At 39.4% G+C, this 72,089-nt stretch overlaps 1 pseudogene; it reads right to left on the reverse strand.

Moving 5' to 3' along the window:
* Positions 1–17,429: 17,429 nt before the first annotated feature.
* Positions 17,430–36,398, reverse strand: LOC102273861 (olfactory receptor 13H1-like; annotated as a pseudogene).
* Positions 36,399–72,089: the final 35,691 nt, after the last annotated feature.

Below are 72,089 nucleotides of genomic sequence, written 5' to 3' on the forward strand. Positions count from 1 at the left end.
GTATTATACCTTGAAAATCAGAGCATAATGGATCATAGCAGAGATATGCAGATTCACCTTAAAGAACAAATATAGGCAGAAAATTTACTCAAGACATTAATGTAGCTTAAGGGGAAAATGTGTCAATCTGGAGGTGGTTTTATCCTGTTGAGAGCACTCAAAAAATGAGTTAAAAAGGCAAATATTGGCAGGGAAGAAAAATGTTAAATTTGTCCAGGCGAGAATGTTTCCTAGAATAACATATTTTAAGTCCTGGTAGTTATAAACAAAATGAACAAACCAAGAGCTTTCAGAACCAAAGATAACTAATGCAAGAACTAGAATTCAGATGCTTGCTGTCTCTTCTTTTGCAGAGCTCATTAACCCAGACATAGGCATAGTAGGTAGCAGTCAAATATTTTGACACTACCACACTACTTCATTACCTTCTATGGGAAAGGCAGGTCAGAAGATTTTTCTGGAAGTGTGCTTCTATGTCTGCTTCTGTGGACCATAATCTTCTTAACTGGCTTGGTAGTTTTCCTGCCAAAGTCTAGCAGTTTCGCTATGACATACTCTGGTTCTCTATCCTAGATTGTTGGGTCAGTTGGAGGGTGGTAGTGAATTCAGGTATCCAGTGAACAGACATTCTAGAGAATGGTGGAAGTAGAATATATGCAAAGGAAGAGGGCAGTTGGCGTCAAAAGATGTTAGTTGATGATCTGTCATTCAAATGTGCTGTGTTTAGTAACTCAGTCATGTCTGACTCTTTGTGACCCCATGGACTGTAGCCTACCAGTCTCCTCTGTCCATGGGGATTCTCCAGGTGAGAATACTAGAGTGGGTTGCCATGCCCTCCTCCAGGGAATGTTCCCAACACAGGAATCAAACCCAGGTCTCCTTCATTGCAGGGAATTCTTTACCATCTCAGCCATCATTCAAATGGTCCCAAGTAATCATCTTTCAGCACGGATGGTAGATACTTGCCTATAAGCAATTATATAGATTTCTCACATGAATATCCTGCCCCAATATATATCAGCGCTTGACTTTCAGTCCTTGTGAAGGACTTGCAGTTCTCTCAGTGTTGTTTGTCCTGGGGGTAGATAACATGGTTGTTTTGAAAGAGAGATCGCTGAGTTTCTCGATCACTTGAAATATTATGTGAAAAGATAGACACAAAAGAGTACATAGTATATACTTCCATTATATGAAACTCCAGAAATGACAGATCTTTTCTAGATGATGAAAGCATATTCATGTTTGCCTGTAGCTTGTATTCGGGTACTGGTTGACTGAGATAGATGCATGGGAACTTTGGGGAGTAATGAAAGTCTCTTATATATATATATATTTTTAATCTCTTATATTTTGACTGTAATAGTTGCTACTTCCAAGGGGGTATATATAATTTGTCAGAACTCGTCATAACGTATACTCAAAATGGTGACTTTTACTGTATATAAACTATACCTAAAAAAGATTTTTAAAAGAAGCTATGGTTTGCCAAGATGATCTGACAGGTACTGAATCATCAAAAAAATCCATAAACAATAAATGCTGGAGAGAGTGTGGAGAGAAGGGAACCCTCCTACATTTCTGGTGGGAATGTAAATTGGTACAGCCACTCTGGAGAACAGTATGGAGGTTCCTTAAAAAACTGAAAATAGAACTACCATATGACCCTGCAATCCCACTCCTGGGCAGATATCTGGAGAAAAACGTGATCTGAAAAGATAGATGCACCCCAGTGTTCCCTGCAGCACTATATACAATAGCCAAGACATGGAAGCAACCTGAATGCCCATTGCCAGAAGAATGGATAAAGAAGATGTGGTCCATATATACAATGTGTGTATAGTATTGGAAGGACTTGGCCTTGGGCTTGGAGAAACTGTTCAAGTGCCTGACCTAACTGTGGGCTCCAGATCCCAGATAAACCATATTCACGTGTAGTTTTGCCTTAGATTCTGAAAGTGCCTCCTGGTTAAGTGGCAGACTTGTCTGGATTCCCAGTTAAGGAAGTGACAGATGGTGTAGGACCATAGTGGGCAGAGCTAGAACTTAGGGAGAAGTCCAAAACCAGATGAAGAGTATAGGTTTTCTTAGGCTCTAAGGCACTTGGATCTCCATCTGTATAAACAATAGACCAAGGAATGGATTATGAGCAGCAACGCACTGACAATACTGGTTTTTTTTTTTTTGCTTGTTATCTTATGAGCATGTTAATTCAATTATCTCTATTGCTTCCAACATGGGATATCTAGAAGGGGTTTCCATTTAAACTAGGATAACTTTGGTATCTCATCATCACTGTGGAAAGCATACCACCCAGAATTCTATGCTCTGAAATGCCATTCCTACTGCTCTTTGCAGGTAAAAGATGAACCTTCTGTTCTCACCCTGGAACCCTGGTGAGTATACCAAGGAGTTTCCAGTGGAGGAGGTGGTACATATGGGCAAAGACTCTACTTTGGTACATATTCAGAGGTTAGCGTCCAGGAGGCCTGTGGCATGGATTCTTCTATTTCTCTAGTTTTGTGGACACAATCTATATTCATGCCTTGAGACTTACTATTTTTTTAAATTTTTAATTGAAGTATAGTTGATTTACTATATTATATTGTATACCTATACAAAATAGTGATTCAAAATTTTTATAGATTATACTCCATTTAAAGTTACTATAAAATATTAGCTATATTCCCTGTGCTGTACAGTATATCCCTGTAGCTTATTTCATACATAGTAGTTTGTACTTCTTAATCCTCTATCCCTATCTTGCCCCTCCCTTCCCATCCTGAGGCTTATTATATTTGAAAAAAATAATACTGCTCCAATCCATCCATCATGTAGTATCTCCTGAGAATTGCTGAGAGCTCAGACTACAGGGCCTATTCTTTCTAGTCAACAAATGGCACTGTAGGCTATCTCCTAACTGGTGGGGCTGCTGAAAAAAAAATTATTGCCTAAGAGAGTCGAGCTTACTAGACTCTCCTCGTGTTTTGGCAGAATCTGAAATCTCTAGAGTTCTTCCTCACCTGGGGTTGCAGGTTGCTGGTGAATTTCCCCTGAAGTGAGAGCAGCAGAGCAGTGATACTGGTTGAAAGCAATGATTCCCATTTCTGCTCTCTTTGCCTTTGAATGCATCGTGCTGAACGCTGGAGGGCACTCTTGGGCTATTAGAAGTTGAGAGCTGAGGGTGTCCTTAGATGCCTCAATAACTGCGTGGGGTGTAGAGAATTTTCTCGTCTCCTGAGGGATTTATCAGATGGTGCCACCAGGGCCTGAACTGGGTTCGGGGATATGAGGAAAATGATTAAGTACTGATTAGGAATTCAGGCAATGGTGGCCTGACTTTTTAGGCAGAGCTCACTGAGTCACGGGCATGAGACGAGGCCAGTTCAAAGGAACATCTACTTTCAATTACCATATGCATGCAGACTTGCATATCTATATTTCCAAATTTTCCTTCTGAGTCTCAAATATATATTTGTTGTTGTTGTTTAATGGCTAAGTCATGTCTGAGTCTTGCAACCCCATGGATGGAAGGCTCTTCCATCCATGGGATTTTCCAGGCAAGAATACTGGAGTGGATTGTCATTTCCTTCTCCAGGGGATCTTCCTGACCCAGGGATAGAACCCAAGTCTCCTGCATTGGCAGGTGGATTCTTTACCGCTGAGCCACCATACACACACACACACACACACACACATAACATATGAATATACACATAACATATATGTATACACACATGAGATATGTACACACAACCATCTACTTGATAGCTGCTTGAATATCCATCAGCCACCTTAAAGTTTCCAAAAGGGAACTAATATTTTCCTTACTCTCTTTGCCACCCACTCTTCTCACATTTCCATCCCCTGGCAAACCTTACTAACCATACCCCTTCTCTGCCTCCCAGACTTGCCCACTTCCCAGTTGTCCCCATCTCATTAAACAGCACCACCTTGTTCAAGTCATCAAACTGGTGGTATAATCTTTGACCATTTTCCCTTCTATCTTCTTTTTCATTAATTAGCCTCTTCCTGTTCACTCTATTTCCTAAATATCTCTTGAATGTACACAATTTTCCACATGCCTCATTCCTGGCCATCATCTCCTCTCACTTGGATTGCTACAGTGACCTTATAGACACTTTCCTCACATGCCATGTTGATTTCTCCCATTTATTCTCTACTCAGCAACCAGAATGCATCTGAAATCTAAATCTGTGTTACTTCTCTGCTTGAAACCATTTAATGGCTAATCTTATCCTTCAGGATAACCAGTAAATTCTTTAGCATGGGACTCCATGCTTCTTTGAGAGAATATATTCTGTGCTTTGTACTATGTTAGAGACATTGGGGATGAATTCATAACTGAAATATATACAGTCTCTGGTTTCATGAAGCTTCCTTATTAAAGCCGTAACATATGTGGAGGTTATTGTATAGTGCCACAGAAGGCCATGCATGATCTGGTTCCTGCTCTATCCTCTCATTTTGGCATTCCCTCTTCTGACCTATCTTACCATCTCTTCACTATCCCTTCAAATTTTATAGTGCAGCCAGGCAGAGCTACTTCTGGTTTGCACATGCTTCTCTTTAAAGCTTTGACTCCTCTGAACAAGGTATTTTCTTTCTGCGTGGAATACCTGCCACAACTTCTTCATCCAGTAAAATCCTGTTCATCCTTCAAAGCTCATTTCAGATGTCGTATCTTACAGGAAACCCTCCCTGGTACCTTTATCCTCTAAGCCTGTGTTAGGTGTCACTATAATCCCATAGAAATCTTATGTTTATCTCCTTCACAGCATTTTACATACTGTATTATAATTGTTTCCTTCTTTGTCTCTCCCTCTTTGGTGAGAATCCATTTCACAAAAACCCAGAGTAAAGTATATGGCCACGTTAAGTTGCTCATGTTTGCCATCTCTCATTTTCTTCGTTGCTAGCTAGTGTTGACAGACCACTTTTCTCTCTTCTTCTCACAACCCCAATTTGCTACATTTTGGGGGCAAGTGGCTCCACACTGCAATAAGGAAAACATAAGCATGGAGAATGTCGTTGAGCCTAGTTCTAGCTTGGGCAGCAAAATATTCTAGAATACCTGACTGAGAACACTGTCAAAAGCACCCAATAAAGTATCATCAGAGATCTTATTAATTCAGAGCATTAGGGCTGATGCTGAAGGGAAATTTTGGAAAATCTCTGAGAGTTTGGATCTCTTTTCATGCACAAGCTATTTTGTATCCCTAACTCAGGTTATCACTTGAACTTGAACCGTAGTTTGGAAAAGTGATCCCTTTGAGCAACGACCTAGTAGATTTCTGAGGAAAGAACCGTAAAATGTTCTTTTGTTAAAGGAATCAGATTGGATTCATTTAGAATAAAATAGTAAGCCATTTTGATTATGTCTATACATATATGGGCTTCCCAGGTGGCACTAGTGGTAAAGAACCCGCCTGCCAACACAGGAGATGTGGGTTTGATCCCTGGCTTGGGAAGATCCCCTGGAGAAGGGCGTGGCCACCCACTCCAGTATTCTTGCCTGGAGAATCCCATGGGCAGAGGAGCCTGACGGGCTACAGTCCATAGGGTCACACAGAGTCAGACTTGACTAAAATGACTTAGCACACACACATACATGTATAACCCAGGAAAGCCTCTATGTGGCAGGATTTCTATCATTCACAGGGTGCAACTAGAGGCACAACCCCATACCAAAGGTTATTTGTAGGGCAGTCTCTGTGGGCAGTCATCCATTTGACAGACACCATTTCAGGGACAGCTGCCTGTGATACAATTAGAGGGGCCTGGACTGCTATGATTTTGTTTTTGGAGAATCTCCTTAAATCATGGGATTTGAGGGGCTCCCTCCAACTCATACTTTTTCAGGTAGTTGCATATGAGGCATGACTGGAACAATATGAGTATAACATATGTCATATTCACATATTCACATATGACATATAGAATGATACAATGTTTATTTGTACATATAATATGGCAGACTCTACCATATGAGCCACCAGGGAAACCCTATTATAATATGACAACAACCATTAAACACATGATTTGAGAAGCCATCTTTGTGTGGTATGGTTTTATCTGCCAGTCAAATACAATCTGATTTCAGGGACAGTCTCTGCTACTGGTGCGAACCAGGTCTGGCTGTCTCATTGGTGGACTAGAGGAGGGGAGGGTCCTTCATACCATGTGACCTGAAGCACGAAAACCACGATAGCTTATTTAGCTATATTTGAGGGATAACTTATCTATAATGTATGAATGTATGTGTAATGTGTCTATGACTTCATTGTAAAAAAAGGCAGGAGTAGCTTGTGACACTATGAAGCTAGTCCTGGAGGGGATAGTAGAACCTGGCAGAAGTACTACATGAATATTGAGATAATAACAAAGATCCTAATAATATAAAATACAATGGAAACAGAACTAGCTATCATTTATTGGACACTTACTACGTACCAGGAAATTTTCAAACCACCTACCTTGTACACATTTTCTTTCAGTATTTCATTTTAAAAATCACAGTAACTCTGGAAAATAGATATGTTTCTCATTTTATAGAGTAAGAAGCTAGGGCTCAGAGAATCTAACTATGCCACATCATACAGGTATTAAGTGGCAGACCTGGGTTTAGAATCCAGGACTGTCTGACTCCAAAGCCCATGCTTTTTCCACTGCACTGCTTGAGAGATTCAAGCTTCAGATTCATTTAGTCCTAAGCTTTTTTTCTCTTGGCTTCAGAGGAAGGATCGCTCATCAGCTACAGAAGGATCTTTAAGAAGAAATGCAACAATTCAAATAAACTAAATGCTCATTCAATCACCAAGTTTTCTCAAATCTATCCTCAACCAAATGTCTCTGTTGTTGTTTAGTGGCTCAGTCATGTCCGACTCTTTGCCAGGCTGCTCTGTCCATGAGATTCTCCAGGCAAGAATATTACAGTGGGTTGCCATTTCCTCCTCCAGGGGATCTTCCCAATCCAGGGATCGAACCCGGGTCTCCTGCATTGGTAGGTGGATTCTTTACCACCAAGCCACCTGGGAAGCCCCAAATATCTCTGTAGTTCTCTCTAATCCATATGCTCCTCTCTCTGCCCACTTCTGTAGGCACCTACTTCTGTAGGTCCTCTCATCTATATTATTGAAATGACTTCTTAAATGCCGTCTTCACCTCCGAAATCTCTTCTCAATCTGCCCTCTGCAGATAATTCCTAGTGATGTTTTTAAAACACAAATCTAATCAGGTCATTCTCATGCTCAAAACCCTTCAATGGATCTCCATTGACAAAGGAATGTGAGAACATCAGCTCTTAGGTCCTTGATTAACCTTTCAACCTCAGATACTATTCTTTCAGTCATAACAAGCTCCTGCAGTTTTTCAAGCACAGCATACTCTCTTGAGACATTGGGATTTATCCCTATCTCAATTACACTAGAATTAATTAAATTCTTTTCCTCCATGTGGGCCTTATTCAGGCCATCTTTTACTATGTGTAGACTGATAAATATTGCTAAGACAAGATCTCTTAACTATGTGGATTTATCCTTCTACAGATTTATGGCTTTTAAGCTCCCTTTGCACCCCCATGTCATAATACTGCGATGTTTTCTTGGACTGCTCTCTGCTCCATTTCCCACAACAGCTTACTGGAACCTCCATGAGTTTCTCCCTGTCTTCTCCTTCATTATTTCTATCTTCACACTCAATACTTGACCTCCCTAATATCCAAAATATTGAAGTCATCAAGTTAGAATTCTTATACTTCTTGTCCCTTCCTTCTACCAACAGGTATATGTTTGACTCATCACTGTCTCCTTCCCTCCTGCTTTGGTGAAAAAGAATTCCCATTATGCCTAAGATAAATTCCTCTATCTGTGCTCTGGATTCCATTTCCTTTTATTTGCTCTAAAAAATAACTTTGTTTTGTATTAACACCTCACTCCCCTTTTTGACTGACTCTTTCCTCTTAATCTTGTAAGCATGTTCAAGTTCCCCCACCCTACCCAGCCACAAATGCTACTATTCCTTCTCTGGCTATCACTTTCTATTACAGTTCAACCTCTTAAAAAATGTAATAATCACTAGCTATAGTCTTCACTAGTCAGGAAAGGTCTGTATGAAAAACAGAGATTCAGGAATGAATATGTGTGGATGATGAGTTTATGTTGAAGGGAGAAATAAAAATCCATGTTAGGAGGGGTAGAGAAAGGAGTAAAAGAATACCAAAACGTGGAAGAGCAGCAAAAAAAATGTTGGGATAAACTGAAGGAAAAAAGACAATGTGGCTTTGTTACATAAAACATCTACAGAGTAGGGAAAGAAGGATGATAGAGACACACGAAAATAAATACTACACATTCCCTGAAGATGGAGTTCAAGACCCAGATGAATGAAGGATAGAGAAATGGGTAGTAAAAAATTTAGATTAATCAAAGAGGAGTAAGATCTGTTTACCCCTTTCTATCCTTTCAATTTTAACTCTCCTGTATCTGAAACTATACTTTTTTCTGCCTGTAGGAAAGAAGCTCCCACCTGCTTTCCTATCAGAGCTAACTACTGCATGCACATGGTTAGCTGATTTCACTTCCTCTTGACTTTTCAGGATCTTGCTTTAGTAACTATCCTCATGTTCCATGCTACCAGTTTTATGATGTATACACACACACACATATCTCCTGATTTGTACCAAACTCTGTTCCTTATGTTTACAATCATACAGAGGATTCTCCAATTCTAAGAACATTCATCCCTTAATCCTGATAAATTCATGAGCTATCTTATTTCTTACTTTCTGTTTATCACCAAACTTTACTAAAGAGTAGTCTACAATTGCTGCCTCTCCTTTCTCACCTCCTTCCCACTATTTAGATTCTGCAACTTCCTGTCTACTGAAATACCTAATGCTTTTTAAAACACCTTCTCCTCTGTATCTCTGAACCATTTCAGCATTGTTAATCATCCTTTCCTTTAAATTTTTTCTTCCTTTGGCTTCAATAATGTTTCAGTCTCTGGATTCTTCTAACTACCATACAAAGCTTTTGCTCCTTAATCTCCAGTTTTCTCTTCCTATCCCCGTGGGTATTTTCCAAGGAAACACCTTCTGATCTTTCTTCTGACTTTAGGCATGGTGATTTCACTCACCTCTATAATTTTAACTATCCTTTCTGTGTGGTAGAATTTCAACCTTTATCTGTATGTTTAACCTCTTAAACTTTCATATGTGTGTTTTTGATGAACAGCTTGATTTGGATGGCTTTCAAGCACTTTATATTCACTTATATCCCATTTCCCACTGACCAAAGCCAGCAGATCCCCTTCTTTCTTTCCTTTGTTAAGTGTTGCTCTCTTCTTACTCACTCAAATAAAACATTTTGGACTTATCTTTGATTCATTCATTCACTCTTTCGGTAAAGATTTGAGAGTCTACTATGTTACTCCTTTTTAAACTTCCAAAGGCTTACTTTTTCCTATAGAATAAAAGATAAACTTAAGTGAATAATAGGCTCTACAACATGCCCCCACCTTACCGATGAACAATACTTGCAGCCCATCCTTCAGCCAACAGGAACTAGCCATTCTGAAAATACACCCCATGACAGGCATTTACATGTGTGTGAATTTTTCCCTGCCATTTGGAATATGATCATATCCATCCCATACCATTAAATGCTACCCATACTTCTTAACCCAGCTCGAATTCTTATGCGTTAAAGAAATAACCTACATTTCTTCTTCAGTTCAGTTCAGTTCAGTCGCTCAGTCATGTCCGACTCTTTGTGACCCCATGAATCGCAGCACGCCAGGCCTCCCTGTCCATCACCAACTCCCGGAGTTTACTCAGACTCATGTCCATCGAGTCAGTGATGCCATCCAGCCATCTCATCCTCTGTCGTCCCCTTCTCCTCCTGCCCCCAATCCCTCCCAGCATCAGAGTCTTTTCCAATGAGTCAACTCTTCGCATAAGGTGGCCGAAGTACTGGAGTTTCAGCTTCAACATCAGTCCTTCCAATGAACACCCAGGACTGGTCTCCTTTAGAATGGACTGGTTGGATCTCTTTGCAGTCCAAGGGACTCTCAAGAGTCTTCTCCAACACCACAGTTCAAAAGCAGCAATTCTTTGGTGGTCAGCTTTCTGTATAGTCCAACTCTCACATCCATACATGACTACTGGAAAAACCATAGCCTTGACCAGACAGATCTTTGTTGGCAAAGTAATATCTCTGCTTTTGAATATGCTATCTAGGTTGGTCATAACTTTCCTTCCAAGGAGTTAGTGTCTTTTAATTTCATGGCTGCAATCACCAAATGCAGTGATTTTAGAGCCCCCAAAAATAAAGTCTGCCACTGTTTCCACTGTTTCCCCATCTATTTGCCATGTAGTGATGGGACCGGATGCCATGATCTTCGTTTTCTGAATGTTGAGCTTTAAGCCAACTTTTTCACTCTCCTCTTTCACTTTCATCAAGAGGCTCTTTAGAAAGTTCCTCTTCACTTTCTGCCATAAGGGTGATGTCATCTGCATGTCTGAGGTTATTGATATTTCTCCCAGCAATCTTGATTCCGGCTTGTGCTTCTTCCAGCCCAGCGTTTCTCATGATGTACTCTGCATATAAGTTAAATAAGCAGGGTGACAATATACAGTGTTGATGTACTCCTTTTCCTATTTGGAACCAGTCTGTTGTTCCATGTCCAGTTCTAACTGTTGCTTCCTGACCTGCATATAGGTTTCTCAAGAGGCAGGTCAGGTGGTCTGGTATTCCCATCACTTTCAGAATTTTCCACAGTTTATTGTGATCCACACAGTCAAAGGCTTTGGCATAGTCAATAAAGCAGAAATAGATGTTTTTCTGGAACTCTCTTGCTTTTTCTATGATCCAGCGAACGTTGGCAATTTGATCTCTGGTTCCTCTGCCTTTTCTAAAACCAGCTTGAACATCTGGAAGTTCACGGTTCACATATTGCTGAAGCCTGGCTTGGAGAATTTTGAGCATTACTTTCCTAGCATGTGAGATGAGTGCAATTGTGTGGTAGTTTGAGCATTCTTTGGCATTGCCTTTCTTTGGGGTTGGAATGAAAACTGACCTTTTCCAGTCCTGTGGCCACTCCTGAGTTTTCCAAATTTGCTGGCATATTGAGTGCAGCACTTTCACAGCATCATTTTCAGGATTTGAAATAGCTCAACTGGAATTCCATCGCCTCCACTAGCTTTGTTTGTAGTGATGCTTTCTAAGGCCCACTTGACTTCACATTCCAGGATGTCTGGCTCTAGGTGAGTGATCACACCATCGTGATTATCTGGGTCATGAAGCTCTTTTTTTGTACAGTTCTTCTGTGTATTCTTGCCACCTCTTCTTAACCACAAATAATTTATCTGTTTTCTTTATATGTGTAACATACCATTGTTTCCTTATAGTACATGTCCATTATTCATATGTCATAACTTTTTTTTTGACGTTCTTGTTGTTGAAAAGGAGGAAGAGACTACAACAGAGAGGAGGATTTTTGGTAAAATATTATCATAAAAATGTTTGAAAGATAGGAGATCTGAATTGGAGGGCATGATCAAGGATGTCAATTAGGGAGGAGAACAGCTTGGATTTGTAAACTAAAGATGTGGTGCCCTTTCTTCATTCTTCATAAAGCAGAGTGGTTTTGGAGTAGAGGGACATTTAAATTACATCTCAGGAAAGGGAAAAGGGCCAGAGATAATTGGAAATTGACCAGTAAAGCTGAATACTCAGAAATTGTGTGCAAAAATGTAGACTTGAAAGATTATTTGGAAGCATATGCTAACACTTTGCAATATGCTTACATAAAAGGGAGGTGATCCAGTAGGTTGACAGGATTTATATGCAAGAGAGAGTAGAGTTCCGACATATAAAATGAAAGATAGCACTTTTTCTTATCATGCAATGGTAAAAGCTGAAATTAATTTCTTAAAAGCTTGGAAATTTGGCAGAGGTAAATGGAGGATGAGCAAATTCATATAAGTAAGAGAAGGTAGTGAAAACAATGAGGAATGGTCAAGGAAAGAGAAGCCCAGCTTTCATTTCAAGCTGTCAGAGAGGATTGGTACAGATGAAAAAATAATTTGAAGAAAGCTCTCAAAGAAAAAAACGAAGCCAAATGCTTTGAAGAAAAAAATAGATATTTTCGATTTCAGAACAAACTAATGGAGAGCACAGAAAAAAATAGAGAAATTAGAACATAGGTAGGGAAAATCAAAGCGCAAATGACACATGTCTGCAATAGACAGAAAGCCTGGGTAATATAGGGAAGAAGCAAAAGCAAGCAAAGCTACTGACATTTTTTTCATGTGTATGAAGAGAAGATTGCCATGTGTTTGAGAGATTATAGACAGTTAGGTTAAGGTGACTTTAAGTCAGTTATGAAAGTCTTTTATGGATCTATAATGCAGGAAAGAATATAGGCTAATATGAAAAAATAAGCAGCAAGTGAAAGAGTGACTCAGCAACAGACTTCACAGCTCAAGTGTGAGTGAGCACCATGAACAAGTTGTTGATGAGAAAATTGAATTCTGCTGCCTTATGGATGCAGCACAATGGAAAATCTACAAGCTTTAGAGTTAGAGATGGGTTTGAGTCCTACTTTTATTTTTGGCAAATCTTTGTAACTTCCAAATCCTTGAATTTCTCATCTGTAAAGTGACTTCATGTTGTTGTGAAACTCAAATTGAACGATCTTTGTGACCATATCTTGAAAAAAATTTAGATATTATTATTCTAGGACTTTTTTTTACATGGGCTGAGCAAACGTTTATTTGTGGGTGTCTTCCTGTCCTCCCCTGTCTTCACTGAGATATGACTGACATACAACCTTGTGTAAGTTTAAGGTGCACAACATAATGGTTTTAGACACGTACATATTGCAAAGGGATGATATCTGTAGTTTTCCGTGGTTTTATGGGATAAGCAGGAAGTAACTGATATGATAGAACAGGGAAGGTTAGTGGCATTTGAGCAAAGAAAAAGAAACTGGGAATCACTGACATTACTAAACAGTATTTTTAGAAATCTTTTTATTAAGGCTCGTGATGGCACTATTCCTGATGCATGAGATGCAGTAGTATGTCTAAACAAGTGACAGGTGACCAGTGAACTGCAGAGATCACGTGAGAAGCCAGAGGATCTTTATTATCTTTAAATAAATGTATTTTATTTGAGCAAAATGCAATTTTATATGCCGTACACAGCTATTGTGGGTTACAGAAAGGGCTGTAATACATAAATAAAACACCCAACTAAGTAACTTTGGACCTGGCTCTCTTCATATTTCTCTGTGCTCACTGAATGGTAGGAAAGAAATGAATGATGCTCAGGATGAGATCACCCGGCCCTGAGGCCCCTTACTATATTTGTGCGAAAGATCCTGCTTTGGAGAAAATGCATGTTGAATGTGAATGAAATTGCATGTCAAAATGAAAGAGGAAGGTTTATTCTAATGACCCGAGTTTCTTCCAAATCTGTATTGCTACAGTCTTAGTTTGAGTTTGTTGTTGAAGCCTCCTAATGGGCCCTATATCCAGTCTTCCATGTCTTCAATCAATTTTACACATTTATTGTAGAAGTTGGGGCTTCCCTCATAGCTCAGTTGGTAAAGAATCCGCCTGCAATGCAGGAGACCCTGGTTCGATCCCTGGGTCGGGAAGATCTGCTTGAGAAGGGAAAGGCTACCCCTTCCAATATTCTGGCCTGGAGAATTCCATGGACTGTATAGTCCATGGGGTGGGAAAGAGTGGGACAAGACTGAGTGACTTTCACTTTCACTTTCATTGTAAAAGTGAGCTTTTAAAAACACGATTCTGAGCATGTTACTGATCAGCTCAAAAAGTTTCAGTAGTTATCCATCACCTATAGCAGGGCTCAGCAATTTTTTTTTTTCCTGCAAAGGGTCAGATTGTTGTTGTTTTGTTGTTGTTTAGTTGCTAAGTTGTGTCCAACTCTTTATGACCCCATGGACTATAGCATCCCAGGCTTCTCTGTCCATGGGATTCTCTAGGCAAGAATACTGGAGTGAGTTGTCATTTCTTTCTGCAGGAGATCTTCTTGACCCAAAGATCAAACCCAGGTCTACTGCATTGGCAGGTGAATTCTTTACCACTGAGCCACCTGGGAAGCCCTAAAAGGGTCAGATAGTAAGTGTTTTAGGCTTCACAGACAACACACAGACTTTGTCAAATTGTCTTCTTAGGTTTTTTTTTTTTTTCCAGTTCAGTTCAGTCGCTCAGTCATGTCCGACTCTTTGTGACCCCATGAACCACAGCACGCCAGGCCTCCCTGTCCATCACCAACTCCTGGAGTTCACCCAAACCCATGTCCATTGAGTTAGTGATGCATCCAATTAGCATCCATTAAAAATTTGAAAACCGTACTTAGCTGTGGGCTACACAAACCAAGAGCTGGATTTGGCTCTTCAGACTGTAGTTTGTTGACCTATAGAATAAATGAAGTGCAAGCTTTATATATAGCATAGCAATCTTCCCATAATCTGGCCTTCTGCTTTCTTCTCAGGTTTTATATTTTGCCAAAACACGTCCCACACCCTCTGCTGTGGGAACTGAATTGGCAGTATCTGAGAGTTCAGCAACCTGGGTTTTATATCTCTGTTCTTGTTCACACTGCATCCACTATAATTGTCATTCCTTATCCAACTGGCAAACTCTTCCTTTCTCAAGGCTCTACTAAAGGTGTCATGTCTTCTAGTAAATGTTTCCTGACTGCCCAGTTAGAACTGATCTCTGTGACTTTTATAAATATGGATCGCAGTATCTGTAGCACTTCACTGTGTTTATTTACTCCCCAACTCCAATGTGAGCCTCTCAAAGGCAAGAGAATGACTTACTTGGATTTGTATCCTTAACATACAGTAGCCACTTTAAAAATCTTAATGGAATGAATGACCCCAAGCTTTCTGTTAAGAAGTCATCCAACACCAGCAATAACATAAAAAGAAGTGAAGAGAGGCTTAGCAGTCCTCTGAATTGTGCATGACCCATATATAGAAGTAAGTTACTACTTTTTTTAGTCTCTAGAGAAGCTCCCTGAGTCCCATTCTTACTTCTTCTGAAGATTTCCTCATATACCCATCAGGGCATGACAGTGGTTACACAGATCCTCATGGCAGATTTTTTTTTTTTTTTTTTTGATCACTAATGCTGTCTAATAGTGCCTGTCCAAAGTGGGACTCAGAACCTATCTTTCAATAAACATACTAAAAAAAATTCTCCTAAGGCCTTTAGTATTATTAGTGATAGAATGATGACCTAAATAGGTGTTGGTGAGCTGCCCTTGGAATGTTGCTATCCTGTCTCAGTGGGGAAAACGTGCTCTGAGTTCCAAGCTGATGACTTATGAGTTAACTTTTGGACATAACTCATTCCTAAGTTTGAGGCTGTCTCTACTTAAAATATATCAAGCGTAGGTCAGAGGAACTGGAATAGGAGTCAACCAGATCAAGAGTAAAGCCATAAAAGTGAGAGCCAAAGGGAAATATGATATTACTGTGTTTCTAAAATTGGAAAATGGGACTGATGAGGCTCCTCATTGTACACCCTGGAGAAAATGATGCATAAATGAAATTGATTTTAAAAAGCAAAGAATAGGAATATTTGGAAGCTTTTAGAAAATAACAGTAGTATCTAACATTTATTGAATGCTTACCATGTGCCAGGAACTGCTCTAAGAACTTTAAATAGATAATCATATCAATTTAATTTTTCCAACAGCACAATAAGAAGGGTACTATTATTATTTTTATTTTATGGGTGGAGAACTTGATGCACAGAGCAGTTACTTGCCAAAGATGCCATAGCTAATAAATAGTGGAGCTTAAATATGAACCCAAGCTTTCTGACTCCATTGGCAACAATCCAAATGGCTTCAATTATATATGGAACCATCAACAAAGCACAGTGTTGAATATAATTACATATATTATACCTTTATAATTTATTATATATTTTTTATATATTATAAAGTATATATAAATTATAAAATATAGAATATATTATAAAAGTATAATGTATGTAATTATAATATAAAGATAAGATAGTTGGATGGCATCACCAATTCAATGGACATGAGTTTGAGCAAGCTCTGGGAGTTGGTGATGAACAGGGAAGCCTGGCATGCTGCAGTCCATGGGGTCACAAAGAGTCAGACACAGCTGACTGACTGAACTGAACTGAATATATAACACATAATATATAAGTATATTATATGTGCATATATACAGGTATATATATCATTTCTCAGATAATATACCTTCAAAATAAACAACCTTCAGAAAGTGAAGAAAAAGGCTAATGACAGAAAGTATTGTGACCAGATACCCATCTACCCAAGAGAAGCCTCTAGGAATAAAGGAAATTTTAGAAGACATATCTACCTTCTGAATGTGCTGTGGCAAAAGGTTTCTGGAGTCAATCAACTTAAGATGAGAAAAAGAATCAACAAGTTACCATAATACAAAGTATAAAGTAAATGTTGCTTGGCAACAATAGGAACTGCATATGGCATCTTATTAAATTGGGGAAAAAGAGAAAAATATTCACAATCTTGGCCATGAAGGCTCTTGGGTAGAGCAGAAATGCTCATGAATGTGTATGAGAAGTGGGAGTAGAAATGACCAGAGGGTCACTAAAGCACATCACGGAAGAGAAGGCAGAGAAATAGGAGAAGGCAAAAGAATAACAATTTCAGTTTAGACATTTTCATAGGAAATTGATATGATGGAAATTTAATATATGCAGAAATAAATGTTGGTTGAGAAAATATTTATTAATATGTATAATATGCAAACTATTTTAAAATAAGGAATTATAAACATAAATTAGAATAATTTTTTAAAAAACACTTTCAAATGATAAACATGTTTTAAATACAAAAGTTGCTTATTGCCATGAGATAGTATCACCTACATGTGGGGTGTGAGGGGTCATTTGTCCATCAGGTTCAAATTGGGTCAGACATCTCTAAAATGCGATATGAGGAGCAAATGCTATATTCTGGTTGCATGACCACTGTCCTATATATGAATTCTGTCTACCTTGTGTGGCAAATACAAAGATGTTTGTTTGCAAAAGTCTTGTGCTCTATACCCCAGAAAAAAACTCCTTGATGGGCTACTATGGCTGTAGCCATCATCTTTGCTTCCCTAATACCATTATTCTCTTTGTGAACTATTTCAGGCACATTCATGGCCTTAACGCTTCACATGGCTTGACAAAATGTTAACTCTCATGGTATACTTGTTAATGAGTTCCTAGTGATGACCACAGAAAGAATGCTTACTCAGGTTTTGTTGTTGTTGCTGTTTTTAAATACGTAAACTGAAATTTTATGGACTGAGTTTTCACTGTTTTTCTGGCATGTTGGAGAGGCTTATAAAGAGAGCCATTAGGATTTTTCATTTCCTTTGGCTAACTTCATAAGATCTCCTTTTACGTCCTTATTTCTCAGAGTGTAAATGAGGGGATTTAACATGGAGGTGACTGTTCCATAAAATATTGAGATGACTTTGTCCTCTTCTTGATATTCTTTTGACTGAGGTTTCAGTAACATGTAGATGGCTGTCCCATAAAATATGGTGACCACAGTTAGATGGGATCCACAAGCGGAGAAAGCTTTGAGTCTGGCCTCCACAGAATGGGTCTTTAGCATGGCAACCACAATGCGAGTAATAGATGAGGATGCAAGTGAATGGCAGGGGCAGTGTGAACACACTGATAACCAGACCCAGAATTAGACTGACAGGGGTGTCTGAGCAGATAAGCTTCAGCAGGGCTGGGATCTCACAGGTAAAGTGGTTGATGAAATAATGCCCACAACCATGAGCAGGGCTTGCAATGATTGGTGTGACTGCTACTAAGAAGGCACTAGTCCAGGTTCCCAAGGCCAACTGTATGCAAACCCAATTGTTCATAATGACGGTGTAACGCAGGAGATTGGAGATTGCAACAAACCTGTCATAAGCCATGATAGCAAGGAGGAGACACTCTGTCATCCCCAAAAAGAGGAATGTGGTCATCTGGGCCTAACAGCTGGTATAGGAAATAGTAGGGAAGTCCCTGAAGCATTGGGCCAGCACATATGGCTCCCAGCTGGTAGACTAACAGATATCAAGGAAGGATAAATTACTGAGAAAAAAAATACATGGGGGTATGATGTTGAGAATCCCATCTCACTACAATAAGGTTGTTCCCAAACACTGTGACCAGGTAGAAAAACAGCAGTCCTAAGAAGAAGGCAACCTGGATTTGAGGCTGTTGGGAAAATCCAACAAGGATGAATCCAGTCACCTCAGAGGCATTATCTTTCTTTACACTGCCTATTTATTTAGTTGTCTCAAGTACTAGGGAAAGAAGACAAAACATCATGTTACTTAAATGAAGAAATAGGAAGAGTAGCATCTCAATAGCTTATTAGAAGCCATGTTCTGGATTAGTGTGTGTCATTCATTTTACTGGGTTAGACTCAGCTGTTCAAGTGTCCAGTGGTGGAAATAGAGGTTCTCTCTTTGTTTTTCTGTCTTACAGAACTGTATATGATCAGGAAAGGCTTATTACGTTGTTTGGACTGTTAGGTACCCCTTAGATCATGTAAGACACATTTGATCAAGTAAGTGGGTTGGTCATGTAAGACACTATTAAACATCAATAGTGGGTTAAACAGAACTATTACACTCATAAAGGGGCATAGCTAGATGATTGACTATATTCTTAACCAAAAAAAGGCAAATATGCTATATCTCCCCACCCAAAATGCTTGTTTATAGTCAGTTTTATTTAAGCTGGTTCATTAATTAGCAAGTAATAATTTTTAAGTTTAAGCTCAATGATCCAGTTGTGAATTCTTGGAATACTTCTTTGCTTTTAAACTTTTTTTTTGTTCATATATAATAGTAAAACCACCTATGCATGTAAATTAAAAAGTGCATATGTAGCTAAATCTATTACTCAGTTCAATGGAAAAGCATCACCAGCCAAAATGACATGAAATAAACCAAGTAATGTGTGGGTTTACTGAAATCTCACTCTGTTTAGTTGTCCTAACAACTATTTTCAAATGACAGAAACTCACTATGTGTAGGTCCTGCCATCTCCATATAGTTCAGAACAAAAGCTTAAAGGGTGATGGGAAAATCTTATTAGATAAAACATTTCATGAAGACGACAGTTACCAGAAATTGTGAAGGGAGACAAGGGAAATCTTGGAATACATGTTTCCAGAAATGTTCAGAAAAAAAAAAAAAGAAAAAAGACAGAGCTTTCCTAGTTTTATATGATTTCAGTAGGGAGTGAAAGAGATGACCCATCGAAGTCCCTTTTGGCTTTATGATTTTCTTATTTAGACACAGAATCAAACCTCTCCTTAACTGTATAGTTATGTTCGTGCTATATACATAATTAGGTAATTCTTCATGCTAAATAGGCAGAATGTTGAAATACAGAGAGAAGGCAAGGGAGTCACCTGGATCCACTAATAAGCTGCAACATCTTGAGAAATTCAGTTTCCTCACACATAAAATGGGAATATCACCTAGCCCCTGGCAGAACTGTTCCAAGAATTCAGTTCAGTTTAGTCGCTCAGTTGTGTCCGACTCTTTGAGACCCCGTGGACTGTAGCATGCCAGGCTTCCCTGTCCATCACCAGCTCCCAGAGCTTGCTCAAAGAATTAGACAAGATTATTTCTATAAAGAATCTAACACAGTGCTGAGTACAAGTATACCACCCAAGATACATTAGCTCCCTTCCCACTTTCATGGCCCATGAAGACCTTCCCGTCAGCTTGGATTTCATCCTTGTAAACATGTGCCAAAATGTCATGTCATTGTACCTTTCTTTGTAAGGTTATCATGTTACCAGAAAGAATACCATCTGAAGTTTTTGGTTTGAGTAACAACTAAAGAAAGTTTGAGTATGTAAGTCATTAAAATTTGTTCCTAATGGTAGGCGGGAAAAGACATATAAAGAGATGAAAATTACTCAGACTTAGGGCTGGAGGACAGCAACAGAGAAGTGCACCTCATTCATAACAGAAGCATTTTGCAGTTGGCGACACCCCCACAAATGACTAATCTCCAAGAAGAAATTTGATTCTTTCAACTGCAAGGAAAAGAAGTTTAATACAAGCAGCTGTGGTAATAAATCTTCCTATCAGTTGTGGTTATAAGGTTGGAAAATCTTGAGTTAACGGTGCTGGTGAATCATGACCATTTATTTCTACTTGTTAAATATCTTTTTCTTTTATTTACCCAGAGTTGGCTTATAATAAGGCTACCATGAAAGGTTGGTGTCTAAAAGACAATAGAAACATTCATTTTCCAGCATAATAATAATAATAATAATAATAATATAAATATCAATTCATGACATGTGGTTTTTCTTTGCCTGTACAAATATTAGAATACTATTTCTTCTAGAAGTGTCCAAAATTCTGTTACTTTGTTCCCAGCAAACACAAAAATAAATTGAGAAAATGTCCTTTCTGAATACATTGAGATATTTTTAAAGCATTTGTGTTTGCCAAAAATGTATAATCTACTTACAGACCAAAAATATTTAAGTAGTATTAAAAGAAGCCACAATTCAAAGGCAAGAAGGAACTTTGGAAATTTGGATAATCTTGTGGTGGGTTTGAGAATTTATAAGCTCAGTCTTGAAGAACAATTTCCACTTTGGGGATTTAGGAGATATCCCTGCTTTGTAATTAAGTTGCCTAATGCAAATAGAGAAGAGAGAAAACAAATAAGGAGGAGGAGACATCTGCTGTATTTAGCTCATTAAAATAATGTTCACTTTTCTCCTAACTTGATTAATGAGCATTTCAGTGAATGCTCCCTATAGCGATGATTCTAGTCAGTAAATATGGTGGCAGTTGGGAACCAGCACTGCTTTTCCTCAAAGGAGAAACTTTCTTCTGCCTGTAGCTCTTCATTTACTTACTTTTCTGATAACAAGTTAAATATTCAGGTAAGTGCTATAAAGAATTTATATTGAGGAATTTGGGGGATGAAGATGTACATCAAAGTATGATTATGTAACTTAACTTTTGTGTTTACTGGATCCTCCAAAGATATACTATGGTTGTCAGTCCAGTTCTCTCTCAAGTATAATTGTGAGTTCAATTTAGTTTTTTTTAACTTGAGGGACCTTTGTCTCTGTATAATGGAAGTAAGACTGAGTGTACATTTTGGAAGCTATAAGCCCCTGGATTTAGCGACCATATCTGAGTCATTTCCATTTTCTTTGGAACTCTACCTTGCACAGAGAAAACTCTTCAAAGATGTTTGTTGAAATAAAAGCTCTTGATGTCACTTTAACTAAATGGATTCTTCCATTCAGGTATTTTTTTACATTGCATTTAACCATACAATTTTTTTTTCTGAATTTTTTCCTTTCTGGCTGCCCTGTGTAGCACATAGGAATCTTAGTTCCCTGACCAGCGATCAAACCAGCAAAGTCTTAACCATCAGATCATCAGGGAAGTCTCTTTTCCTGAAATTTTTACTTGTCGATTTCTTTGTACCAAAAAAGTGTATCACCTGACGGAGCAGTGCTCTGTAGAAATACAACATAAGAGAACTTTCACCCAGTTAGTCACATCATAGCAGGTTCTGTGGGTCACTCTCTCCACAGAGTGTTGATGATAAGGTTCTGCTTATGTGAGATATTAATTCCTCAAGAATTTTCTTTGTGATTCTATCCTGGGGACTTTCTGACACCCATATATTAAAAATATATTAAACCTTTGTGGAAATCCACAAAACATGAAGGCGAATAGGATGATGAACATTTGTAGTAGCACACAAATTGAAAGAAATTGCAATGCCGCCAAAGAAATATTTCATGGAGAACATGATTGATGCTTCCCTGATGAAGATTATAGAACGGACATAGAGGCACAGCACAATAGGAATGGAAAGCTTCAGCTGTCCAGGCATCTGATGGAAATCTCAGTCTGGTAAAGAGCAGGGCATCTGATAAATTTGGGATTTGCCTTGCTGACAATTTCATTTCTCAGAAGGTTAAAGAAGCATTGAGGGGAAATGATGCTATGGATTTAATTATGATGGAATGGACCGGAATCTTGGACAAAATAACCATATCATCTGGGAGTTCATAATAGAAAGAAAGGCTATGGCCAATACTTCTAAAAGGGAAGTTGGCTATGAAACCAGATAGCTTTTCTCTGAATCTTTTAATTTCAAATTTCTTAAACACTCTGATGATACTTTGACCAGATACAGATAATCACAAGAGATTTAAGATGAAAATAGACCTTTTCCACTTCAAGAGCACAGGACAGAGCATGCAAACAGTCCAGACTCAGATCTCCTGCATGTAGACCGGACTTACATAACAATCTCTAAAGGCCTAATTGACAGCAACTTTCCTGTCTGTAGTCAGATTCTACTAGTGAAAATGAAACTTGCTCAGTCATGTCCAACTCTTTGTGACCCCATGGACTATACAGTCCATGGAGTTCTCCAGGCCAGAATACTGGAGTGGATAGCCTTTTCCTTCTCCAGGGAATCTTTCCAACCCAGGGATCGAACCCAGGTCTCCCTCTTTGCAGGCAGATTCTTTACCAGCTGAGCCACCAGGGAAGCCTAAGAATACTCAAGTGGGTAGCCTATCCCTTCTCCAGTGGATCTTCCTTACCCAGGAATCGACCTGGGGTCTCCTGCATTGCAGGCAGATTCTTTACCAACTGAGCTATGAGGGAAGCCCAAGATTCTACTAGACCCATCCCCCTATGAGGGTAGCTCAAGATTCTACTAGGCAACATAGATCTGTGTGGCGTAATTTGAAAGTTTACCAGGTACCTGGATTTTACTTGTCTTGTGGATATTTTTCTCAGAGCTTTTTGTTGTATCTATGAGAGAATTCAGTATATGCTTTAGAGTCAGGCATAATCATTTATTCATTTGTCCATTCAGCAAATATTTTTTGAGTTCATACCATGTATCCAATTCTGTTAAAGTTGCCGAGGATACAGCAATGAACAAATAGAGATTAGGCATCCCTTCTCATTTAACTTATACTCTATTTGGATGATAGAACAAGAAGTAGCAAATTAAGCAATTCATATCATTATAACTGTTATGAAGAAAGCAGAGTTGATATGAAAGAGAGTGCTAGAACAAGATTACTATTTGAGTTGAGACCAAAAGTACACAAATAGACTATGTGAAAATCTAGGGGAAGAGAGTTCCAGGGAGAGGGAACAGTAAGTGCTAAGACTCTGAAGCAAGAACAAGTTTCACTGTTTGCTGAATAGATGGCAGATAACTGCAGCTGAAGTGTAGTGTAGGGTAAACAATCATCCTGGCTTGTCCCAGACTTTCTTGGTTTTACCACTGAAAGTCTCATGTAATAGGGAATCCTTTAATCCTTGTGTGGGACTTTAAGTATTAGTATAGAAACTCACTACTCATTACTATAGAATACTCTCACAGAGTATTTTTTTCCCCAAGTTAAGTATTCTGTAGCCCTTCCATCTCAACTCAGAAGATATATTTAGTTCTAAGGCCTCTCAATCACAAACGCAAAACAGCTCCTGATAATATACTTGATTTTCTCCCCAGTGTCCTTTTGAAGAGCGACTCTTTGAACCAGAAACCCTTAGGTATCTGCAGGTCTTGTGCCCTATTTGTGGTTCTCTGTGCCCTCTGAATTCCTCATAGAACTAAGGCCTAGAAATGTGCTACTGAACTCACGGTTCCCAGTCTTAGGGTTCTCTGAGAAGACAGCTTTTAAGCCTACCAGTTTTCATACATGCCCCTGGAGTGAAATTTCTGCCAACTTAATTATTAGGTGATAGCAATTAGCAGGCATTAGCACCCGTCCTGTAGAAGTTCAGGTTTCCTTCAGTGAAACTAACTCATACCCAGAGCTTTGACAGCCATTTACCAAAAGAGTCTAATCTCCTCTTGCACCAGAGGTTGTGAGCATCCCTGGATGACTGAAGCTACTGTTGGCAACAGGCTCTTGGGTAGAGCAGATGACTGAAAAGAGAAACTAGAGCAGGACAAGGGGAGCTCTGTAAGATGATGTTTGCAGATGACTGTGCCATCTAAAAGAGAGTTGAAGTCTAGGAAGCATATCTACTGCCTATGTAAAACCATGTTTTCCACTTGACTCTAGAATGAGTGCCAGGTTTTCAAATGCATAGGATTCTTATTTCACTCAAATTTTAGGTTAATTGAAAAACAGAATTCTAAATGTGTCTTCTTTAACTCTCAATTCGAAGAACAACTTAGTTTAGAAGTCCTGAAGCCAGATTTCTTGCCCTGGTTGTGCCAGAACACCTGGGATTTTGATTTCTCCTCTGTTAAGCAAATGACTGTCACTGGACAATTACTCTTTTTAATAACATTTTTCTAATCAAATGAGAGAACATGTAAGCCACAGAAAACTGTAGGTAATGGAACTAAAACCACAGAGAATTGTACTGTTGATCATGGCCATTGACAACATTTGAGCTCTTTCCCTATTCCTATGCCTATTTTCACAGTCATTATGTCAAACTATAGAAAATGCTGGGCCCTGTCTCCCACTCTAGCATTTTCCCCATGGCACAGACAATTATTTAGGACTCTTCTTGCCCTATGATTCTGAGTATATTTGGTTTCTTATGGTCAATGTAAAATAGATGATCAAAAATCATGGTGACATGTCAGAATTAATTGATATTTATAGAGCATTCCACCTCAAAGCAGCAGACTACACAGTCCTCTCAAGCACACACAGAACATTCTCCAGGATTGACCACATGCTAGGCCACAAGATGAGCCTTCAGTTCAGTTCAGTTCAGTTCAGCTGCTCAGTAGTGTCCTACTCTTTGCAACCCCATGGACTGCAACATGCCAGGCCTCCCTGTCCATCACTAACTCCTGGAGTTTACCCAAACTCATGTCCATTGAGTCAGTGATGCCATCCAACCAGCTCATCCTCTGTCGTCCCCTTCTTCTCCTACCCTCAATCTTTCACAGCATCAGGGTCTTTTCAAATGAGTCAGCTCTTCGCATCAGGTGGCCAAAGTGCTGGAGTTTCAGCTTCAACATCAGTCCTACCAATGAACACCCAGGACTGATCTCCTTTAGGATGGACTGGTTGGATCTCCTTGAGGTCCAAGGGACTCAAGAGTCTTCTCCAACACCACAGTTCAAAAGCAGCAATTCTTTGGTGCTCAGCTTTCTTTATAGTCCAACTCTCACATCCATACATGACTACTAGAAAAACCATAGCCTTGATCAGACAGACCTTTGTTGGCGAAGTAATGTCTCTGCTTTTTAATATGCTGTCTAGGTTGGTCATAACTTTCCTTCCAAGGAGTAAGCGTCTTTTAATTTCATGGCTGCAATCACCATCTGCACTGATTTTGGAGCCCATAAAAATAAAGTCAGCCACTGTTTCCACTGTTTCCCCACATATTTGCCATTAAGTGATGGGATTGGATGCCATGATCTTAGTTTTCTGAATGTTGAGCTTTAAGCCAACTTTTTCACTCTCCTCTTTCACTTTCATCAAGAGGCTTTTGAGTTCCTCTTCACTTTCTGCCATAAGGGTGGTGTCATCTGCATATCTGAGGTTATTGATATTTCTCCTGGCAATCTTGATTCCAGCTTGTGCTTCTTCCAGCCCAGCATTTCTCATGATGTACTCTGCATGTAAGTTAAATAAGCAGGGTAAACTGTGATTAAAAACCTACCAACAAGGGGACATGGGTAAACCTATGGCTGATTAATGTTGATGTTTGGTAGAAACCAACACAATACTGTAAAGCAATTATCCTTCAATTAAAAATAAATAAAAAAAAAACAAACTCCCAACAAACAAAAATCCAAGACCAGACAGCTTCACAGCTAAATTTTATCAAACTTTTAGAGAAGAATTAACACCTATCCTTCTGAAACTGTTCCAAAAAATTGCAGAGGAAAGAAAACTTCCAAACTCATTTATGAGGCCACTATTACCCTGATACCAAAACTAGACACAAATGACACAAAAAATAAAATTACAGGCTAATATCACTGATGAACATAGATTAAAAAATCCTCAACAAAATACTAGCAGTCCATATTCAAAAATACATTAAAAAGATGATATGCCAGATCAAGTGGGATTCATCCCAGGGATGCAAGGATTTTTCAACATCTGCAAATCAATTAATGTGATACACCACATCAACAAACTGAAGAATAACAACCATACTGCTACTGCTACTGCTGCTAAGTCACTTCAGTCGTGTCCGACTCTGTGCGACCCCATAGATGGCAGCCCACCAGGCTCCCCATCCCTGGGATTCTCCAGGCAAGAACACTGGAGTGGGTTGCCATTTCCTTCTCCAATGCATGAAAGTGAAAAGTGAAAATCATCTAAATAGATGAAGAAAAAGCTTTTGACAAAATTCAGCACTCATTGATACAAACTGTCCAGAAAGTACGCATGGAGGGTGCAAACCTCAACATAATAAAGGCCATATATGACAAATCTACAGCTAGCATCATACTCAGTGGTGAAAAGCTGAAAGCATTCTCTCTAAGGTCAGGAAAAGACAAGGATGTCCACTCTTGCCATTTTTATTCAACATAGTTTTGGAAGTCCTATCTATAGCAATCAGAGAAGACTGAAAAGGGAACCCAAATTGGAAAAGAAGAAGTTAAGCTATCACTGTTTGCAGATGACATGATACTATACATAGAAGATTCTAAAGATGCTACTAGAAAACTACTAGAACTCATCAATGAATTTGGCAAAGTTGCAGGTTACAAAATTATTATGTAGAAATCTGTTGCATTTCTATACACTAACAACAAGATCAGAAAGAGAAATTCAAGAAGAAATTCCATTTACCATTGCATCAAAAAGAATAAAATACCTAGGACCTCCCTGAGGAGACAAATACCTGTACTCCAAAAACTATAAGATGTTGATGAAAGAAATCAAAGAAGATATAAACAAAGATGGAAAGATATACCATCTTCATGGATTGGAAGAATTAGTATTGTCAAAATGACTACACTACCCAAGGCAATCTGCAAATTCAATGCAATCCCTCTCAAATTACCAATGGCAGTTTTCACAGAACTAGAACAACAACAACAACAAAAATCTCAAACTTTGTATGGAGACACAAAAGACCCTGAATAGCCAAAGTAATCTTGGAAAAGAAAAAAGAGCTGGAGGAATCATGTTCCCTAACTTCAGACTATACTACAAAGATACAGTCATCAAAACAGTGAAGTACTGGTACATAAATAGAAATATAGTTTGATGGAACAGGATAGAAAACCCAGAAAAAAGCCCATGCACCTATCTATGGTCAACTAATCCATGACAAAGGAGGCAAGACTACACAATGTTGGAAAGATAGTCTCTTCAACAAATGGTGCTGGGAAAACTGGACAGCCACATGTAAAAAAAAATGAAATCAGATCATTCTTTAACTCCATACACAAAATGGATTAAAGACCTAAATGTGAGATCAGACACTATAAAATTGCTAGAGGAAAACATAGGCGGAACACTCTGTGATATAAATCACAGCAATATCTTTTTTGATCCATCTCCCAGAATAATAGAAATAAAAACAAAAATAAGCAAATGGAACCTACTTAAATTCAAAAGCTTTTGCATAGTAAAGGAGACAATGAACAAAGTGAAAAGACAACCCAGTTTGGGAAAAAATATTTGCAAATGATGTGACTGATAAGGGATTTTTAATTATTTAATTTATAAACAGCTTATGACACTTAATAGCATCAAAACAAACAATCCACCCCAAAAGTGGGCAGAAGACCTGAATAGACACTTCTCCAAAGAGGACATACAGATGGCCAAAAAGCACATGGAAAGATGTTCAACATTTCTAGTTATTAGAGAAATGCTAAACAAAACTATAATGAGATATCACCTCATACCAGCCAGAATGGCTATCATCAAAAAATCCACGAACAGCAAGTGCTGGAGAGGGTATGGAGAAAAGGGAACCCTCTTACACTGTTGGTAGGAATGTAAATTAGTACAGCCAGTATGGAGAACTGGGTGGAGGTTTCTTAAAAAAACTGAAAATAAAACTACCATATGACCCTGCAATCCCACTCCTGGGCATATATCTGGAGAAAAACATGATCTGAAAGGATACATGCAGCCCAATGTCCATTGCAGCACTGTTTACCATAGTCAAGACACAGAAACAACCTAAATGTCTGTTGACAGATGAATAGGTAAAGTAGATGTGGTACATATATCCAATGGAATATTACTCAGCCATTAAAAAAGAATGAAATAATGCCATTTATAGGAACATGGATGGACTTAGAGAGTGTCATACTTACTGAAGTAATTCAGACAGAGAGGGATAAATATTGTATGACATCCCTTATAGTGGAATCTAAAAAGAAATATAAATGAACTTACTTACAAAACAGAGATACTCAGAAAATGAACTTATGGTTGCTAGGAGAAAGGGATAGTTGGGGAGTTTGGGAAGGTCATGTACACTCTGCTGTATTCAAAATAGATAACCAACAACGTCCTATTATGTAGCATGTGGAACTTTCTCAATGTTATGTGGCAGCCTGGATGGGAGGTAAGTTTGGAGGAGAATGAATACATGAATATATATGGCTGAGTTCCTTCACAGTTCACCTGAAACTATCAGAACATTGTTAACTGGCTATATCCCAATGCAAAATAAAAAGTTTAAAGTTTGAAAAAAAATCATGGTGAATAATATTTGTTTTTTAACCAATAAAGAGGTCAATATAAAGTTTTTCATGGAAAATAAATGTAAGAATTATACAAATAAATTATTTATAAGCTTGTAAGGAATTATTACAATCCTTGGTCTTCACTGGTGGTACAGTGGCTAAGAACCTGCCTGCTAATGGAGGGGATAACCTGATGGAACCAATAGGTTCCATCCCTGGTTGAGGAAGATTCCACATGCTGCAGAGCAACTAAGCCTGGGTGATACACCACTGAGCCCACCATCCTAGAGCCTAGGAGCTGCAACTACTGAGCCCATGTGCTGCAACTACAAAAGCCTATGCACCTAGAGCCCATGCTCCACAAAAAGAAAAGCCAGTGCAGTGAGAAGCCTGCATACTTCAACAAAGAGTAGTCCCTGGTAGCTGCAACTAGCAATGAAGATTTAGTGAGGCCAAAAATAAATAAATAAATAAATGCGTGTTAAGTCACTTCTGTAGTGTCTGACTCTTTGTGACCCTATGGACTGTAGCCCACCAAGCTCCTCTGTTACAGGATTCTACAAGCAAGAATACTGGAGTGGGTTGACATGCCCTCCTCCAGGGGATCTTTCCCACCCAGGTATCAAACCTGTGTCTCTTACATCTAACCTGCATTGGCAAGTGGGTTCTTTATCACTTCTTCCACATGGGAAGCCCAAATAAATAAACAGATAGATAAAAATAAAAAAAAGAAAACAGCATTCTAAAAAAGAAATTATTACAATCCTTCATTTACCCTTGTCGGCCTGTGTTTGGATTGTACCCTAAAGAATTGTCTGGCGTGGTAAATTAAAAACCAGTTATACAATTCCTTTCTCCCTCAGCAGAATCATATGGTCATAAGGCCACATGACCTAAGGCCATATTTTATGAAAATTACTGGAGATGAAAAAATATATTGTTTCCTAAAAAAGAGAAAATTCCTCTGAATTCAGAAGTTTAGAATATAAGTTTTAGCACCTGATAAAAAAATGAAGCAATATTGATATAATATGGAAAACAATGAAAATGGCTGACTTTGAGAATGAATCATGGAAAACTTTACATGACAATAAAACAGTGTTGAGAGACCAATAAAGCAACCTTGAAATTTTGGATGTTGGCCAAATATTGGACAAGCATCTCTTACATACAATGCATTGGCCCTTGGCACATAGCATCCTAGGAAAACCAAAACACTGTTGTTGCCTGACTTGGGCGAGGAGAGGTGACTCTTGGACACAAATACCTCTCAGATGAGGGACAGAGTGGTAAGTATCCTCACAGAGAGGCATCTGAGATGTTACAGGAATTGCTTTCTTCTGACGACCTGCAGCAGCGTTCCAATGGATCATTCCATCCCTGGACAGAATCCTTGGGCTGAGCAGTTTCATGCCTCAACACAGAACATGCAGTAGGAGTAGGCTTTTTCCTACTTAGTGGAGGGCTCATGCTATGCTATGCTATGCTAACTCACTTCAGTCGTGTCCAACTCTGTGTGACCCCATAGACGGCAGCCCACCAGGCTCCCCCGTCCCTGGGATTCTCCAGGTAAGAACACTGGAGTGGGTTGCCATTTCCTTCTCCAATGCATGAAAGTGAAAAGTGAAAGTGAAGTCGCTCAGTCGTGTCCGACTCTTCGCGACCCCATGGACTGCAGCCTACCAGGCTCCTCCGTCCATGGGATTTTCCAGGCAAGAGTACTGAAGTGGGGTGCCATTGCCTTCTCTGGTAGAGGGCTGAAGTGAACTTCAAATGTAACTCAAAAGCAGCAGCATCTTTAGTAAATGGGGAGAGGAAGACTCCAAAGTCTGTTTATTAAGATGTCTGGGGAGGGAAGTGGAATCACACCTGGCAAGGGACACAGCATCAAAGGTTTCAAAGTCACAAGGACAAATCATTTCAAACCCTCCAGGATTAGGTCCCAGAGATGCAATTAGAAGAAAAAAGTTCATGTGAAAGAGTTCAGAAGTATTTACAAGAACAGGCCCCAGAGAAAGTATTTATTTCTGGATCTATAATGCTAAAGTTTCTCTCCTCCTTAATTAATTCTCTAGATCTTTGGAAACATAACAGTGGCCTGGGAATCCAACCTGTGGGACTAAGTGGTACCAAATGCTAGGATGAAAGGCACAGAAATCTAGTAGTCACCTGGTGATTCTAAATATCTGGATGGTTGATTAGACATGTATTTAGTTTGGTTCCAAGGTTACTACTGCTGAACAACCGTCAACAGGAGAATGTTGGGTTCCACCAAAAAAAGATACCCCACGTCCAAGAGCAAAGGAGAAGTCCCCAAAAGACCTCTCCTTTTTGGGACCTCCTACCAAAAAGAGGGTAGGAGGGGAGAAATGGCATTTAGAATCAAGCCCCATTCCTGCCAGAGACGCTTGGAGGGCTCAAACAAAACCTTGTGCCCACCAGGACCCAGAGACCCCGCAGAGTCTGAGCCAGACCTGTCTTTGAGTGTTTGAGTATCTCCTGCAGAGGCACGGGTCAGCAGTAGCCTGCTGCAGGGACAGGGTCTCTGGCTGTAGCAGACCTGGGAGGCACAGTGTGTGGCATAAGCCCTCTTGGAAGAGGTTGCCATTAGCCCCACCATAGAGCTACCGAGTAGATGACCCACAAATTGGAAAACAATTGTATCAAAGAAGTCCTCACCCTGTTATGAAAGTTCTAGGACCCACAACAGATTTCACAACCTGGGGATCAGCTAAGGGACTGAGACCCTTCCAGGGAATTTGACTTTGAAGGAAAGTGGGATTTGATTACAGAACTTCCATAGGACTGGGGAAACAGACTCTTGGAGGGCACAGAAAAACCTTGTGTGCACCAGGACCCAGGAGAAAGAAGCAGTGACCCCACAAAAGACTGAGCCAGACTTGCCAGTGAGTGTCTGGGAGTTTCCAGCAGAGGTGTGGATCGACAGTTGCCTGCCACAGGGTCGGGGCACTGAATACATCAGTGCTGGCATAAGTCCTTTTGAAGGAGAAATGTTACCCCTACCATAGTTTGACCTCAGGCCAAACAATAGGGAGGGAACACAGCCCTGCCCATCAACAGAAAATTGGATTAAAGATTTACTGAGCATAGCTGCCCATCAGAACAAGACCCAGATTCCCCCACAGCTAGTCCCATCTATCAGGAAGCTTCCACAAGCCTCTTATCCTTATCCATCAGAGGGCAGACAGAATGAAAACCACAATCACAGAAAATGAATCGAACTGATCACATGAATCACAGCCTTGTCTAACTCAATGATTCTGTGAGCCATGCCCTGTAGGGCCACCCAAGATGGACGGGTCATGGTGGAGAGTTCTGACAAAACATGGTCCTCTGGAGAAGGGAATGGCAAATAACTTCAGTATTCTTGCCTTAAGAACCCCATGAACAGTATGAAAAGGCAAGAAGATAGGACAATAAAAGATGAACTCTCCAGGTCGGTAGATGCCCAATATGCTACTGGAGAAGAGTGGAGAAATAACTCCAGAAAGAATGAAGAGAGCCAAAGCAAAAACAATGCCCAGTTTTGGATGTTACTGGTGATGGAAGTAAGAACTGTAAAGAACAATGCTGTTCTGATGCTGTAAAGAACAATACTGCATAGGAACCTGGAATGTTAGGTCCATGAATCAAGGTAAATCAGAAGTGGTCAAACAGGAGATGGCAACAGTGAACATCAGCATTTTAGGTATCAGTGAACTAAAATGGACTGGAATGGGTGAATTTAACTCAGATGACCATTATATCTACTACTGTGGGCAAGAATCCCTTAGAAGAAATGGAGTAGCCCTCATAGTAAACAAAAGAGTCCAAAATGCACTACTTGGGTGCAATCTCAAATATTTTAGAATAATCTCTGTTCATTTCCAAGACAAACCATTCAACAGCACTGTAATCCAAGTCTATGCCCCAACCACTAATGTCAAAGAAGCTGAAGTTGAATGGTTCTATGATGACCTATAAGACCTTCTAGAACTAACACCCAAAAAAGATGTCGTTTTCATCATAGGGGACTGGAATACAAAAGTAGGAAGTCAAGACATACCTGGAGTAACAGGCAAGTTTGGCCTTGGAGTACAAAATGAAGCAGGGCAAAGGCTAACAGAGTTTTGCCAAGAGAACACACTGGTCATAGCAAACACCCTCTTCCAACAACACAAGAGAAGACTCTACACATGGACATCACCGATGGTCAGTATCAAAATCAGATTGATTATATTCTTTGCAGCCAAAGATAAAGAAGCTCTACACAGTCAGGAAAAACAAGACTGGGAGCTGACTGTGGTTCAGATCATGAACTGCTTATTGTCAAATTCAGACTTAAATTGAAGAAAGTAGGCAAAAACACTAGACCATTCAGGTATGACCTAAATCAAATCCCTTACACTTCCCTGGTGTCTCAGATGGTAAAGCGTCTGTTTGCAATGCCAGAGACCAGGATTCATTCCTTGGGTTGGGAAGATCCCTTGGAGAAGGAAATGGCAGCCCACTCCAGTACACTTGCCTGGAAAATCCCATGGATGGAGGAGTCTGATAGACTACAGTCCATGGGCTCACAAAGAGTCAGACATGACTGAGCAACTTCACTTATGATTATATAATGGAAGTGACAAATAGATTTAAGGGACTAGACCTGATAGACAGAGTTCCTGAAGAACTATGGACAGAGGTTCATGACATTGTACAGGAGACAGTGATCAAAACCATCCCCAAGAAAAGACATGTGAAAAGGCAAAATGGTTGCCTGAGGAGGCCTTACAAATAGCTGAGAAAAGAAGAGAAGCTAAAGACAAAGGAGAAAAGGAAAGATATACCTTTCTGAATGCAGAGTTCCAAAGAATAGCAAGGAGAGATGAGGAAGGCTTTCTAACTGATCAATGAAAAGAAACAGAGGAAAACAATAGAATGGGAAAGACTAGGGATCTCTTCAAGAAAATTAGAGATACCAAGGGAACATTTCATGCAAAGATGGGCACAATAAAGGACAGAAAATGTATGCACCTAATGGAAGCAGAAGATATTAAGAAGTGGCAAGAATACATAGAAGAACTATACAAAAAGATCTTAATGACCCAGATAATCACGATGGTGTGATCACTCACTTAGAGCCAGACATCCTGGAGTGCAAAGTCAAATGGGCCTTAGGAAGTATCACTACAAACAATACTAGTGGAGGTGATGGAAATTCAGCTGAGCTGTTTCAAATCCTAAAAAATGATGCTGTTAAAGTGCTTCACTCAATAAGCCTGCAAATTTGGAAAACTCAGCAGTGGCCACAGGACTGGAAAAGGTCAATTTTCATTTCAATCCCTAAGAAAGGCAATGGCAAGGACTGTTCAAGCTACCACACAATTGCATTCATCTCATGTGCTAGCAATGTAATGCTCAAAATTATCCAAGTGAGGCTTCAACAGTACATGAACTGAGAACTTCCAGATGTCTAACTGGATATACAAAAGGCAGAGGAACCAGAGATTAAATTTCCAACATCTGCTGGATCATCAAAAAAGCAAGAGAGTTCCAGAAAAACATCTACTTCTGCTTCATTGACTACACTAAAGCCTTTGACTATGTGGATCACAACAAACTGTGGAAAATTCTTCAAAAGATGGGAATACCAGACCACCCTACCTGCCTCCTGAGAACTCTGTGTGCAGATCAAGAAGCAACAATTAGAACCGAACATGGAACAACAGACTGGTTCCAAATTGGGAATGTAGTACATCAAGGCTGTATATTGTCACCCTGCTTGTTTCTGCTTATTTAACTTATACGCACAGTACATCATGCGATATATGCCAGGCTAGATGAAGCACATGCTGGAATCAGGATTTCTGGGAGAAATATCAATAACCTCAGATATGCAGATGACACCACCCTTATGGCAGAAAGTGAAGAAGAACTAAATAGCTTCTTGATGAAAATGAAGGAGGAAAGTGAAAAAGCTGGCTTAAAACTCAACATTCAGAAAATGAAGATCATGGCATCCGGTCCCATCACTTCATGGGAAATAGATGGGGAAACAATGGAAACCGTGCCAGACTTTATTTTCCTGGGCTCCAAAATCACTGCAGATGGTGACTGCAGCAACTTCAATGCAACTTCAATGAAATTAGAAGATGCTTGCTCCTCGGAAGAAAAGCTATGACCAACATAGACAGCATATTAAAAACCAGAGACATTACTTTGCTGACTAATGTCCATCTAGTCAAAGCTATGTTTTTTCCAGTAGTCATGTATGGATGTGAGATTTTAACCATAAAGAATTCTAAGTGCCAAAGAATTGTTGCTTTTGAACTGTGGTGTTGGTGAAGACTCTTGAGAGTCCCTTGGACTGCAAGGAGGTCAAACCAGTCAATCCTAAATGAAATCAATCTTGAATATTCATTGGAAGGACTGATGCTGAAACTGAAGCTCCAGTACTTTGGCCACCTTGTGTGAAGAACCAACTTATTGGAAAAGACCCTGATGCTGGGAAAGATGGAAGCAGGAGGAGAAGGGAACGACAGAGGATGAGATGGTTGGATTCCATCACTGATTCAGTGGACATGAGTTTGATCAAGGTCCGGTAGTTGGTGATGGACTGGGAAGCCTATCGTGCTATAGTCATGGGGTCACAAAAAGTCAGACATGACTGAACAAGTGAACTGAACTGAACTAAAGGTTACTACCTTGGGGCAGTGTACCTTGACTCCTCAGGAAGAAATCGTGCTCCTTTTCTTATGCTCACACTCACCCCTCTATATTTTTAGTATTTGTCCACTCGTGTGTCTCCAGTACTGGGTCTAATTTTGGGAGGAGAGGCGCTGTGTCCTCCCTGCTCACCGTTGATTTCTTTCCACAGTGTGTAGCACACGGCCTGGAGGGTCACTACACACCCGTAGATGTTAGATAAAGAGAGAGCACGTGGGCGAGCTGAGGTGGGTGCATGCAACACTTTCTGGTGAAGGCAGGAGGGAACGAGCTCTGCCAAGGGTCAGCCCTGGGGAGTTGCCTAAGTGGGTGGGGACACAATGGCTAGAGCTGTGCCAGTGTGCAAGGGTTTCTCCTCACGTCAGGTGAGGAAGGTCAGGAATGGAGCTGGGGAAGCCGATGTGATGTATGACACCATTTTCACGCCCAACTGAGGACCTTGAAGCCCATGATACAGGGCCCTCATTCTAAGGATGAGGAAATTAAGCCCACAAAGGAACAAAGTCTGTCTCTGAGGCATTAGGTAGCAGAGAAGACTCTCATACCTGCATTGCCAGGCTTTCTGCTCCGTGTTCTTTCCTCTGTAATCAGCTGCCTCTCCAAAGAGCTCTGAAACTCAACAGTTTCAATGGCAGCTCCACAAAGGAGGTAACCGTATGGCCTTAGGAGATGTTCCCTCCTTTCTCAACCTCTGTTTTCCCATTGGGAGATTGGTCTTGCAATATGTGACTCCCGAGGCCATGTGAGCTGGCCTTAGAGGGAAGAGCGTATGTGACGTCCTGGCAGAGTGCCTCTTACATAATTGGTTCTCAGCTCCTTAACTCCCTTCTCCCCACCTCCTGCACAGGAGGAGTTTCAGGACAAGCAGAGGTGTAGTGTCCTTAGTGGTTCCCAGGACCAGCCCTGCTGGGGGGTTGACTGCTTGGCCCATCTCGTCCTCCAGGAAGCCAGTTCAAAACTCAACCTGGCGGGAATGTGGTCTTGCTCTAAAGAGACTCTCCTTGCTGACTCCTAACATCCCCCAAGGAAACACAGCTTTCAGAACACAGACTTTCCAATTTTCCTAGTAAAATGAATGAAAGACGCTTTTGGGGAATAAAGTGATTTCTTTTTAGCTCCACTTGTTTACTTTTCCATAAGCTCCCAAGATGGCTTACATGTTAGCTGTTAATCACACCATCTGTTCAAACAGTACTTCAGTAAATGATTCAATTCATATTTTTCTTCTAAAAAGATCTTTTAAAAGGCAGTGTTTATATCTCTGTTATCCTTCATTTGGCAATGTAGCATGAGCTATTTTAATGTTGCCATCACTGTAAACACACTGAATTCCCCATTTCTTAACCGTGCAGAAAATAGGACAACTTCTCTGTGTTTGTTCCACTTGACTCTAGGCTTGGAGGCTAGAGATTGTAATAGATAAAGATTTCATATTTCTAAAAAGAAAAAGATTAAGACACAACGTTCCAGTCAATATTTATTCTGAAAGCTTAAATTTAGTGACAATGAGTAGTTTCCAGCCACTTGAGGCCTTTTTAGGCCAAGCAACTGTGAACAGAATGTGCTTAGTGGTTGGGTCAGCTATACTGTGATCCTGGCCTGTCAGACTCAGCTCATATCACAAGAGGCAAAATTGCCTGTGAGGAAGTTCCTGGGTCCCACCAGCAATTACAAGCCCAAAGCTTGGGTGATATAAGGCTTGAGGAGGAGGTATATGCTCTTTTGATGCTTTTGAGAAAGAGTCTCTTGAGTTAGTAGAGTGAAAAGGATATGCAGGCAGAGGTAGAGTTCTTATTGTTTCAAGATGTTCTCTGGATCTCTGAAAGCCCCACATTCATGTGAGCCTCTAGGAAAGGTTGTACAGCAGCAAGGATATGTCCTAGTGCTGGTCCATATGGAGACGGTTCTCTTTTGTTTCCTAAGACCTGTAGCCAAATGGAAAGAGTGCTATGTTGTGCAGTCACATACAAATTATAAGAAATGTACAAAGTAAGCAAACACAGATTTGTGTTTGGGGACACTGACAAAGAGGGGACTTACTTTCCAAGCCTAGAAATAAAGAGTAAATGAAGACCACTGATATTAAAGGAGGCATTTTTCCTGGGTTTCCAGGGTCAGATAGCTTACTAGTTGAGTAGGCATATATTTTGTGGAGATCACATCAACCCTATGCACAGGATTGGAGAAGAATGAAGTGTTTATTGGAATGGTAATTAGTCTGTTTGATTCCATCAGCAGGTCAGGATACCCATGTGAGCCCGGTCCAGATCTTGGAAAGTCTTAAATGCCACACTGATGAGTCTTGCTTTTTTGCATCCACATGACTAAATACCATTGAGGATATTAAAACAAGAAAGTGATGTGCTTTGACATGTCTCAGGAAGATCGGTGACACCATAATGTAGAGCCTAATTGCAGTGGGCTGTTGAGGAGACTGTTTCAAGTCATTGGAACAGTCAGAGCAAGAAATGATGAGTGCTAGAAGTGAGAGAGGAGTGGGATGAAAGACCAGGAACGAACTTGAGATTTATCACAGAGGTAGAAGAGGCAAAGCTTCAAAGATGATTGGACTGTGTAGTGAGGGAGCAGGAGGATTACAGGATGTCCCTCAGGTGGATGGGGGCACCATTAAATGAGATACAGAAAACAAGAGGGGGAGATTTTAGGGTGAATATGGAGTTTTCTGGTTTGGAATGGTTCCATTTGGGTTGTCTGTGAAGCCTTGAAGTAGATACATGTCCATTTTTTGAGAACACTTGTGACTGGAGCTCAGAAGAGATATCCAAAGTCTAGATAGAGCTTTGGCAGTTATTACTCTAAATAATGATTTGTCACAGTGTTCATGAGTTTGAACTTTCTTTTACCAATATCTTTTGCTCTAGTTGTCTTATAGAAATCATGTTTCACCCATGCCATGGTATATCCTCCCCCAATATGGTTTAGGGTAGAGAATGAAATCAGTATAAAACAATAATCACCAGGTATACAGTGAATAATAATAAGTCAGTTTGTAGGCAGTGAAGGAATGAACAATGCAGTTAAGACCGAAATATTGTAAATACCCATGAACCATGCATATATAAAGAGGTATAATTAGTCAGACATGTTGAGCTTTGAAACATTGTGTGGTAAGGCTTAGTTATCTTCAAATGGACATGACAAACTGGCAAGGACCATGTATCAGTCGAAATCAGTTTCAGCTTCAAGGGATAGAAAACTTAATATACAGCAGTTATAAAAGATGGGTAATCCCGAGGAAACTAGAATTGAAAGAGACACATGTATCCCATTGTTCATTGCAGCACTGTTTATAATAGCTAGGACAAGGATCAGCCTAGATGTCAATCAGCAGACAAATGGATAAGGATTTATCCATGTACAAATGTGATACATATACACAATGGAATATTATTCAGTCATAAAAAGGAATGCATTTGAATCACTTCTAATGAGATGGATTAAACTGGAACCTATTATACAGAGTGAAGTAAGTCGAAAGAGAAACAAAAACTGTATATTAATGCATATATATGGAATGTAGAAAGACGGTAACAGCAAAGATCTTCATGACCCAGATAATCATGATGGTGTGATCACTCACACTCACCTAGAGCCAGACATCCTGGAATGTGAAGTGAAGTGGGCCTTAGGTAGCATCACTATGAACAAAGCTAGTGGAGGTGATGGAATTCCAGCTGAGCTATTTCAAATCCTAAAAGATGATGCTGTGAATGTGCTGCACTCAATATGCCAGTAAATTTGGAAAACTGAGCAGTGGCCACAGGACTGGAAAAGGGCAGTTTTCATTCCAATCCCAAAGAAAGACAATGCCAAAGAATGCTCAAACTACAGCACAATTGTACTTGTCTCACATGATAGTAATGCTCAAAATTCTCCAAACCAGACTTCAGCAATACATGAACTGTGAACTTACATATATTCAAGCTGGTTTTCGAAAAGGCAGAGGAACCAGAGATAAAATTGCCAACATCCACTGGATCACTGAAAAAGCAAAAGAGTTCCAGAAAAACATCTATTTCTGCTTTATTGACTATGCCAAAACCTTTGACTGTGTGGATCACCATGAACTGTGGAAATTCTGAAAGAGATGGGGATACCAGACCACCTGACCTGCCTCTTGAGAAACCTGTATGCAGGTCAGGAAGCAACAGTTAGAACTGGACATGGAACAACAGACTGGTTCCAAATAGGAAAAGGAGTACATCAAGGCTGTATATTGTTGCCCTGCTTATTTAACTTATATGCAGAGTACATCATGAGAAATGCTGGGATGGAAGAAGCACAAGCTGGAATCAAGATTGCTGGGAGAAATATCAGTAACCTCAGATATGCAGATGACATCACCCTTATGGCAGAAAGTGAAGAAAAAGTAAAGAGCCTCTTGATGAAAATGAAAGAGGAGAGTGAAAAAGTTGGCTTAAAGGTCAACATTTAGAAAACTAAGATCATGGCATCTGGTCCCATCACTTCATGGGAAATTGATGGGGAAACAGTGGCTGATTTTATTTTTGGGGTTCCAAAATCACTGCAGATGGTGATTGCAGCCATGAAATTAAAAGACGCTTACTCCTTGGACAGAAAGTTATGAGCAAGCTAGACAGCATATTAAAAAGCAGAGACATTACTTTGTCAACAAAGGTCTGTCTAGTCCAGTAGTCATGTATGGATGTGAGTGTTGGACTATAAAGAAGGCTGAGCACCAAAGAATTGCTGCTTTTGAACTGTAGTGTTGGAGAAGACTCTTGTGAGTGCCTTGGACTGCAAGGAGATCCAACCAGTCCATCCTAAAGGAGATTAGTCCTGGGTGTTCATTGGAAGGACTGATGTTGAAGCTGAAACTCTAGTACTTTGGTCACCTGATGCGAAGAGCTGACTCATTTGAAAAGACCCTGATGCTGGGAAAGATTGAGGGCAGGAGGAGAAGGGGACAACAGAGGATAAGATGGTTGGATGGCATTGCCGACTCAATGGATATGAGTTTGGGTAAACTCTGGGAGTTGGTGATGGACAGGGAGGCCTGGCATGCTGTGGTTCATGGGGTTGCAAAGAGTTGAACACGACTCAGTGACTGAGCTGAACTGAATAGCTATCCTATATTCAAGACGGCAAAAGAGACACAGATGTAAAGAACAGACTTTTGGACTATGTGGGAGATGGCACAGGTGGGATGAATTCAGAGAATAGTACTGAAACATATATATTACCATATGTAAAATAGATGATCAGTGCAAGTTTGATGCATGAAGCAGGGCACTCAAAACCAGTGCTCTGGGACAACCCAGAGGGATGGGGTGGGGAGGGAGGTGGGAAGGGGGATCAGGATGGGGGACACATGTGTATCCGTGGCTGATTCATGTCTATGTATGGCAAAAACCATCACAATATTATAAAGTAATTATTCTCCAATTAAAGTAAATCAATTTGAAAAGTAAAATAAATAAAATAAGAAAACATGGGTGATTTTTTTGTACCTTACATAATAGATAACTGAAGATGAGAAGTCTTGTAAAGCTATAGTAGTTCTACAATATTTATGGACTTGCATTCCTTCCAGCTAAATATTCTGCCCTCATTCCCATAGAGCAGAAGCTTCATAGAGCTCCAAATATCACATTTACATTCTCAACATCAGGACTGAAGAAAAGGAAAATAAGGGGAGGGGAAGCTCACTTTCTCCTTTTTAGGGCTTTCTAAACATTTCCCACAACATTTTTACTTGTATTTCATTGATACGAATTTTGTTATCTGGACACACCTAGCTTCAAGTGGAGTTGCAGTTTTTGTTGTTGTTTGTTTTTTAAGCTAAATATGTTGCTACCTAAGTAAAATTTAGTGATCTAGTACCAAAGAAGATTGGGAGGAAGAATGGGAGAAAGGATAATGGGATAGATAAATATCAATCCTTGCCACAGGACATAATCTCAATTTGGGCCCATTTGGTGTAAAGAAGAGCTAAAAGAGAGTATCATCTAGAAGATCCATGGGAAGGTTTCCAGTCTGATAAGTGGAACATGATATTTTGAGGGATTGTCCAGGAAAACACTTGACCTAAGAGACATCCAACTTGAGTTACCAGGTATAGCCTCACAGGCACTTAAAGAACAGTAAAAAAAAAAAAAAAAAAAAAGCAGTAACAAGTAACATTTGGAAGGTAAACTAATCAAGTGTATACCCCAAGGGATCCATCAGTAGGTAGAAGGATCCCAGTCACAATATCCCATTTCAGGAATAGGATACTAATCCTTGGCTGATGGTGATGGTGAAGGACATCAACAAAAGCACAGCAAGGTCTAAGTCTTAGAAGGCACGGGCTACTCAGCAGAGGTCCAAGGCAGGACTATAGATCCAGTACTGAGACACAAAGGGAGAAATAGCAAAAAGATAAACTAGTTGTTGGCTCCCCAAGAAGGACCTTAGAACAATGGTACTACAAATTTTGGATTTCATATATTAGTACATATTTTTAAAGTAAGTTTGCCATAACATTGCCAATTTTTATTTGCCAAGTAAAGATATACTAAAAACAAAGAAACCAGCCACAACTTACAAACTTTGTTATTTCATTTAAAAGACTATTTTAAGCTAAAAAAATGAGATAAATTCAAAGAAAAGAACAGTCCTTGTTCAAAATTTAAAATGTACAGAAGAAGAGACAAAATTAAGGCTCCCACTTACTCCTGTCCCTTTATCACCCACTGTCCCTCTCTGGAGGCAGTCATTGCTATCTGTTCCTTGGACATCTTTCCAGAGATGTTCTATGTAGAAACCAGCAGATACATGTGTGTGTAGAGCATTCTGTACACATTTTTTTAAACTAAAAAGGGTATCTTTGAATGCACTCATGTGAATATATAAAGACCTTCTCGAATCCCTTAGACGAAATGGAGTAGCCATCATAGTAAACAAAGGAGTCTAAGGTGCAGAACTTGGATGCAAACTAAAAAAACGAAAGAATGATCTCTGTTTGTCTCCAAGGCAAACCATTCAATATCATGGTAATCCAAGTCTATGCCCTGACCAGTAATGCTAAAGAAGCTGAAGTTGAATGGTTTTATGAAGACTTACAAGACCTTCTGGAAGTAACGCCCCCAAAAGATGTCCTTTTCATTATAGGGAACTGGAATGCAAAAGTAGGAAGTCAAGAAACACCTGGAGTAACAGACAAATTTGGCCTTGGAGTACAGAATGAAGTAGGGCAAAGGCTAATTGAGTTTTGCCAAGAGAACACACTTGTCATAGCAAACACCCTCTTCCAACAACACAAGAGAAGACTCTACATATGGACATCACCAGATGGTCAACACTGAAATCAGATTGATTATATTCTTTGCAGCCAAAGTTGGAGAAGCTCTACACAGTCAGGAAAGACAAGACTGTGAGCTGACTGTGGCTCAGACCATGAACTTCTTATTGCCAAATTCAGACTTTAACTGAAGAAAGTAGGAAAAACCACTAGACCAATCAGGTCTGACCTAAATCAAATCCCTTATGATTATACAGTGGAAGTGAGAAATAGATTTAAGGGACTAGATCTGATAGACAGAGTGCCTGATGAACTATGGATGGAGGTTCGTGACATTGTACAGGAGACAGGGATCAAGACCATCCCCATGGAAAAGAAATGCAAAAAGGCAAAATGGTTGTCTGAGGAAGCCTTACAAATAGCTGTGAAAAGAAGAGAAGAGAAAAACAAGGGAGAAAAGGAAAGATATAACCATTTGAATGCAGAGTTCCAAAGAATAGCAAGGAGAGATAAGAAAGCCTTCCTCAGTGATCACTGCAAAGAAATAGAGGAAAAAAACAGAATGAGAAAGACTAGAGATCTCTTCAAGAAAACTAGAGATAGCAAGGGAATATCTCATGCAAAGATGGGCTCAATAAAAGACAGAAATAGTATGGACCTAAGAAGCAGAAGATATTAAGAGGTGGCAAGAATACACAGAAGAATTATACAAAAAAGAGCTTCATGACCCAGATAATCATGATGGTGTGATCACTCACCTAGAGCCAGACATCCTGGAATGTGAAGTGAAGTGGGCCTTAGGTAGCATCACTATGAACAAAGCTAGTGGAGGTGATGGAATTCCAGCTGAGCTATTTCAAATCCTAAAAGATGATGCTGTGAATGTGCTGCACTCAATATGTCAGCAAATTTGGAAAACTGAGCAGTGGCCACAGGACTGGAAAAGGGCAGTTTTCATTCCAATCCCAAAGAAAGACAATGCCAAAGAATGCTCAAACTACAGCACAATTGCACTTGTCTCACACAATAGTAATGCTCAAAGTTCTGAAGCCAGGCTTCAGCAATATGTGAACCATGAACTTCCAGATATTCAAGCTGGTTTTTGAAAAGGCAGAGGAACCAGAGATAAAATTGCCAACATCCACTGGATCACTGAAAAAGCAAAAGAGTTCCAGAAAAACATCTATTTCTGCTGTATTGACTATGCCAAAGCCTTTGACTGTGTGGATCACCATAAACTGTAGAAAATTCTGAAAGAGATGGGAATACCAGACCACCTGATCTGCCTCTTGAGAAACTTGTATGCAGGTCAGGAAGCAACAGTTAGAACTGGACATGGAACAACAGACTGGTTCCAAATAGGAAAAGGAGTACATCAAGGCTGTATATTGTTGCCCTGCTTATTTAACTTATATGCAGAGTACATCATGAGAAATGCTGGGCTGGATTAAGCACAAGCTGGAATCAAGATTGCCGAGAGAAATATCAATCACCTCAGATATGCAGATGACACCACCCTTATGGCAGAAAGTGAAGAAAAAGTAAAGAGCCTCTTGATGAAAGTGAAAGAGGAGAGTGAAAGAGTTGGCTTAAAGGTCAACATTTAGAAAACTAAGATCATGGCATCTGGTCCCATCACTTCATGGGAAATAAATGGGGAAACAGTGGCAGATTTTATTTTATTTTTGGCTCCCAAATCACTGCAGATGGTGATTGCAGCTGTGAAATTAAAAGACGCTTGCTCCTTGGAATACATTGTATGATCAACCTAGACAGCATATTAAAAAGCAGAGACATTACTTTGCCACCAAAGGTCCATCTAGTCAAGGCTATGGTTTTTCCAGTAGTCATGTATGGATGTGAGAGTTGGGCTATAAAGAAAGCTGAGTGCCGAAGAATTGCTGCTTTTGAACCGTGGTGTTGGAGAAGACTCTTGAGAGTCCCTTGGACTGCAAGGAGATCCAACCAGTCCATCCTAAAGGAAATCAGTCCTAAATATTCATTGAAAGCACTGATGATGAAGCTGAAACTCCAATATTTTGGCCACCTGATGCAAAGAACTGACTTATTTGAAAAGATGCTGATTCTTGATGCTAGGAAAATTGAAGATGGGAGGAGAAGGGCATGACAGAGGATCAGATGGTTGGATGGCATCACCGACTTGATGGACGTGAGTTTGAGTAAACTCCAGGAGTTGGTGATGGATAGGGAGGCCTGGCATGCTGCAGTCCTTGAGGTTGTAATGAGTCGGACATGACTGAGTTACTGAACTGAACTGAACTGAATTCTTTTCATGTATCTTGTAGCCCATTGTATAGATTTACCAAATTTGTTTATAGCCATTTATTAATGGAAATTTTGATTATTTTTAACCATTTGCTATTATGAAAAGTGCTTCAGTAACCTGGCTCATAACTCTCTTTGAAGTGAATCTAATTATGAATATCTCTTTATTTTCACTTTTTTTTCATTTCAACATCTACTGTTACAAGCTTTACCATCACCAATACCATTTTATGTACTGGTATTTGACCAACTCTTTCCCTCTACATCCTTGAAGTCATTTAGGTTTTTTAAATTGGCCATTTGCTTTTAGCTGTCAGGTATCTCATCGATGGGCTTCCCTTATAGCTCAGCTGGTAAAGAATCCAACTGCAATGCAGAAGACCCGGGTTTGATTCCTGGGTCAGTAAGATCCCCTGCAGAAGGAAATGGCAACTCACTCCAGTATTCTTGCCTGGAGAATCCCATGGGTAGAGGAGCCTGGCGGGCTACAGTCCATGGGGTCGCAAGAGTCTGACATGACTTAGTGACTAAGCCAACAATACCAACACCTCCTTTATAAAATAGAATCCACTGGAAAAGGTGGTTTATCTTGTGAAGTGGGAGCTGAGTTTCTGTTTCCAACTGCTTTTTTTTTTCATACTGTTTTTCCCCTGGTTAAATATTTTTCCTATTTGGTTTTGCATGTTTATTTGTAGCCAAACACAGAAATTTGATATGGCTGGACACAGGCTAATTAAAGATGCCAGATGTACCAACAAAAGGACAAGATTTTGAATGCTACTCAGGCATTGGGTGGATCTGGCACAGTGAGACAAGAATATCCTCAGGTGTTGGAATATATTAGAATCTCTTTTGTACATCTTGGCTTCACCTGTATATTATTTACTTGTCATTATGAAAATTAGCTGTGTGAATTCCAGCATACTTCCTGCAGGTACACCCTGACAGTACCTTACCTCATGCTCTCTTTGTACGCCTCTCAACTTCTGGGCTGGGATTGACCAGTGATCACTACCATGAGACATCACTGCTACCTGTATATCTACAATCTGAAAGCATGTATGATTGAAGAATGAACTTTTTGTTCATTGGGAGATAAGAGATGCTGGCTAAATTCATCCATCTTGTTTTCACTCATGAATATGATTGAGTTTATAAAACTTCTTGAAAAATCCAATGAAATTAATAAACAGTCTCACTGAGCTGAGTTTAGCTCAGTAACACGTCCTAGAATTGGCTTTACCTGTTTCCTTCGTTCACTATCCATGTCCCCCCATTCTTATTCTCTGGAATTTTACTCCATATAACTGCACATAAATACTCTGCCTCAAATTGGGGTAGTGATGTGAGATAAGACCTTGTATGTAAGATATTTAGGCAAGGATGGCCAAAGCAAACAATAGAGAATACAGATCAGCAGTCATAAACAGGGATTTAGTAATAATGGAAGCTTTTCCAGACATGAAGATGGGACATGGTGATCAGAAATTCATTGTGCATATGGTAACTATATTTAGTAATCTATGAGGGTAATCATCATTCAGGAATTTTGTGATCATAAAGTTGTACTCTAGGTCAGGTAGGATTTGGATTTCTGAAAGGATGGAGGGAACACTGCTTGAAAGTGTAAGACTGCTCATGAGTCCTAGAGGACCTAGAGTTCTAGGCATTTGATGACCAAAAGAACTACTTTGAATAAAGCTAATGGAGGTCCACAGGGGCACTAGGTCAAGGATGGAATAGAAACTGTATATATTGAATCACAAAAGTATTTAGAATTTCCTATGTAACCCTTGCCCAAGTTCAAGCTTGCAATTGGAGTGAGGCTTGGTAAGTAGGCAGGAGGGCAAAAGACCCTGTGCTATGCTGAAAGAAGTGTTTCAAAACCAAAGACTGGGAATGACACAGAAATTGACAAGAGGGGCAGTGTTTCTACACTTGATGACTCTAGCAGGTGGAGTGAAACAAATACTATCCTCCTAATGCAGATCATGTTTCTTGGTTTAGCATTTCACTCTATGACACACATGAATTTCTCTACCTATTTGATGAGAAAACTTGAACATGCCACCAAAATAAATGACAATCAGAAGTTTATCTTCAACAGTTTACTTTAAGACACATTCTTAGATGTACAATAGGAACTACGCTGGATGTTTAGTCAAGATCCCTGTCTGTAAGTGGTGCCCTTTAGTGAGTCATCTGATTTCTCTGATTCTCTTTTCAATTCTGAAAAAGAGGCTACTTTTCTTTGCCTTATCTAACTCATAGGTTTGCTATAAGTATGAAATATGATAATATATGTGAAAACAATGTGTAAATTGCTAAATGTTATGCAAATGCTAGTTATTATTATAAGAAAGTATCTTTAATGTTTAGGAAAATAGAGCTCTTTATATGATTTGCCTTAAATTTTGCATATGATGCAAATGCAATAACATTAGCTTCAGGGTGGACACATTTCCTATATTTATGACATTAGGTTCCTGGACCACTGCTTTGTCCTTTCCAGCCTAATGCCAAAAATATAGCTTTCAAGCCCCTGTCCATGCAGCAAATGTCTCATTATCCTCTGTGGAAGTCTCACTTTAGATGTCATTTTGTAAACAGCATCATTAAAGATTAAGAAAAGCATCACTGAGTCATTGTCATGTAAGTTATAGAGTCTTGAATAATATCTAAGGCAGAAATGTGTTCTTTGTGGGGAACTTTATTTTTTATTCTCAGTGTTATAGGAAAGCATAAGAATTGTAAAGCAAAATGTCAAAATGTTTAAGGATTTCTGTGTGATACTATGTATGTAAATTTTCTCTCCATTTATAGTGTTATTTGACATCCACATTACCATGTCAGTTTTTTCTAGATGGAATTAGTCACACTCTTGATACTCAAATGTGTGGTCTATAGGCTAACAGCATTATAATCACCAATCTGAAATTCATCAGGATTTCTCAGGTGATTCATAAAGTTTAAAAACCAGAGGTCTACACTAACCTGTTCTTATGAATCAGTTCACTTCAGTCTTCTTAAATTTTTAGGCTCTGTTCCTGTGCCCCACTCTGCTTTGCTTTGGGGTCCTTACATCAATTCCAGATTCTAGCCCTATGAATTTGTCTGTCTTTATAGTATATGTGTTCTCTCAAGTGTCTGAAATTCCTCTTTTCCTTATGCACGTTGTTTTGACTCACCAACTTGTCCTAGTTGCTTTTAATACATAAACATATTGCTCTTGTTTAGTTGCTAGGTCATGTCTGGCTCTTTTGTAACCCCCTGGACTATAGCCCACCAGGCTGCTCTGTCCATGGGATTTCCCAAGCAAGAATACTGGAGTGGGTTGCCATTTCCTCCTCCAGGGAGTCTTCCTGACCCAGGGATCAAACCCACATGTCCTGCAAGTCTTCTGCATTGCAGGCAGATTCTTTACTGTTGTGCTACCTGAGAAGCCCCATAGAAATATATGGTATATATTTATATTGAGGATCTACTTCTTTAGAACCTAATCCCACACCCCTATCCATTTAACTCAGCCAGTACTGAATAGGCCAGGCCAACTCCTTAGGAAGGAAGGGAGTTGGAGAAAATAAATTTGGCAGTACCGTAGAAGTTGCCTACATTAGATAGGGTATGAATATCTGAGTCTTGGCACATTTCTTATTCCTCTAGACTGACTTTTTTGGTAGTTATCTGGTCCTTTTTGTAGTATAAGCTTCTGGAATATGAAGAGATCTCTACTTTTACTTCCTAGACTCTCATTTCTGTATATTGGCAGCAATATACTAGAGTAGGCAAAACAGAGCAATGGTTGATCCAAAAGTCATTTGATCTGGCTCTGGAAATTGGAAACTTATAGCAAACACATCAAGATACCTAGCATACCAGGGAGAATGTGGAGAGTGTACCTTCTTGCCACATCTTTTTATTCTATCTAGTGAACACCATGGCTACCTAACTGCTTCAGAGCTAGTGTGTGAAATTTGCTAGCAACACAATTGTTTGTGGCAATCTCTTCTTTGGGAAGGGGCAGTTTATAAGCCAGAGTATACTGTACAGTTTGTATATAAGAGACCAGTTCTCTTCCTTATGTGGTACCACAGAGACTGGACTGTCCACTCTCTTCTAAAATCTAGCGTTTGCTTTTTCTAACAATTATCATCAGTGAGAAATAAATTCAAAAACTGGAGAACTATCATTAATATCCATTTTCTTAAAGATGAAACTGTCATGGAAAAGAGTCTTTTGACAACTGATTCCCATTTGATTGGGTCTGAGATAGGTTCATCTTTTATTCAGTTCTTTGTGGACAGTTGCGAAAGAGCAAAGGACTGATGACTCATTGACAAGGATGCAGGACATTTGAGGACATGAGACCATTATCCTTCCTTTGACCACCTTCATTAGGGAATCTTTCACAGTCTTGTTTCTCAGAGTGTAATGAGTGGGTTCAGCCTATCATACAACATTGTAATGATATTATCCTCATCCTGGGAAGATGAGAGTGTGGGTTCATATACATTAAGATTGCTGGCCCATAGTAAATTGTGACCACAGCCAAGTGGGAGCCAGTGGTAAAAAAGGCCTTGAGTCTGGCCCCTACAGAGTGGATCTTCAGGAAAACCACAGTAATATGGAAATAAGAGAGCACAGTGAGCCCAAAAGGCAGGAACAGTATTATTTTACTGCTAGGAAATATTAGGATCTCCTTTACTAGCAAGTAAGTTTGAAGATTACTTGGAGCTCACATGTGAAATGGTTAACTACCTCGTGGCCACAAAATTGGATTGATGTGACTAGGACAGGGATCATAGCCATTAAGATAGCAGTGGCCCAAACTCCTGCCACCATCCAGACACAAACTGTTGCACAGGGGTTTTGCAATGGCAATAAACCTGCCATAGGCAATAACACCTGAGTGCTGAAGGATTGATGCTTTTGAACTGTGGTGTTGGAGGAGACTCTTGAGAGTCCCTTGACTGCAAGGACATCAAACTAGTCAATCCTAAAGGAAATCAGTCCTGAATATTCATGGGAAGGACTGGTGCTGAAACTGAAGTTCCAGTACTGATGTGAGGAACTGACTCATAGAAAAGACCCTGATGCTGGGAAAGATTGAGGGCAGGAGGAGAAGAGGTTGACAGAGGATGAGATGATTGGATGGCATCACCAACTCAATGAACATGAGTTTGAGCAAGCTCTGGGAGTTGGTGATGGGCAGGAAATCTGGCGTGCTGCAGTCCATGGGGTCACAAAGAGTCGGACATGACTGAACGACTGAACAGAACTGAGGTGATAACAGCGAGAAGGAAACACTCCATCACCCCCGAGTAAAGAGAAGTCATCATTTGGAACAAGCAGCCACTATAGGGTGTAGTGGGAATGTCCTTAAAGCAATTCACCAGAACCATGGGTATAGAGCTTGTAGACTAACAATTATCTGAGAAGGATAAGTGACTGAGAAACAAGTACACAAGCATGAAGACGGGAATCAATCTGGATAATGCCAATGATGAGAATATTGTCCACAAAGGTAACCAATTAGATGAACAAAAGGAGCTGAGATGCAGGCAGTCTGGAGAGTCCCACCAGAATGAATTCCATCACATTTGCATTATTTTCTTCAGTTGAAGAAATCACCATCCTTTCTATGAAGAGAAAAAGGAGGAAAGTATGACAAATGTGACAGAGTCCTAAGAAGGCACTGGGAAAAGTGCAAGGCTGATGGTGAGGAAGAACTTCACTTCACCAGAGAGAGGAAAAATATAGTTTATGCCACTCTAACTGTAATCCTTTGCATCTTCTCATAGCTGTGGTTAGGTCAATGAGGCCTTGTTTTTAGCTCTTCATCCTCTCACTCAACAGTCAAACCTGAAGAGGCAGAACCACACCCTCCTTACAGACTATTTGTTTTAAAATGGAGTCTTTTGTATAGAAATTTGTTTTGAGTGGCTAAACTTGATTTTATGTCTGTAATGAGTGTTCTCATGGTGAAGTGCAGCCTTTCAAAGGAAGGCTTTGAAAGGCCTTCCTATACTTACTAACACATTTACTTGGCCCAGAATAATAAGAGAAGCCATCCAATACAAGGGCAAGCATCTCAAACCTAAACAGAATATTTCCCTTGTCTTTGTCTAAGTAACAAAATAAAAATTATTTTGCTTCCAGTCAGACTTCAAGTCTTGAACATCTATTGTGTTTAGAGAACAATTTCTTAGGTACAAGAGGCTAAAAGATACAGTTGAAATTAAAGATCTGATCATAGAATTCAAGGAACTTGAAAAGGGACTTGATCATCAAGAGAAGTCAAGAATGTGTTGAGGGTAGCTCTGTGCCAATTTTGAGCTTTGCTTTTTGTGAAATTGCATGCAACTCTCACCCAGGATAATTGTAGTTGAGTTGAATTATAACAAAGAACCAGTGAAATTTATAGGAAAGAGTACCTAAGTAAGGGCATTTTAGCTTTGGATGGACTCTTTACTTGCTATGTGACTCAAGTGAGTGGCAGTTTCATTACCTATAGAATGAGGGGAAATATATGCCTTTCCTACGTCACAGAAATAGATAGATAGAAATAGACAAAAAGATTCAAGGGATTAGATCTGATAGACAGAGTGCCTGAAGAACTATGGACGGAGGTTTGTGACGTTGAACAAGAGGCAGTGATCAAGACCATCCCCAAGAAAAAGAAATGCAAAAAGGCAAAATGGTTGTCTGAGGAGGCCTTACAAACAGCTATGAAAAGAAGTGAAAGGCAAAGGGGAAAAGGAAAGATATACCCTTCTGAACACAGAATTCCAAAGAATAGCAAGGAGAGATAAGGAAATCTTCCTCAGTGATCAATGCAAAGAAATAGAGGAAAACAACAGAATGGGAAAGACTAGAGATCTCTTCAAGAAAATTAGAGATACCAAGGGAACATTTCATGCGAAGATGGGCTCAATAAAGGGCAGAAATGGTATGGACCTAATAGAAGCAGAAGATATTAAGAAGAGAAGGCAAGGATACACAGAAGAACTGTACAAAAAAGATCTTCACAACCCAGATAATCCCGATGGTGTGATCACTCACCTAGAACCAGACATCCTGGAATGTGAAGTCAAGTGGGCCTTAGAAAGCATCAATATGAACAAAGCTAGTGGAGGTGATGGAATTCCAGTTGAGGTATTCCAAATCCTGAAAGATGATGCTGTGAATGTGCTGCACTCAATATGTCAGCAAATTTGGAAAACTCAGCAGTGGCCACAGGACTGGAAAAGGGCATTTTTCATTCCAATCCCAAAGAAAGGCAATGCCAAAGAATGCTCAAACTACCACACAATTGCACTCATCTCACATGCTAGTAAAGTAATGCTCAAAATTTTCCAAGCCAGGCTTCAGCAATATGTGAACCGTGAACTTCCTGATGTTCAAGCTGGTTTTAGAAAAGGCAGAGGAACCAGAGATCAAATTGCCAACATCTGCTGGATCATGGAAAAAGCAAGAGAGTTCCAGAAAAGCATCTATTTCTGCTTTATTGACTATGCCAAAGCCTTTGACTGTGTGGATCACAACAAACTGTGGAAAATTCTGAAAGAGATGGGCATACCAGACCACCTGATCTGCCTCTTGAGAAACCTGTATGCAGGTCAGGAAGCAACAGTTAGAACTGGACATGGAACAACAGACTGGTTCCAAATAGGAAAAGGAGTTCATCAAGGCTGTATATTGTCACTCTGTTTATTTAACTTATATTCAGAGTACATCATGAGAAACACTGGGCTGGAGGAAACACAAGCTGGAATCAAGACTGCCGGGAGAAATATCAATAACCTCAGATATGCAGATGACACCACCCTTATGGCAGAAAGTGAAGAGGAACTAAAGAGCCTCTTGATTAAAATGAAAGAGGAGAGTGAAAAAGTTGGCTTGAAGCTCAACATTCAGAAAATGAAGATCATGGCATCCGGTCCCATCACTTCATGGGAAATAGATGGGGAAACAGTGGAAACAGTGTCAGACTTTATTTTTTTGGGCTCCAAAATCACTGCAGATGGTGACTGCAGCCATGAAATTAAAAGACACTTACTCCTTGGAAGGAAAGTTATGACCAACCTAGATAGCGTATTCAAAAGCAGAGACATTACTTTGCCAACAAAGGTTCGTCTAGTCAAGGCTGTGGTTTTTCCAGTGGTCATGTATGGATGTGAGAGTTGAACTATAAAGAGAGCTGAGCACAGAAAAATTGATGCTTTTGAACTGTGGTGTTGGAGAAGACTCTTGAGAGTCCCTTGGACTGCAAGGAGATCCAACCAGCCCATTCTGAAGGAGATCAGCCCTGGGATTTCTTTGGAAGGAATGATGCTAAAACTGAAACTCCAGTACTTTGGCCACCTCATGCAAAGAGTTGACTCATTGGAAAAGACTCTGATGCTGGGAGGGATTGGGGGCAAGAGGAGAAGGGGACGACAGAGGATGAGATGGCTGGATGGCATCACTGACTCGATGGACGTGAGTCTGAGTGAACTCCGGGAGTTGGTGATGGACAGGGAGGCCTGGCGTGCTGCGATTCATGGGGTCACAAAGAGTCGGACACGACTGAGCAACTGATCTGATCTGATCTGATTGGTGTTTTTCTTTCTGACTTACTTCACTGTGTATAACAGGCTCCAGTTTTGTCCACCTCATTAGAACTGATTCAAATGTTTTCTTTTTAATGGCTGAGTAATACTCCATTGTGTATATGTACCACAGCTTTCTTATCCATTTATCTGCCGATGGACGTCTAGGTTGCTCCCATGTTCTAGTTATTGTAAACAGTGTTGTAATGAACGTTGGGGCACATGTGTCTCTTTCAGTTCTGGTTTCCTCAGTGTGCATGCCCAGCAGTGGGATTGCTGGGTCATATGGCAGTTATATTTACAGTTTTTTAAGGAATCTCCACACTTTTCTCCATAGTGGCTGTACTATGTTGCATTCCCACCAACAGTGTAAGAGGATCCGCTTTTCTCCACAGCCTCTCCAGCCTTTATTGCTTGTAGACTTTTTGATAGCAGCCATTCTGACTGGCGTGAGATAGTACTTCATCATGGTTTTGATTTGCATTTCTCTGATAATGAGCGATGTTGAGCATCTTTTCATGTGTTTGTTAGCCATCTGTACGTCTTCTTTGGAGAAGTGTTTATTTAGTTCTTTGACCCATTTTTTGATTGGGTCATTTATTTTTCTGGTATTGAGCTCATGAAAGGAAGACTAATCCTTTTTTAAAAATTTTAATTGGAGAATAATTGCTTTATCATATTGTGTTGGTTTCTGCCATACATCAACATGAATCAGCCACAAGTATACATATGTCACCTCTCTTAAACCTCCCTTCCACCTCTACCCCATCCCACCCCTCTACTTGTCACAGAGTAGGTTAGCTCCCTGCATCATACAGCAAATTCCCATGGGCTATCTATTTTACATGTGGTAACATATATGTTTCAATGCTCTCAATTCATCCCACTCTCTCTTCCCCTACTGTGTTCACAAGTCTGTCTTCTATATCTGCATCTCTATTGCTGCCTTGCAAATAGTACCATTTTTCTAGATTCCATATATATGTGTTAATATAAATATTTGTTTTTCCTTTTCTGACTTACTTAGAGCCTGTATAACAGGCTCTAGGTTCATCCATCTCATGAGAATTGAGTCAAATTCATTCCCTTTTGTGGCTGAGTAATATTGCATTGTATATATATATATATATATACATACTATATCTTCTTTATCCTTTCATCTGTTGATGATATTTAGATTGCTTCCATGTCTTTGATATTGTAAATAGTGCTGCTATGAATACTGGGATGCATGTATCTTTTTAGATTAGTGTTTTCTTAGAAACACTTTTTTAAGGAGGAAGCCTGATCCTTCATTATGTAATACTTGATACACAAAAAAGTAGTTTAAAGTATACATTAAGTTGTTTGCGTAGCTAGAAATGTGGTATTCTGGATAATCAAATCTACTATATACTGATATTTATGTATATGAATATTTACCTTTATGTGTATTATTAAGAGTAAGGCCAATTTATTCAATAACTTGCTGAAAGTAACAATTATTAAGCATAGAATTAATGTTAAGTTTGTAGTTCTGGGTCATCAGTAAGAGATAGGAAGTGAGAGGCAAAAATGAGGAATGGAGGAAAGAAGGCAGAGAGAAGAGAGAACATCAACATCAAGAATGAAGTATGGAAGAGAATAATTTCATTGCAATAAAGGAGGGTAGAATTGGAAGCCAGTTAAACAGAGGCAGATTTCAGCTGAATAGGAGGATAGATTTTCTGTCTAGATAGCTAGAGTTATCTAATATGATGGAATGAGCAGTTTCATGAATTAGTGGGCTCCCTCCTTCACTGATGCACATTCAATTTCAGCTTGGTTGTCTGGGAAATCCCATGGACTGAGGAGCCTGGCAGGCTACAGTCCATGGGGTTGCCAAGTGTCAGACACAACTGAGCTACTAACACTTTCACTTTTCACCAGCCGACAGTATGCAACTGGCTAGTCCCAATTTCCACAGCTTCTTACTTCCATATCACTTTTTTAGCTTGTTACTATTAATCTGCCCATGATAAGCATCCTTCACCCCACCCTCCTTAACCCTAAAACTTTATCCAGCACTGATACAAGAAAGTTTGGATTACATCACTTCTGCTACTACCATCAGTTGCAATACACTCATATTTCTTGGCTATGTGATAATAAGCTTCTTAAGATTATATTTTCATAGTGAAATGTTGGGGATAAAATGGTAAGGATAGAGAATTTGTTCTTACATTTTAATATCCTTAGCCTCATGTGCTTAATTTGGGAAAGTTAGTAGGAGGCAAGTGTGCACTGAGAAATCCTTGATTTTAGATACTTTTTGTGGCCTCAATTCACCTCAAAGGTCATGGTCCCCCTCTCTTGAGCTAAACCCTTCTTCTCTTTAAGTAAATTAAATTTGACAGATAAATTTTGAGCATCTGTAATGTACATGATACTGTGCTACCTGCTGTGTTCTTATAGGACTCTACACATACTTCTATTAGAGCACTCTGTGTATTAAGTTGTTGCTGTTTGTTCAGAGTCTGGTTTCCTCACTACACTGAGAGAGAGAGAGAAATAATTTTTTTAAGTGTATCCAGTGCTCAGTACAGTGTCAAGGACAAAAACAGTGCTCAGTAAAGGTTGGAAGGATAAATTTGTAGATACTTAAAAAGAAACAGGGATAAGTGAAGGACGTGATCCCTGTCCTGGAAGAGGTTACCACCTAGCAGGTAGAAGAGGAGAGGACCTCAGGATACAAATAACTTGAAAGAAGTCACACAAAAGTCTTGTCAGTCTATTTTAGAACCCAGTGAATAACTGAGAGATTTATTTTGACCAGGGCATCTTCAGTTTATCTAAGTTTGAACTCAATGAAACTTTGGGGGTTTACTTAATAAAGCCTTATGGCAGATTTATACTTGGCCCCAAATTTTCTGTATTATCTTCAATATAGGCTTTTATTTTGTCTTAGAATTGCATGACTTGATGACCAGCTTCATTTTTCTGCTAGACAATATTTTTTCTTGCCATGAAAAGGTACTAATATTAAAAATCAAAATAGAGTTGTTGTTTTCTTGGGAGAAAAATGGGAAGGTAGAGGAATGCTAACTGAATTTTCTGAATCTAAAACTGATACGGGTAATCTGACAATTATGAGGCAACTTTCAGGAATATTGTGATGGAGTATTAGAAGCAGAGCTTATCCTAGATAATTGAGTTATGAGGGACAGTATGGTGTTTAAGGGTGTGAGCTCTGCAGACAAACATAGGTTTGAATCTTGCCCTTGCTACTTCATGTGACCTTGGCCAAATCATCTAACTTCTCTGAGTTTTAGTTTTGTCATTTGTAAAATAATTTCTACTCTAGAGTAATGTTATGACTTTTAAATGAGATGATAGATAAAATATTATCCTCAGTATACAATAAGTACTGGATAAATTTATTTCTATTCTATTGTTATTACAGGAGCCTGAATATGATGCTCAAGTGATATAGGAATTGACTAGAAGTTGGACAAGATGGCTTTTTAAGTTATTCCTGGCCAGAGACACTGAGTTTATAATTCTTTGGCCGGGGGGAAAATAAACTTTACTTACCATTGCCTGTGCTGATCAGATAACCTCAAAGCCCAGACACACTGCATAATTCTCCGACAGCAATAACTCAGCTGGCAGTTTCCAGGCAGAGATGTAGAAGAAAGTCCAATATCCGGGAAGGCTAGGATCTACAACTTCCTGTGGCCTGCCTAGTGAAATTTGACCAGATAAGAACAGTTAATAAAAAGCTCTTGTTATATAAAAGCTCCTTTTATCTCTGAATGAGAGTATATTGATGTTAAATACCCGAACGGATGAAATTAATTTGAATAGTCTTCTATTGTTGCAAGAAATATGGAAAAGTATTCAGGAAAACTTGAAAAACTCATTTTTGTGGCATGAACTGAAAGAAGTATTTTCTTATTCTGAAAAAAATGATGGTTCTACTGCATGAGGGTAGAAGCATTTAAGGTAGAAGCTTTCAAGCACTGGACCCAGAGTCACCCCATTGTGATGTCTAAGAAGAGATCAACTCTTATATTCTGGACCTGCCTTCTGTGACACTTTGCAAGTCATGCCAGATTCCTATCAAGGCCAAACAACTTACCTTGAGGTCCACAAGTTTTTCCAACTGCAGTTAGTGACTTGAATTAAGAAAGCATTGCATTTCAACGAAAACATTTAATGGCTATAAATTCAATTTCCAAGAAGCTCTTCTCTTTTGAATACTCAAGCAGCAGGGTCCCTGGGCAATGGCCTTTTATTTCTCTTGCCTGCTCTGCAATGATTACAGAGACAATCCAGGTAAATATTTTGATAACTTGATTTTCCTAGTGATCCCTCTCCATTTTCATTTCTGGAAACAATTTTTTAAGCATGATCATACACCTTTTCTCCTTCCATCATGAACAGGAGAATGTACTATAACATCAAAGACTGCATTCATGCCTCAAACTCCCTACGAGTGCACACCCAAGCTAAAGGCCTGATAAGGATTTAGCAAGAAAGCAGCATGGCATAGTATTTAAGTGAGAGTTCTGTTGTCAGGCAATCCTGAGTTGGATTTCCAGATTGCCACTTACTAATTGTGTGAACTCTGCATCTGTTTCTTCATCTGAAAAATAAATATGACCATAGCAATACTTATCTAATAGAGTTATTTTCATAATAAAATATAACAAAGCATAGCAGTACCTGATTAGTGTTCAGTAAATGGTAGCTACTATTATTGAGAAGCAAATTTCTTCATCAAGTTCACAAGATGAGAGGATGTAGCTGGAAGTGGTAACTGTGTATACAAGTACTTTTTGAAATATTAGATGATTCTGAAAGTATGTTGTTGTTCATCTCCTGGAGTTTGCTACATTGGCAGGTGGGTTCTTTACCGCTGGCGCCACCTGGAAAGGTCTGGGTTTGTCATATATGGCCTTTGTTACGTTGAAGTATATCCCTCTCTCTGATACTTTGGCCACCTGATGCAAAGAGCTGACTCACTGAAAAATATCCTGATGCTGGGAAAGATGGCAGGCAAAAGGAGAAGTGGGTGTCAGAGGATGAAATGGTTAGATAGCACCACTGACCCAATGGACATGAATTTGAGCAAACTCTGGGAGATAGTGGAGGACAGAGGAGCCTGGTATGCTGCAGTCCATGGGGTCATAAAGAGTTGGACACGGCTTAGTGACTGAACAACAACAACCACAGCTTTCCCTCTACTTTCTAAAAGTTTTTTTTTATTATCATAAATGGCTGTTGAACTTTGTCAAAATAATTTTCTGCATCTATTGAGATGATCGTATGGTTTTTATTTTTCATTTTGTTAATATGGTGCATCATATTGATTGATTTGCATATATTGAAGAATACTTGCATCCCTGGAATAAATCCTACTTGATCATGGTGTTTGATCTTTTTAATATGTTGTTAGATTCTGTTTGCTAGCATTCTGTTGAGGATTTTTGCATTTATGTTCATCACTGACACTGACCTGTAATTTTCTTTTTTGTGTGGTATCTTTGGTTTTGGTATCTATGTGATGGTGGCCTTATGGGATGAGATTGGGAGTGTAATTTTTTGGAAGAGTTTCAGAAGGGTGGGTGTTAACTCTCCTTTAAATGTTTAATAGAATTCCCCTGTGAAGCCATCTGGTCCTGGCCTTTGGTTTGTTGGAAGAATTTTAATCACTGTGTCAATTTCAGTACTTATAATTGGTATTTTCACAATTTGTATGGAAATACAGAAAACCTCGAATAGCCAAAGCAATCTTGAGAAAGAAGAATGGACCTGGAGGAATCAACCTGCCTGACTTCAGGCTCTACTACAAAGCTGCAGTCATCAAGAGAGTATGGTACTGGCACAAAGACAGAAATATAGATCAATGGAACAAAATAGAAAGCCCAGAGATAAATCCACGCACCTATGCACACCTTATCTTTGACAAAGGAGGCAAGAATATACAATGGAGAAAAGACAATCTCTTTAACAAGTGGTGCTGGGAAAACTGGTCAACCACTTGTAAAAGAATGAAACTAGAACACTTTCTAACACCATACACAAAAATAAACTCAAAATGGATTAAAGATCTAAACGTAAGACCAGAAACTATACAACTCCTAGAGGAGAACATAAGCAAAACACTCTCTGACATAAATCACAGCAGGATCCTCTATGACCCACCTCTCAGAGTAATGGAAATAAAAGCAAAAACAAACAAATGGGACCTAATTAAACTTAAAAGCTTTTGCACAATGAAGGAAACTGAAAAGACAGCCTTCAGAATGGGAGAAAATAATAGCAAATGAAGCAACTGACAAAGAATTAATCTCAAAAATATACAAGCAACTCCTGCAGCTCAATTCCAGAAAAATAAAAGACCCAATCAAAAAATGGGCCAAAGAACTAAATAGACATTTCTCCAAAGAAGACATACAGATGGCTAACATACATATGAAAAGATGCTCAACATCACTCATTATCAGAGAAATGCAAATCAAAACCACATGAGGTACCATCTTACACCGGTCAGAATGGCTGCTATCCAAAAGTCTACAAACAATAAATGCTGGAGAGGGTGTGGAGAAAAGGGAACCCTCTTACACTGTTGGTGGGAATGCAAACTAGTACAGCCACTATGGAGAACAGTGTGGAGATTTCTTTAAAAACTGGAAATAGAACTGCCATATCACCCAGCAATCCCACTGCTGGGCATACACACTAAGGAAATGAGAATTGAAATACACACGTGTACACCAATGTTCATTGCAGCACTGTTTATAATAGCCAGGACATGGAAGCAACCTAGATGTTCTTTGGCAGACAAATGGATAAGAAAGCTGTGGTACATATACACAATGGAATATTACTCAGCCATTAAAAAGAATACATTTGAATCAGTTCTAATGAAATGGATGAAACTGGAGCCTATTATACAGAGTGAAGTAAGTCAAAACAAAAAACACCAATACAGTATACTAACACATATATATGGGATTTAGAAAGATGGTAACGATGACCCTGATGCTGGGAAAGATTGGGGGCAGAAGAAGAAGGGGACGACAGAGGATGAGATGGTTGGATGGCATCACCGACTCAGTGGACATGGGTTTGGGTAGATTCTGGGAGTTGGTGATGGACAGGGAGGCCTGGTGTGCTGTGATTCATGGGGTCGCAAAGAGTCGGACACAACTGAGCAACTGAACTGGAACTGGAATGATGACCCTATATGCGAGACAGCAAAAGAGACACAGATGTATAGAACAGTCTTTTAGACTCTGTGGGAGAAGGCGAGGGTGGGATGATTTGAGAGAATAGCATTGAAACATGGGTGGGATGATTTGAGAGAATAGCACTGAAACATGTATATTATCATATGTGCAACAGATCGCCAGTCCAGGTTGGAGGCACGAGACAAGGTGCTCAGGGTTGGTTCCCTGGAATGACCCTGAGGGATGGGATGGGGAGGGAGGTGGAAGGGGGTTTCAGGATGGGGAACACATGTACACCCAGGGCTGATTCATGCCATTGTATGGCAAAACCCACTACAATATTGTAAAGTAATTAGCCTCCAATTTAAATAAATAAATTAAAAAAAATAAAAAACATTGGTCTTTTCATAACTTCTGTTTCTTTCTGGCTCAGTCTTTAAGAATTGTAAGAATTTGTCCATTTCTTCTAGGTTGTCCATTTTTATTGGTGTATGGTCACTTCTGGTAATCTCTTATGATCCTTTGTATTTCTGTGGTGTCCATCTTAACTACTTTTTCATTTCTAATTTTATTGATTTGAGTCTTCTCCCTCTTTTTCTTGATGAGTCTGGCTAAAAGTGTATCAATTTTGTTTATCCTCTCAAAGAACCAGCTTTTAGTTTCATTGATCTTTATTTTCTTTGTCTCTATTTCATTTATTTCTGTTCTCATCTTTATGATTTCTTTCTTTCTACTAACTTTGGGTTTTGTTTGTTCTTCTTTCACTAGTTGCTTTAATTGTAAGGTTAGGATGGTTATTTGCAATTTTTCTTGTTTCCTAAGGTAAGATTATATTGCTATAAACATCCGTCTTAGAGCTGCTTTTGCTGCATCTTCTGGGTTTTGGATCATCATGTTTTCACTGTCATTCATCTCTAGGTATTTTTTTTTTTTTAGAATAGTTACTTATTTTACAAAATTTTAGATTCCCACAGCAGCTATCTAGAACCTGTCCAATATGTACAGAGTGAAATAAGTCAGAAAAAGAAAAAGAAATGTCTCTAGGTATTTTTTATTTCTTCTTTGATTTCTTCAGTGATCTCTTGGCTATTTAGGAACATATATTTTAGCCTCTATGTGTTTGTGTTTTTACAAATTTCCCCCCTGTAATTGACTTCTAATCTCATAGCATTGTGCATGGAAAAAATGCTTGATTTGATCTTCAGTTCAGTTCAGTCACTCAGTCGTATCTGACTCTTTGTGACTCCATGGACTACAGCATGCCAGGCCTCCCTGTCCATCACCAACTCTTGGAGCTTGCTCAAACTCATGTCCTTGGAGTCAGTGATGCCATCCAACAATCTCATGCTGTGTTGTCCCCTTCTCTTCCTGCCTTCAATCTTTCCCAGCATCAGGGTCTTTTCAAATGAGTCAGTTCTTTGCATCAGGTGGCCAAAGTATTGGAGTTTCAGCTTCATTATCAGTCCTTCCAATGAATATTCAGGACTGATTTCCTTTAGGATGGACTGGTTGGATCTCCTTGCTGTCCAGGAGACTCTCAAGAGCCTTCTCCAACACAACAGTTCAAAAGCATCAATTCTTTGGCACTCAGCTTTCTTCACAGTCCAACTCTCACATCCATACATGACTACTGGAAAAACCATAGCTTTAACTATATGGACCTTTGTTGGCAGAGTAATATCTCTGCTTTTTAATATGCTGTCTAGGTTGGACATAGCTTTTCTTCCAAGGAGCAAGCGTCTTTTAACTTCATGGCTGCAGTCACCATCTGCAGTGATTTTGGAGCCCCCCAAAATAAAGTCTGTCACCGTTTCCATTGTTTCCCCATCAATTTGCCATGAAGTGATGGGACCAGATGCCGTGATCTTAGTTTTTTGAATGTTGAGTTTTAAGCCTATGATATGATTTTTAAGCCTTGAAGATATGATTTTAATTTTCTTGAATTTATCTAGGCTTGATTTGTGACCTAAGATGAGATCTATTCTGGAGAATGTTATGCATGCACTTGAGAAGAAAGAGTATTGTGCTACTTTCAGGTGGAATATTCTTTAGGTGTCAGTTAAGTTTATCTGGCTAACTTCTCACAGTTAAAATATAGATAATTGATTTTAAATCATTCTTTTTAAAATATAAACATTTGAAGTTATAAATGTTTCTCAAAGCACAACTTTTGCTGTATCCCATGAATTTTATGGTGTTTCTTAATTTTCACTAAGTTTGAAGTATTCTGTAATTATTCCCTGGTGGCTCACATGGTAAAGAATCCACCTGCAATGTGGTAGATCTGGGTTTGATCCCAGGCTTGGGAAGTTCCCCTGGAGGAGGGCATGGCAACCCACTCCAGTATTCTTGCCTGGAGAAACCCCATGGACAGAGGAGCCAGGAGTGCTGCAGTTCATGGGGTCAAAAAGAGTTGGACACGACTGAGTGACTAACCACAAGCACATAATTTTTCTGTGATTTCTTCCTTAATTCATGTGTTAGTCATGTCCTACTTGACTCGGGTATTATATTAAATTTCATTGTTGACTTTGAAACTAATTTTCATTATGGCCTGAAAAGATATCCTGTTAGATTTAAATATGTGAAGTTTTTGTTGTTCTGTCACTCAGTCATGTCCGACTCTTTGCCACCCCATAGACTGCAGCGCGCCAAACTTCCCTGTCCTTCACTATCTCCCAGAGTTTGCTCAAATTCATGTCCACTGAGTCAATGATGCCATCCAACCATCTCATCCTCTATCACCCCTTTCTCTTCCTGCCCTCAATCTTTCCCAGCATCAGAGTCTTTTCCAATGGGTTGACTCTTCACATCAGGTGACCAAAGTATTGGAGCTTCAGTTTCAGCATCAGTCCTTCCAATGAATATTCAGGGTTGATTTTCTTTAGGACTTACTGGTCTGATCTCCTTGCAGTCCAAGGGACTCTCAAGAGTTTTCTCCAGCACCACAGTTTGAAAGCATCATTTCTTTGGTGCTCAGCCTTCTTTATGATCGAACTTGCATATCCATACATGACTACTGGAAAAACCTTAGCTTTGACTATACGGACTTTTATTAGCAAAATGATGTCTGTTTTTAATACATGGTCTAGGTTTGTCATAGCTTTTCTTTCAAGGAGCAAGCGTCTTTTAATTTCATGACTGCAGTCATCATCCACAGTGATCTTGGAGCCCAAGAAAATAAAGTCTGTTACTGTTTCCATTTTTTCCCCATCTATATCACATGAAGTGATGGGACCAGACACCGTGATCTTCCTTTTCTAAAGATCTTTTTTCTGTTGAGTTTTCAGCCAGCTTTTGCACTCTCCTCTTTCACCTTCATCAAGAGGCTCTTTACTTCCTCTTTTCTTTCTGCCATTAGGGTGGTGTAATCGGCATATCTGATGTTATTGATATTTCTCCCAGAAATCTTGATTCCAGTTTGTGTTTCATCCAGCCCAGTATTTCATATACTCTGTGTATAAGTTAAACAAGTAAGGTGACAATATACAGCCTTGACTTACTTCTTTCCCAGTGTTGAACCAGTCTATTGTTCCATGTTTGGTTCTAACTGTTGCTTCTTGACCTGCATACAGGTTTCGCAGGAGGCAGGTAAGATGGTCTCTTATTCCCATCTCTTTAAGAATTTTCCACAGTTTGTTATGATCCAACAGTCAAAGACTTTAGCATAGTCAATGAAGCAGAAGTAGATGTTTTCTTGGTATTCCCTTGCTTTGTCTATGATCCAATGTATGTTGGCAGTTTGATCTCTGGTTCCTCTGCCTTTTCTAAATCCAGCTTGAGCATCTGAAAGTTCTTGGTTCATGTACTGTTGAACCTAGCTTGAAGGATTTTGAGCATTACCTTGCTACTGTGGGAAATGAGTGCAATTGTGCGGTAGTTTGAACATTCTTTAGCATTGCCCTTCTTTGGAATTGGAATGAAAACTTACCTTTTTCAGTCCTGTGGCCACTGCTGAATTTTCCAAATTTGCTGACATACTAGTGTAGCACTTTAACAACATCATCTTTTAGGATTTGAAATAGCTCACCTGGAATTTTATCAACTCCACTAGCTTTGTTGGTAGTGATGCTTCCTAAGGCCCACTTGATTTTGCACTCTAGGATGTCTGGCTCTAGGTGAGTGATCACACCATCATGGTTATCTGGGCCACTAAAACTTTGTACAGTTCTTCTGTGTATTCTTGCCACCTCTTCTTAATATCTTCTGCTTCTGTTAGGTCCAGACATACCACTTCTGTCTTTTACTGTGCCCATCTTTGCATAAAATGTTCCCTTGGTATCTCTAATTTTCTTGAAGAGATCTCTAGTCTTTTCCATTCTATTGTTTCCCTCTATTTCTTTGCATTGATCACTGAGGAAGGCTTTCTTTCTGGAACTCTGCATTCAGAATGTGTATCTTTCCTTTACTCCTTTGCCTTTCACTTCTCTTCTTTTCTCAGGTATTTGTAAGGCCTTCTCAGAGAACCGTTTTGCCTTTTTGCATCTCTTTTTCTTGGGGATAGTTGATTACTCACTCTTGTACAATGTTGTGAACCTCTGTTCATAGTTCTTTAGGCACTCTGTCTTTCAGTTCCAATCCCTATATTAAATTCATCAAAGACAAAGAGATACAGTAAAGAATGTGAAGATAATGTGAGAGAACAACATTGACATATATACACTTCCATGTGTAAAGCAGATAGCTAGTGGGAAGCCACTGTATAACACAGGGAACTCAGCTCATGCTCTATGGTGATCTCTAGATGGGTGGGCTAGGGGAGGGGGTGGTGGTGGGAGGGAAGCTCAAGAGGGAGGGGTTATATGTATGCTTACGACTGATTGGCATCATTTTATGGCAGAAACCAACGCAACATTGTGACGCAATCATCCTCCAATTAAAAATAAAGCAAAAAAAAAAAAAAATTCCCAAACTTCTAACAAAAACAGAGACTTTTATGCAAAATGTGGTTAGATTTCTAGTTCTACCAGTTATTAGCTGTGTAGCCAGTCCTCTCTGAGTCTGTGTAAAGTAGGTAGCTGGTGGGAAATGCAAGGTTAACTTAGCATATCAATGTAATACACTGTGTTAAATTCATTAAAGGAAAAAAAATCCCACATCATCTAAACAGATAGTTAAATAATTTTAGAAAATCGAATACCCTTTTATAATAAAAAAGCATTAGGCAACTAGGAACAGAAGGAATGTTACTCAACCTGATGAAGGCCAGAAATGAAAGCTACATACACAACTGCAAGCTTTCCCCCTAAGATCCTGGAAGAAGACCAGGATTTCTACTTTTACCACTTGTCTTCCTCATTGTGAGATGCGAGAGTTGAACAATAAAGAAGGCTGAGGAAAAAGGAGAAAGGGATGGCAAAAGATGAGGTGAGGAGATAGCATCACCAGACTCAATGGACATGAGTTTGCGCAAACTCTGGGAGACAGTGGAGGACAGAGGAGTCTGACGTGCTGCAGTCCATGGGGTTGCAAAGAGTTGGACGTGAGTCAGTGATTGAACAACAACAGGAATTCCACATTGTGCTGCAGTGTTTTTCCAGGGCAATCAGGCAAACAAAAATAACAACCAAGAACCCCAAAATCATCCATATTGGAAAAGAAGTACCGCTATCTCTATCCACAAATGCCATAATCTAATGTATAGGAAATCCTAAGGAGCACAGAGAAAAAATGATTAGAACTAATAACCTCTTTCAACAAAGTTGCAAGATACAAGCAATATAGTATATCAATGGTATTTCTATACACTAGCAATGAGCAATCAAAAATTAAATTAAGAAAATCATTCCAACTAAAAACTTAGAATAAAACACTTAGGAATAAATTTAACAAAAGAGTGGCAAGACTTGTTGAGTGAAAATTACCAAAAAAAAAAAAAAAAACTGTTGCAAGAAAGTAAAGAAAACCTAACTAAATGGGAAAATTTCCTATTTTCATGACTAGGTAGACTTAATATTGGAAAATAGGAATAAAGCAGTACTCTCCATATAAATCTATAGGTTCAACCGAATCTTTACCTAAATCTCAGCTGGAATTTTGTAGAAATTGCCCCATTAGCCCTAAAATTCATGTGGAATTGCATGGGACCCAGAGTAGCCAAATCAATCTTGAAAACTAACAAAATTGGAAAATTCGCAAAAGAAGCACATGAAAAGATACACATCACTAGTTACTCAGTTCAGTTCAGTTCAGTTCAGTCACTCAGTTGTATCTGACTCTCTGCGACCCCATGAACTGCAGCATGCCAGGCCTCCCTGTCCATCACTAACTCCTTGAGTCCACCCAAACCCATGTCCATCGAGTCAGTGATGCCATCCAACCATCTCATCCTCTGTCATCTCCTTTTCCTCCTGCCCTCAATCTTTCCCAGCATCAGGGTCTTTTCCAATGAGTCAGCCCCTCGCATCAGGTGGCCAATGAACACCCAGGACTGATCTCCTTTAGGATGGACTGGTTGGATCTCCTTGCAGTCCAAAGGACTTTCAAGAGTTTTCTCCAACACCACACTTCAAAAACATCGATTCTTCTGCGCTCAGCTTTCTTTATAGTACAACTCTCACATCCATACATGACCACTGGAAAAACCATAGCCTTGACTAGACGGACTTTTGTTGGCAAAATAATGTCTCTGCTTTTTAATATGCTGTCTAGGTTGGTCATAACTTTCCTTCCAAGAAGTAAGCATCTTTAAATTTCATGGCTGCAATCACCGTCTGCAGTGATTTTGGAGCCCCAAAAAATAAAGTCAAAATCACAATTAGATACCAACTTAGCCTACTAAAGTGGCTATAAAAATCTAATTTTACACTAACAAGCATTAGTTAGAAATTGGAAACTGTATACTGCTGTGGCATGGATTCCCCTATTTCTCTAGTTTTGCTACACATGTATTCACATTCTGAAGATTATTATTTCTGAAAACACAGGAACAAGCACCTGATGAATAGATAAATAAAAGTAAATCTGCTATATCCATACAATGGAATATTATTCATCCATAAAACATTATTCAACATAGATGAACCTTGAAAACATAATGCTAGATCTCTCCAGATATTCTACAATTTGAAAGTTAAAACTGCGCTAAAATAAGTTAATTGATGAAAGGTTTGTGGAAAATGGACGCCAAAAAGGGTTTGTACATGATCAATCAGGATTGACTAAGCATAAAACATGTTTAGCTGAGTAAATAAAACTTTAAAGTATGGGGGTGGAAAACGTAAATTTGGCTTTTCTCTCCATTAAAAAAAGACAAGTTTTCTGAAGATGTTAAACTGCCTTTGACAATGGATTTTAAGTTTCTTTACCTTTTAAGTGATCCTTTCTGTACTTGTCTTTGAAAATTTTTATTGTCTCTTTGGCTAAGTAATAGCTATTGTTTCACAGTGACCTGCAATCCTGTTGTGTTTTAAATGTTTCTTGAAGGTTCTTTTGACAATACTTCTCATATCAAATTACCTCTAGCTAACTTTGGGATGCTTCGAAAGGCCCCTGAAACAGCCCAGTGGAAAATATTGAACTAATTAAGATCACTTGGTATGTTAAACTGCATGGGAGGTGATGTCAAATGAGTACTAAATTTTAAGTTATATGGTAAATGATCCAGATAGTCTAGAGATTATATTGACTTCCTAAAAATCTAATAAGTCCTTATTAGATTTTTTACAATATTTTGTACAATATTTGTACAATATTATTAGTCGTCATTCTAGTTATTATCTGAAAGTGTTGTATGTCACAGTAGTAACTGGGTTGCCTTGTCAATTGCATTGCAGTCAGACCTAAACTTGCCTTCTTAAGTCTTTTGTCATTATAGACAGTTATGGTTTCACTCTGATGCCTTTGCAAAAATGCCTCCTCTTCAAGAAGATTTATAAAAAGGTCTTTTGGGCAAATACAAGTTCCTGATTTTCAGACTGTAATACTGAACTGAGTAAGAAACTGAAGAATTCTAATGGAAAACCTGATGGTTTCATAAAGCTGTTAACAAAAAGGATTAGTTACATAGGACTGACTAAACTGGTAAATATGGTTATACATTTTATGAAAGTGTGAAAGTATTTGTCACTCAGTCATGTCCAACTCTATGATCCCATGGACTCTTGCCTTCCAGGCTCCTTGATCGATGGAATTCTCCAGGCAAGAATACTGGGATGGTAACCATTCCCTTCTCCAGGGCATCTTTCCAACCCAGGGATTGAACCCAGTTCTCCTGCACTGCAAGTAGATTTTTTACCATCTGAGCCAAGATTACTGGTTTGAATATGTCTTTTCCAGGTGTAAGAAAAATCTTATTGTGACTTACAGTAACTTGGTAAATTATGCCTTTTGTGAGCAGAGTTGGATCATTTACCTTTTTTTTCTCTCTAATTTGTTGATTCTGTCAGTAACATATGCTTGCCTCAAAGATTAAGCCGTGCATAAATGTGCATGGCTGGTACAATGAAACTGAAGATAGAACATTAAATCAGTCACAGCTCCTTTGATCTCTCCATTATTACAACTAGATTACAACTAGTTATATTAATCTTGTTTAAATTTGTTCTTTGTTTTCAAATTGTGTTTGTTTCTCCCTGCTGCATTTTGTCATTGTGAATGTTACTAGCTGCATTACTTATATCCTGTCTAATTTATAAGATTACTGTCTCTTGCAGTAACCAAAGTGTAATCACACCTGTATGGCTAAACATTTTGAGAAAATAACATTTATAACATAAAATAATTCTAATAGTGAGATTCTAGGTATGGAAAGAGAAAATGTCTCTTGGATTATAGTTAGAATCCAGAGAATTTTTAATTGTTGCTGGGGCCTGGTCCAAAATTTAACACCTGGAGTGGCATATTAAGAATTTTTACCTGAACTGGGATGAGCCTCCCAGTGCCATGGGACAAAAGTTGATCATGAAATGTCTTCCAAATATTGGTCAAATTCCTGACCAAGAGGGAAAAACTTGAGAAATGGAATCAGCAATTGTGGCCCTCCAATGTGAGCTGGTGAGCCCCAAGGAAGGAGAATACCTGCCATCTAGTAGCCATCACACTGCAGCCACTCCCTATCATGAGCCCCAAGGAAATTCTGAGAATACAAGATTATAGGTCTCCACATAGCTAATGTATATACCAAGAAAAAAATTTTAATGAGCCCTGACTCTTGCATCTTCCCATACATAGAAAAGAACTAAATTCCTTAACTTGAAATGCTGCCTCCTGGGTTTGAAGTTCAGTATTTCTAAGTTTGCAGGTGTAACCTTTTCGTTCCAAAAGAGGAACAAAAAGAAGACAAATCTCAACATTTGAAACATTGGCACTGATGGCAGACACTCCCAGAAAGATCCATCTGATGAAACAGAATGGTCATCATCCCCTTTCTCCCACAAGATTGTGGAATGGACTTCAACAGCGGGGAATTGTTGCAGAGGAGAACCAATTCTGACTCCATGTTGGAACTCTATTTGATTTGCTTTTCATTGCTGTTGTTATTATAATCATACATAATGGCCTGCCTCAAAGGACCCTGCCCCTCTGCCTATTAAACTAAAGTGTCTTTGTTCAACTCATAGCGAGATATTGAGACCCTGCCCATCTGTCAATTGCTACAAAAAAGAAGATATTAACCCACCCCTTCTAAAGGCTGGCCCTTCTGGAGATGTTGTGCAAGACTGAAGATCCTTTTTACTTTCCCTGCCCACTGCCTCTCCCTCTTTATTCTGCCTTTTGACTTTAGTTCCTCATTGCTTCTCTCTTTGGTTCTATAAAAGAACCTGGAATCCAGACCCCAAAAAGATGGTTACTTTAAGACATAAGTCTGCCATCTTCCCAGTCAACTGGCTTTCAGAGTAGAGTTGTATTCCTTGCCTCAAAAAAAAAAAAAAAAAAAAAAAAAAAGAAAAGAAAAGATTATGCTAAAAAAGGTACATATTGTATGCTTTCATTTATATCATATTCTATTATTTGAACATAGTCCACAAAACTATTGCAGGAATAAATGAACAATTTTCTGTATTGCCTTTCCATATGATGAAAATGGTAGATTTCACAGTTATGCTTTCCTGAATTGTAGAAAAACAAGATTCATTTTGCAGTAATTAATTTTATTTTCTTATTACTTAGTACTGCTGTTGTTGACAAACTCACTCAAAACCTAGTTCAGTTCAGTCAGTCATGTCTGACTCTTTGCAAACCCATGGACCGCAGCAAGCCAGGTTTTCCTGTCCATCACAAACTCCTAGAGATTGCTCAAACTCATGTTCAACAAATCATTGATGCCATCCAACCATCTCATCCTCTGTCATCCCCTTTTCCTCCTGCCTTCAATCTTTCCCAGCATCAGGGTCTTTTCCAATGAGTCAGTTGTTCTATCAGGTGGCCAAAGTACTGGAGCTTCAGCTTCAGCATCAGTCCTTCCAAAGAATATTTAGGACTGATTTCCTTTAGAATTGACTGGTTTGATCTCCCTGCAGTCCAAGGGCTTCTCAACAGTCTTCTCAAACCCCACAGTTCAAAGGCATTAATTCTTTGGTGCTCAGCTTTCTTTATGGTCCAACTCTCACATCCATTCCTGACTATTGGAAAAACCATAGCTTTGACTAGACAGACCTTTGTTGGCAAAGCAATGTCTCTGCTTTTTAATATGCTGTCTAGGATGGTCACAGCTTTTCTCCCAAGGAGCAAGTGTCTTAATTTCATGACTGAAGTCTCCATTTGCAGCGATTTTGGAGCCCAAGAAAATAAAGCCCGTTGCTGTTTCCACTGTTTCCCCATCTATTTGCCATGAAGTGATGGGACCAGATGACATGATCTTCATTTTTTGAATGTTGAATTTTAAGCCAACTTTTTCACTCTCCTCTTTCACTTTCATCATGAGGCTCTTTAGTTCCTCTTTGCTTTCTGCCATAAGGGTGGTGTCATCTGCCTATCTGAAGTTATTAATATTTCTTCCAGTAATCTTAACTCCAGATTGTGCTTCATCCAACCCGACATGTACTCCTTTCTCAATTTGAAACCAGTCCATTGTTTAGTGTCTGGTTCTAACTGTTTCTTCTTGACCTGCATACAGGATTTGCAGGAAACAGGTACAGTGGTCTGGTATTCCCATCTAAGAATTTTCCATAGTTCCTTGCAATCCACACAGGAAAAGTTTTTTAGTGTAGTCAATAAAGCAGAAGTAGATATTTTTCCTGAAATTCCCTTGCTTTTTCTATGGTCCAACGGATGTTGGTAATTTGATCTCATGTTTCTCTGCCTTTTCGAAAACCAGCTTGAACATCTGGAAGTTCTCAGCTCAC

The sequence above is a fragment of the Bos mutus genome, chromosome X (genome assembly GCF_027580195.1).
Source record: "Bos mutus isolate GX-2022 chromosome X, NWIPB_WYAK_1.1, whole genome shotgun sequence".
In the NCBI taxonomy this organism is placed as follows: domain Eukaryota; kingdom Metazoa; phylum Chordata; class Mammalia; order Artiodactyla; family Bovidae; genus Bos; species Bos mutus.